Source organism: Halichoerus grypus, chromosome X, assembly GCF_964656455.1.
Source record: "Halichoerus grypus chromosome X, mHalGry1.hap1.1, whole genome shotgun sequence".
NCBI classification, from domain to species: Eukaryota; Metazoa; Chordata; class Mammalia; order Carnivora; family Phocidae; genus Halichoerus; species Halichoerus grypus.
In genome coordinates, this window is record NC_135727.1 from 106754983 (window position 1) to 106827071 (window position 72089).

Here is a 72089-nt window from a genome sequence, read left to right on the forward strand (position 1 = left end):
CCCCGCTTCATTTTTCCCTTCCTTTTCCTAATGTCCTCCATGCTATTCCTTATGTTCCAAAAATAAGTGAAACTCACTCAGCTTCTTGTTCTCTTTGTGCCTCCGCAGAAACTGGCACCAGAGTCCGCTTTTAACACCCAGCTACTAATGTGCATTCATTCATGTTCTTTTCCTCCGCAGTTGAACCTACGATTAGCATGTGAGTCCACTGAGGGTCTTTTGTTGGCATAAAGCATGATTTCAATCTTCGTCTCAATTGCATTAGATTTGATCTTTACCACCTTCTCTTTTGTTTTCCCTTTTAAAATTCTTTTTCTTATAAAATTATAAGGGCAAAGTGCAAGAATCTATTTAAATGTTTCACAAACACTGCTATGGGTACGGAGGTGGCAAAACTGGAGAAATGTGACTGTTGGCTGGCAAGCAGCACTGTCCTGAGAAAGCTCCAAACATTCTCTCATCAGGTGATGGATGAAAGTCCACATTCAGCACAAGAAAAGCAGTCTGGGGTTCCAGGGTATCCTTCACAGAGGTGCTGATATTACGTGTAAAGATTAGTTTGGTTTACAATATTCTGCTTGCAACTGCTAACACATCCGAGAGGTTCACACCTTAGACACAATTACTAAGTGACATTTCCTTCCTTTTGAATAATACTGATCGCTAAGAAGAGGTGCACTGAATAAACGGGAGTTTGTCTCTGCTGAGGAAGAAGAGAATTTTTGGATTGATCTTCTTAAGGAATTCCCATCTGAATATAAGAGGTTGGTAGAATGATGGCGGGGGGCGGGGGCACATGGGAGGGCCTGACAATAGGTAGAAGAAGGTCTTTGGATAGAAGCCATCAGCACCTAACTGCCTACTTAGAAATTCTCGTGGGTGGCTGCAGTGACCCCCCTCTTTTGCTGCCCTCTTTTCCCACCATTGGTTGGTGGTGCCCCCATTTTGACACAGTTTTGTACTGCAGTTAGGTGAAACCGGGCCACTGATGTGAGGGGGAGTGACAGACTACTCCAAAGAGAAAAAAAAATCCATATATATTTTCTACAGAAAACAGAATGTAAAAATAGGTAGAACCGAAGTAGAAAGGTAATAAATAGCAGAGGATGGGTGGCAAAATAAGCAGGAAAAAGGGAAATTTGTAATTTACAATGAATGTGAGATTTACCTAAAATAGTCTATACTGTTACATTGTTTGTTTCACTCCTACTATATGGATGCAAACAACCTCAGTATATTTCAAATAAAAAAGCTAAAATGTATTGTACCAAGCTCTGTTTTGAGTACTTTGCAGGGAGTATATGTTTCAATCCTTACAATAGCTCCAGAAGCTAACTACTATCCCAGCTAAGTAAGTCAGGGCTCAGCAACTGGGTCTCCTGCACTGGACCTCATCACTAGCAGAAGGCACGGCGGGAATAGGAAGCTGGTCCTGGAGGATGAGTGCATCTCAGGGCCCATCACTATAGCGTCTGGCCTCCAGTTTGGCTGCGGAAGTGAGATACAAGGAAGTATATCTGCCACACTTTGTGGAATCCATCCAACACAGCTCATTTTATTTTTTTTTTAAGATTTTATTTATTTATTTGAGAGAGAGAGAGCACAAGTACGCAGAGTGGCAGGCAGATGGAGAGGGAGAAGCAGGCTCTCCGCTGAGCAGGGAGCCGGATGTGGGGCTCGATCCCAGGACCCTGGGATCATGACCTGAGCCGAAGGCAGCTGCTTAACGGACTGAGCCACCCAGGCGCCCCAGAACACACCTCATTTTAAAATCCAGATAACTAAGACTACTTTCGGTTTTTGACTGTTGGCAAACCTGATGGTTCCTCTCTTGCTGTTAGAGAGTTATAATGGATAGATTTTCCAAAACAGAGATTGGGACCCAAGGTTTGACAAAGAGAGTTTCATGTTTATGTGAAAAATCTTACAAAGATATAAAATGCCCAATGCATTTAATTATATGTTTAACAAATCACCTTCATTGAAAAGAAAAATAAAGTCATATGAAATACAGTCCACGTGGAAAATACCAAACATATGGTTCTGGAAAACATACTTCTTTCCTCTACAGCCACATCTTTTTGGTGCTCTTGGGTCCAGTATTTACCCTTACTCATTTTGTCTCGATCCTTGTTTAGCTAAGGACTTTGAAGCCATTTCATGCTTCAGTGCAGAAAGGTAATTAATGTTGGGATTTTGATATTTAAAAACACACGTAGAGGATTTAATAACATTGATGTAATTACAATGCTTTAAGTGGTTATTTTTTTCTTACCTACACAAAGTAACTGTAATAGAGTCTGATGCTACTATTATCATTGCTCTTTAAATTATAAACAAGGGAATTGCCAATGTGGAAAATGTATCCTAATTCAAATTAGGCATAACATGTAGAATAGTAAAACACAGGGAACCTTGCTTCTCTCATTTCCTTTCTTTCCAATATAAAATAAAAATGATTACTTTTAATTAGCCCCAAACCCACTCATACATATATCTGGTTAAATACTGTGAATTGTTTATTTGGCGGTCTTATAGCAGACAACATTTATTTATTTATTTTAAAGATTTTATTTATTTGAGAGAGCGAGAATGAGAGAGAGAGAGAGCGTGCACATGAGAGGGGGAAGGGTCAGAGGGAGCAGCAGACTCCCTGCTGAGCAGGGAGCCTGATGTGGGACTCGATCCCGGGACTCCAGGATCATGACCTGAGCTGAAGGCAGTCGCTTAACGGACTGAGCCACCCAGGCGCCCCCAGCAGACAACATTTAAACAATGGATGAATGATAAATCCTGTCTAATCAATTGGATGACTGGTTGCACCTGCGGGTTCCATGACTAACTTGAGAATGGCATTTCTCACTCGCCATACCAAAAAAAAACCCCAAAAAACAAAAAAACCAAAAAAACCAAAAACAAAAACCCACCAAAATGAAACTAAATCCTCTGGTTTATAGACAGTTTCATTATTTAGTTTTATAATTGCTAACACAGTATTATGGGGTCTGCATGCAGACTACAGATTCTCGGGTATGAACTGGATCACTTTTAAGAGGCAAGGCACATTCACTTCATTGCAATGCACACCACTCCTCGTGGTTGTGTGTGTGTGTGTGTGTGTGTATCCTATTTTCACTCATTTGGGTTATCTGCTGGGCTTCTAGGATCATGTGAGCTTATTACTCTTGATTGAGATGATGAAAGAAACCATCTAAATGTGATATTGGCCATTATGTTAAAAAATAAAACCTTGGATACCTAAGCATATGTGTGAATGCCCCAATTATTCATTTCTTGACTCTCAGCCCCAAAGCCTCCAGTTTTGGCCTTGCTTTGTGATATGAGAGGCACACCCTGTAAACATGCGTCTTCGCCAGTGGTGCACGGTTGGGTTCAGTGATAGAGGAAGTTGAAGGGACACTGTCAGGCAGTAGCATGGAAGACACTATCCTTCCAGGTATTCCTGGTCATTCAGCACAGGAGCTTAGCAGACCTCCGGATCAGCGCCAGCCGGCCACACCCTCACTGTGGCACCAGCTGGGATCTGTGTCCTCCCGCAAGTTTCCTCCATCCTGGAGGGTGCCTGTTCTGCCCTCTTTGAAGAGGTCTGAACCTCAGTCTTGGGTAGGGGGAGCCCTCTGCTAAGTTATTGTGCTTATTTTGTCAACTCTCTTCAGCCTAGATATTGTAGGTGTGTTAGAACTGGCTATCCCGGGGCGCCTGGGTGGCTCAGTCGTTAAGCGTCTGCCTTTGGCTCGGGTCATGATCCCGGGGTCCTGGGATCGGGTCCCACATCGGGCTCCCTGCTCCGTGGGAGGCCTGCTTCTCCCTCTCCCACTCCCCCTGCTTGTGTTCCCTCTCTCGCTGTGTCTCTCTCTGTCAAATAAATAAGTAAAATCTTTTTAAAAAATGGAGGCTCTAACTGCTAGGATAAATGAGGCAGAAGAGAGAATACTGATATAGAAGACAAAATGATGGAGAAAAAAGAAGCTGAGAAAGAGAGAGATAAACAACTCCTGTCTCTCTCTCTGTCAAATAAATAAATAAAATCTTTAAAAAAAAAAAAAAGAACTGGCTATCCCTAGACCCTTTAGGGTCTTCTTTTACCCCATTTAGTGTTCAACTGCCTTTTATTCATTATTAATTCTTTATGTAAATCTTCTCTGTGCAAATTATGGTGATGCTTCTGTTTCCTCACTAGACCCCAACTGTTAGAGTGAGCAACTGAGGTCTACAGAATTTTATTCTAGATAAAATGCACCAAAAACCCTTACAGACAAGTTTAACAAAGTGTTCCAGGAAATATAATTTGAAGCATTATCTATTGTATGCCAAGTTTTAGTTCTATGTACATAAATTAAAGTCTACTTCTTTGAAGGTTATCTAATATCAGTATGCTTTAATGGATGCTAATGGCAATAGCTGTCTTATAAACAGGAAGCTGAAAATTTGAAGGGGTACATGCACCCTGATGTTTATAGCAGCATTATCAACAATAGCCAAGCTATGGGGAGAGCCAAATATCCATTGACTGATGAATGGATAAAGAAGTGGTGTATATATACAATGGAATATTACTCAGCCATCAAAAATAATGAAATCTTGCCATTTGCAATGACATGGATGGAGCTAGAGTGTATTATACTCAGCGAAACAAGTCAGTCAGAGAAAGACAAATACTCATATGTGGAATTTAAGAAAGAAAACAGATGAACATAAGGGAAGGGTGGAAAGAAAAAAAGGAGAGAGGGAAACAAGCCATCAGACTCTTCATGATAGAGAACAAACTGAGGGTTCCTGGAGGGAGGGGGTGGGGGATGGGCTAGATGGGGGATGGGTATTAAGGAGGGCACTTGTTGTGATGAGCATGCGGTGTTGTATGTAAGTGATGAATCACTGAATTCTACTCCAGAAACCAATATTGCACTGTATGTTAACTAAGTAAAAAAAAAAAAAAAAAAAAAAAGCGGAAGCTGAAAACCAGGGACATGAATTTTCAACCTAAGATATCTGAAGTTATGCTAAGTATGAATCTGAAGAAAAATCAATGTCTGGGAACACACATGTAGAGAATACCACAAAGGTGGGGCCTTGCCCTCAGTTATCATTTTATCCACATGCCAACAAAATGTCAGGAAATTACAGCTAGATGCATTGGGTGGGTGTCCTTTGTTCTCTTTGTATATAGGTGAGGATTTGCAGATCAATAATCATTTTGATTTCAGCATGCAATTACATTCTCTGCTTGAGTTCCTCTGAGTTATGCACGAGGCTTTGGGCTCTGGTGCCACGGGGTATTTGTTTTTCCACCCTGGTTTCAGTGCGTGCCGATGGCAAGTCAAATTATGAAAACCCTCAGTCTTTAATTCTGTCAAGACGTGAATGTCAAAGAAAGGTAAAGATACAAAAGAAACTTGAACGTGGCTCTACAGGAGAGTACTCCGATACTTTTCCTTCGGGGAGGGTTCTAGGCATAAGTTGAATATATGATACAAGGACGCGTGTAAGACAGCCCCGCAAGCTCATCTGCTGACAGTTCACATGAAGACTTGACTAGAACATTTCCATTAATAAGACCAAAGACATAAACACATTTTAACAACTAGTAAAACTACTTTCCATATTAAGATAGCCATGTATACCAGCTATTTCCTCCCCCAAAATGGTAGGGGTTGTGTATGTTCAGGCAAGGGTTTTCAGTCAGCAAGCAATTAAAGCAAGTAACTTCAGAGTTCAGTTCAATCCAAGTCATACATATACTACGGAATCTCTATAACATGCAACCTACCGTGCCCTGAAAAAGCTTAATATTTGATGTGTGGGCAGATAGTGGACCCTGAAGTATTCCACTATTAATGCTTCACACCTAAACACTAACCCACAGCTACTGCATTTTGACTGTGGTTGGGATAGCAATCAACCCTTTCCTTTATACTTTCACTTTTCTTCCCTCTGCGGTGCACCTCCAATTTTTATCAATGGTTTTACTCTAGCTCGAGGCAAAGTAAAGCAAGAAGTGGAATAATTCTGAAATTGTATAAATAAGAGTTTGACTCTTTGTTTGAAAATATTTAGATAATTGTCTCGCACCCATGTTTGTTGCACCAGGAGATATCCTTCATTAACAGTGAATTGCCAAATCTGTGACAAGCACACACCTTAGTGCGAGCCATTTAGACGGAATAACTTTGACCATGCTGTGTTGATTGTATTTGTATCATAATCAGCTCCTTCTTCGTAGAGGCCATTTAACACTTACTTCGCATATATGCCAGACATGTATCAGTATGCCCAAAGCTAGATTATTTGCCCACATCTGAGGAGGCAAAATCCTATGAGAGACTTTTCACTGGTTAACATCTCTCTCCCTCAAAATACAGATTTGCAAAAGGTTAAGTGAAAGCTGTCTCTCTCCTGTAAGTACCCTGTACCTCCCCCACATTATTCCAGAGGTATTCATTTCATTTAACAAATTAAAATATAAATTAGAGGGCTTTAAGTATTTTTTTAGGGACTTTAGGAATGGCAAGGCATTAAGGTCTCTTACCCTGGAAATGTACGACTCACCAGTTCAGATCAGCAGGAAAAAAGTCTGCCTTAACTTTGAGATACCTGAGCCTAATTTTTAAAAATAAGTCGAGTCTCTATCTACTGAGCTAGCCGGGCAACTGTCCATCAGGAGATGAATGGATAAAGAACATGTAGTATAGACATACAATGGAATCTTATTAGGCCTTAAAAAAGAAGGAAATCCTGCCATTTGTGACAACGTGGATAAACCTGGAGGACCTTATGCTAAGTGAAATAAGCCAGTCACAGAAGGACAAATACTGTGTGGTTCTATTTACAGGAAGTACCTAAAACATTCAAACTTATAGGAGCAGAGAGGAGAGTAGTGGCTACCAGGAACTGAAGAAGGAGTTGTTTAATTGGTATAAAGATTTGGTTATGCAAGACGAATTCGTTCTGGAAGTCTGCCGTACAGCACAGTACCTACAGCCAATAATATTGTATCGTGCACTTAAAAATGTGTCAAGAGGATAGATCTTGTGCTAACTGTTCTTACCACAAAAACAGACCTAAAAAAAACAAAAAACAAAAAACAAAAGGCCACAGGGAAACTTTTGGAGGTGATGGATTTGTCTCTTACCTTGATTTTGGTGATGATTTCACAGGTGTATGCACATGTCTGGATTCATCAAACTGTATGCGTTAGAAACGTGTGATTTTTTGTACATAAAAAAGAAACAAAAAAACAAGTCAAAACACAAGTCAACAAACATCTCCAACCATGTGCCATTTGTTGCAGTTGGGTTCATTTTAATATTTTAAAAGGTCTAACACTTTTCTAAAGAACCATCAGACTCGTTGAGTCTTTTCTCAGGTTGTCTCCGTCTTCCCCAAATTCCATCTGAGAGTTCAAATTCTGGCTACTTTTCAAGGCCATTTCAAATAACCCTTTCTCCAGGAAACTATTTTGTCTGTCAAACCAATATAATCTCTTCTTCTCCTCCACAATACTTCCTAATTACTATTTTTTTTAAGTTTTGTAACATTTTCAAAGAATACCATAAGAGTGAAAAACCACCTTCCTCTATGATGTTTTGTTTTGTTTTTATTAACGTGTCAGGAAGATATATCGCTCTGTTTTCATTAATGTAAGAGGGCAGGAAGATTACTCGAATGATACTTCCTAAAAGACAAATAGAGTTTTTCTGTTAAACTACACCAACGAAGAGGCCCAAACTCACTTCAACACTGGGAAATTATAAAAGGAAAGTGAAAACCCTCAAAGATTTACGTGCAAAATTACGCCCTGCCTCTGGCCATGCCTCAGCACCTGTGTCAGGAACCCTTCCTTCCTTAGAAAGCGGCCAGGTCCTCGTGCAACCCCCTCCCCTTTGGAACAGTGGCAGCCCCCGGGCACCTCAGTGGGAATCTCTTTGCCAAGCAGGCGGCAGCTGAAAGCGCGTGGGGCTGGGGAAGCTTTCCTTGCCTCGGAGAGACGGGGAGGGCTGCCTCACAGGCTGCCACACTACGCTGTGGCTGGCACACAGAGGTTCCCTGACGTCGTTCTTCAAGTTCAAGATGACATCTTGGCAAGGTGGGGGTGGTTTTCCTCCTCTCCAGGGGCCCCTGCAGTAACTCCTCTCAGCTTCCTGTTGAACCTCAAGTGCCTGAGGGACGTTCTCCACCTCCCAGATCTCCTTTATATCGTCTTCTTGTCTCCAAGTGTGAGGATTTATATCAGGTTAGGGTTAAACTACCTAATGGAGAACAGAAGGAAACTTGCAGCCTGTTAGGATGTTGACGCTGGGGGAGGGGAGGAGGAATTAAGTAAATGACAATTTAGTAAAATTCCTTCTGCGAAAAAAAAATTCTATAGTTGCAGCAGAAATGTGTTGTGTTTGGCAGGCCAGCATGCATTTGCTTTCCCTCAAAGCATTTGAGAATTACTTCTTCCTCACTGAATACAGTCTGATGGCCTGTGAACACGGGCTCTGTCCTACCCCAGCTAAGGGGTGGGCAAGTGACCCAATCCAAATCAATGTAAATCTTGGCCAGAGAAATAAAGATTAACAATGGCTGGAATTTCATTCCTCCCTGGGGTGGGAGATTGAGGGAGGGATGTTCTGACTGTCCCAGCTGCTGATCCCTGCTTGGCAGCTTGAAAGACAGACAGCCTTGGTTCTGGCCCATTTAAAAACCTAGCCCCTGATAGTGTTGCACATAAACTCTGCTTAACTTCAGCAAAATGAGATTATTGCTGTTGCTTAAAACCAAAGAACCTTCATTATTTAATGGTATAACTCAGAAAAATAAGCCATGGAAAGATTACTGATATCTCAAGGGTATTAGGCCCTTATTACCTGGTCCATGGTTTGCAGGACAACGTAACAAGAATAAGCACCAAGTATATCAACATTAAGTATATAAGGGGATCCGCGTGATTTGGTGCACTTCACAGAAAATTATGTGTAGCCTTTGAAAATATTTTGGACACTTCAAACAGAGCTGACAAACAGTGCTTTGGAATGGTTCTAAACCTCAGGCATCAACAAACTAAATGATGAAAACATGAATTCCTTTTCTTCTTTTTTTTACATAAGATTGCTTGCAGTAATAAACACTGGTAGAGTCGAGGATCTAGTCAACCATACACTGTCTGAAATGAAAGCCGGAACAATTTGTTCCCATATAAAATTTATACCATTAGTTGGAGAATTTGTAGTACTGTGAAAAGATAATTTCTCTTAAAACATTTATAGGCGATAAAAAATATCAGCCAACAATTTTGGACTGATTCACTTGTTAATGTACCTTGTCATGCAGAAGTTTCAATGCCATGTGCTTTTCTATAAAGGGCTCAAGTGCTTTAGGACTGAAGTTTCTTTGCTGTTTCAACAAAGGTAACAACAACAACAACACAGTAAATAAACCATGTTGAGGATATGGTGGCATCAGCATAAGCCCATACAGTGAAAATCAACTGTATTGAATGTTCCCCTTAAAGATTCCTGAGGGAAGGCAGCCCTTTGGAGATCATCATGACGTTGCCTGTGTCTACAGTAAGGGCGACCCTCGTTTGTCCTGCAGTATTAAAATAGATTGCTCTTCCGTAGGTGAGCACCAGATTCAAGTTTTCTCATGCTTCAGGCTTATGTTTGGCAAAAAAGGAAAAACAGCTTTTATAAAACAATAGAACCAGATCCACTGAGGCGAGCTGCTCCCACTGTCAGAGCTACTGGGACCCAGACTGTGAGAAAGATGCACCTGTCCCATCTCATGCTAACTCCCAGGGCTGACATAGCCAGAATTTTGTACGCATTGAAATTTTGGCAAGCAGACTTCTCAAAAGTCACATATGTGGTTGACATGACTCCACTGTAGACTAGCAACTGAGCCTTAAGGCAGATCTTAACTCAACCGAAGCTTGCTTTATTGTACTTTACTTTGGTTTATAACTCCATCTTGTGGTTTATTTTATTAGCTGGTAATCGGCTGGTAATTTGACTGCTATCCAAAGTTAGTTGATTAAACAATAATAGCTACCGTTATAGATAATGTGCAAGGGTCTTAACAAACTTTATCAAATTTAACCCTGAAAGGTGGGCATTATTATCTCTGTTGCATAGACTTTTAAAAAGAAATCTGGGGGCGCCTAGGTGGCTCAGTCGGTTAAGCGATTGCCTTCGGCTCGGGTCATGATCCCAGGGTCCTGGGATCGAGCCCCACATCGGGCTCCCTGCTCGGCGGGAGGCCTGCTTCTCCCTCTCCCACTCCCCCTGCTTGTGTTCCCTCTCTCACTGTCTCTTTCTCTCTGTCAAATAAATAAATAAAATCTTAAAAAAAAAAAAAAAGAAATCTGGGCTTTTGTTTTCCCAGACAGTACTGCATTGATGGTGCCACCATTTGCCCCCCCTTACCCAAAATTTTTGTTGCCAATCATATTTCCTCAAAATTGGACATATTTAACAACATCAATATGATACCCATTATGTTTTGCTGTTCTGGGATAAGTGTCTCTTTAACATGCCTTTCCAAATCTTTGTGGTTGGAGGACAGTCCTTCCTATGTAACAGGTATGAATCTCAACCTAAAATTTAGTTGTTGAAGAAATATCCAGTTGTTTATTTCTTTAAATCAAATCAAAACTGACCCCAAGAGTAAACCCACAGGGCCAGTGAGATATTGAACACTAATCATTCTTCAGACTTCCCCTCTCCCAGTGTTGGCCCCTAATCCTGGGTCTAATGGTGATCTCTGGGCTGCTTATAGTCCTAATGCCCCTCCCTGTTACCCCCTTGCTGAGTTTGAAACATAGGAATCTTCAGCAAGGCTGGAAAGCATGTAGTTCAAGTCTGGCATCATCTGCGATCTTGCCAAATCCCAGGAAAATTGCTGCCAAATAGTGTCCTGATCCTACATGCCAGCAAGATAACTCTGAAAGTTTTAAAAAGTCAAAAATAGAGAGATTCTGCACTCCAGCTACTCTCCAAATATCAGCAATTTCTCACTCCTTTTTATAGAGACAAGAAACGTCTTGGACCCCAGCAGGATTTGATAATTTCTATAGATGAGTGACTGCTGCGTGGTTTTCATTCTTCTCTGTTCCGAATGAAAGTTTTAATGGTATTTATCCTGTTCCTAATTTACCATTGCTTATCCAACGTTTATCTCAAACCACAAAAGGAACATCTGGATCTTGTGGAGAAGAGTGCAGATCACCCAGAGATCCTGGATATTCAGATGTATTCAGTGACTGGATTGCACTTGGGGTTATCATGCTTGAGGAGGGGGCTTCGTGTGTTCCCTATGTGGAAGAGCGAAATGCATATTTAGTGAGCAGAAGGATAAACACTGGAAGAGGCTGGCTCTCTGTTCTAAGTTGAGGTCTTTTTCTTCCTGGACACACAGCTAGAATATACCACTGAGTATAACTTCTCACTTTACCCATAGGCATATGATGGAGTTCTCGCCAACGAGATATGAGCGGAAATGGGATGTGCCACCTCCAGGCTGATGCCTCCATACCGTACCGTTGATATCCTCTATGCTGTTTCTCCTTGACGCAGATGAGCACAGTCGTCTTGGAAGCCGCTTTTGGAAGATGGACATTATGCAGATATGAGCAACATGAGGATTCCGAGCAGTTTCAGATTAATCTCCCTGTGTCGCAGGTAAGGATCTTATTCAACAAGCTTAGATGTGTAAGAAATATTCACATGTTCTCTTATTTAAATAAAATTAAACCTGAATCCAAATCTAAGCTCCATCCCACCAGGCTGCTTTTATTAAGGCTTCTTTGTAGTGTCTTCAGGTGGCAATGCTGCTGCTTCCCAGTCATGTTTGTGACTCGCCTGGTGAGTCTGAGAGCCCACGTGCAGGAGCCGCAGGCTCCTCGAGCCTGTCACAAGCCACGCCTCTAAGGCTGTCATGTGCCTGGGGGGCTGCCTCCGAATTATGTGTACGTCCTTGCTCTCCACAGGACCCTCGACTTCTGGTGTGTCCCATCTCAGCGCCGATCTCAATTTTTCTCTCTCACCTTCCCTCCCCTCTTCAAAAGCCATCTCTGTCTCTCCTCCCATGAGTTGTGGGACAGGCAGAATGTCATTTAATGGCCAGGGAGAGCCAATGACTTTAGCCATCCTATCTCTACATGTTCTGTAAAAATCCATTAGGTGAATTACAAAACCTGACCAACTATTTGAAATGAGGGAAGGGAAAAGTAGGCAGGAAACATTACTATTTCAAAAGAACCATCATGGTACATCTCTATCAAACACTCGGGATTCTTTCCTCAAGGTGTAGCTGGGGCTAGTCTTCATAGGCACACTCGAACTAATGCTCACTAAATGATCATATAAAACACTGAGCTCCAATTTATAAATGTTTCTACTAACCCAGGACTGATGGGTTCTGACTATTGACATAGATTGAGTACACTTCTGTATATTAACTTAATCAAACGATTTAAATGGGTTCTTGGATGTTTATTTGTCCAAAGGTTGACAAGTTTTAAGAAGTATTAATAGTGACTGAACTTTGTGTAAGAATTCTGTGAAGCCTAAAGAAACTGTTAAATGACATAGGAAAAGAGAAATCCAATAAACTATGAGCTCAAAATCAACTCTGAAAATAGAGATGGGCAAAGAGCGCTAAAGAAGAAAAAAGGCCACTAGGAATTAGAAAAAATAAGAGGGATGAGTCCAACAAATGCCAATAATCAATAGTCCATAATCCCTGTGGGTGAGCATACGGTGAATATGTGACAACTGCGAGCGGGGAGATCCAGAATCCTGGTGACGGAAATTACACTCAGAATCCTGTAAGGAAGGAAAAGGCTTCACTTCACTCCATCTCAGAGACACCTGCTCTGTAATGAAAGCCGCTGCCTGGGAGACATGAGAAGCGCAACTCCACAAAGAAGATACATGATCCTATGATTCAGCAATGGCACTTGTCTCAGTGGGTCCCTAGATCAAGTCTCTGCCTGGACATGGTTTCTCATTCTTTGCTCAGTCAGAGAAATAAAGTGTGTTGCTGTTTCATTATTAATTCTTAAACCATGCCAAAATGCATGTTGACACGGAACACCTAGGTTTTCTTGTAAGTTCTCAGCAGATAAGTTAGTCTTCTCTACCCCATCCCACCCTCATGCACTGATGAGATAGAGGAAACACTTAGGGAATAACACAGTACACTGTGTAGTTTGGCTAGAGTACAAGGTGTTATTTATTAATATTTTTTATTTAATTTTGATTAAATAATTTAGTAATTGCTCATTATGCAAAAACTATTAAAACAGTAGATATGGGAGTGGGATCTTCATATATGAGAAGTGGGCCCACCAGGGATGGCTTTACAGGAAAAGGAGACCTTGGTGGGGGTCTGGAGGATTCTGAAGAATATAGCTATGGGAAGGAAAGGAGGACATACTAGAACCCCAGTGAGCACTCTGAGTGTGATTTGGATTTGGCACTCTACACACACCATTCATAAACTTGTAAATTGTTATTACTATGGGAAAGGAGGAGAGTTTTCTGGAGCATGCTGAGGGCCTCTTTTAATCCTCATGAATTTAATAATGTATCTGAGATACTACAACCAATTATTAAGTTTCCCTGGAACTCCTTATTTGGTGCATCTGCTTTTGGACAAAAACAAATATTAGCCAAGGTTTGATATTAAATTTATGTAGATTTTGATGCAATACTTGCTAAGTATAAATAATACAATGTACTGTATCTCTTCATCTTTGAAGTAATGCATCAAGTGTGTGAGTCCTCAAGAGTGAAAAGTGGCGGCAAAAAAAAAAAAAGTAATCAGTACAAGAGGAAATGAAATGGCTATACTAATTTGGTAGAACCTTACAAAATGCAATAACCCATAGAGACCATGTTTACCATTTTGATGCACTGGTAGAAACTAAGTGTGAGGCAAATATTCAGGAAGCAGACTTAGTTCAAAGTATTTCTTTTTTTCATATCCTAAATATTTTTCTCCAAGTTCTTATTTAAATTCATTAGTTAACATATAGTGTAATATTGGTTTCAGGAGTAGAATTCAGTGATTCATCAGTTGCATACAACACCCGGTGCTCCCCCCAATGTTTATAGCAACAATGTCCACGATAGTCAAACTATGGAAAGAGCCTAGATGTCCATCAACAGATGAATGGATAAAAAAGATGTGGTATATATATACAATGGAATATTATGCAGCCATCAAAAAATGAAATTTTGCCATTTGTAGTGACGTGGATGGAACAAGAGGGTATTATGCTAAGCGAAGTAAGTCAATCAGAGAAAGACAAGGATCATATGATCTCACTGATATGAGGAATTTGAGAAACAAGACAGAGGCTCATAGGGGAAGGGAGGGAAAAATGAAACAAGATGAAACCAGAGAGGGAGACAAACCATAGGAGACTCTTAATCTCAGGAAACAAGCTGAGGGTTGCTGGAGTGGTGGGGGGGTGGGAGGGATGGGGTGGTTGGGTGATGGACACTGGGGAGGGTATGTGCTATGGTGAGTGCTATGAATTGTGTAAGACTGATGAATCACAGACATGTACCCCTGAAACAAATAATACAGTATATGTTAATTAAAAAAAAAAGAACACCCCGTGCTCATCACAACAAGTATCCTCCTTAACGCCCATCACCCATTTAACCCATCCCCCCCCCCACTTCCCCTCCAGCAACCCTCAGTTTGTTCCCTAGAGTCAAGAGTCTCTTAGGTTTGCCTCTCTTAAGACACATATACTACCACTGTTTTGGAGACCTACTTACCTAATAATTATAAGAGATGAGGAAAATGAGTAGGTTTCCATGACTAAGTGTATATGATCAAAATTGTAGCATTGTACTTGGAAAATTACAAATACAATCTTAACTTTGAATAATATATATGACCTACAATGATGACAGCCAACCAAACTTATTTATACTTAAAAATATAACCAGAGTACCATAAAATAACTAGAGCATCTTAGAACTAGCAGAGAGGAAATGTTTATGGCTTACTCCCTCTCCCCATCCACTGTAGGAAATGTTTTTGCTGTATCTCTCACAGATGGCCAGACACCTGCTGCTTGAACAGGTGTAGTATCTCACTGTTTCTCTAAGAAGTCTATTTTGTACAGCTGTAATTCATGAGAAGCTTTGCCTTCTGCTTAGCTAGAGTTTACCTCCCTGTGACTTATGTTTTGATCTAAGTTTTGCTCTCTGAAGCTTCAAAGGAATAGTTTAATTCAAATCAGTTCAATTAGTAAGTATCATAGAATAGCTCTGTCGGGCACTGAGCTAGATGCTGGCGTACAAAGATGAATAAGCCACATTTCTTTACCTCTCTCTTCTCACTTGACAGCTATTCAAATTTCAGAAGACAAATTTTACATCCTCCTTGATTCTTCCCTCTAAATCAAAGATCTCCAGGTCTCTGAACCACATTAAGGTCCTTTACACTCCCAATCACTCAATTTCTACATTTGCATGATTAAATTACTAATCTAATTAAAACTGTAATATACCACTATTAGATGAGGCTTTTCCTGCTCTCATATTTTGCTTCTGAGAACAGACCCTCTATATAGGATTTGCTGGGGAAGTGGGTACAAAAAAAGGGTCTAACGCTCCCTTAGCTGATCTCTCCCTACCCCCAGGATAGAGAAGAAGTGAGAGAAGACAGTCAATGGGGCTCAGGCACCATAAATCTCAAATTGCAAAGAATATACACCCTGAAGTTCAGGGATGAGACACTTGGCTTTAGTAGTTTTACCTGACATATTTTGGAGATAGAAGCTAGCTTTTTCAAGTTAATACTTTTTTTTTTTTTTAAGATTTTATTTATTTATTTGAGAGAGAGAGAATGAGAGAGAGCGAGTACATGAGAGGGGGGAGGGTCAGAGGGAGAAGCAGACTCCCTGCCGAGCAGGGAGCCCGATGCGGGACTCGATCCAGGGACTCCAGGATCATGACCTGAGCCGAAGGCAGTCGCTTAACCAACTGAGCCACCCAGGCGCCCCTCAAGTTAATACTTTTAAGAGACATTGAAACTTCTAAATAAGATAAAAAGCCAGGGCTTAACTCCAAAGATAAAGTATACTTTTAATTATAACTATCTTCAGAGTAAGTGGGTAAAATTAATTTCATCACTTCAAGATTTCTATGTGAACTTAATGCAACTGGTAGAACGGTATTCGTTATTGAAGCACATTATTTCATTTCCGGGGTGGTTTGTATAATACTGCTTGTCATAAGGGCATAGAGTTTTTACAAATTGCTCCAGTGTGTAGTTATTTTTCCCTTCTTTAGTATCAGATATACTTAAATGTAGAATAGAATGACTTCCAACCATCAATTACTTTACACTATCATCTCTCTGCAATTGAGTGCTTAATAGAGAGAAAAATCAAGAATAAATATATGTTAACTTTCTAAAAGGGTTATCAAATGTAAAGTATAGCCTACATTTATTTATTTTTTTTTTTTTAACATTAATTTTTTTTTTTTTTTTAAAGATTTTTATTTATTTATTTGAGAGAGAGAGAATGAGAGAGAGCACATGCGAGGGGGGAGGGTCAGAGGGAGAAGCAGACTCCCTGCCGAGCAGGGAGCCCGATGCGGGACTCGATCCAGGGACTCCAGGATCATGACCTGAGCTGAAGGCAGTGGCTTAACCAACTGAGCCACCCAGGCGCCCCAGTATAGCCTACATTTAAATATCTAACTTCACTAAGCTAATGTTGTAGGAAAAATATCAATCTGTTCATTGTAGAAATGATCATTTCTTAAGCCTCATTATGGTTATTACATTTATTTGTAATTTTTCTCCCTTCATACATTTACCCTACCATTGTGAAAGTAAATGTATTCTCCTAGAGGCCTCCTTCTTTTCTACATTCTTTTTCTTCTTTGAAATGGATGAAATAGAAGTATCTGTAATGGAATACATAGTTCCTTTCCCAGGAAGACGAAGGTTTAAATTAATATTTAAATTAAATTACATTCAATTTGACTCCATCTCATTTCTAACTTTATTACATTCCCTAAACCTGGCTATCTTCCCAATTCTGTGGGTTATCATCAACAGCCAGAAGGTGATACAATGGTTTCATGATCCTTTATTTCTTGGACCAGTGATAGAGAAACATAAAATTATATCCTAAATGTTTATACAGTGTTTAAACCAAATGAATCTTCTTTTTTTTTAAAAATTTTTTATTGTTATGTTAATCCCCATACATTACATCATTAGTTTTAGATATAGTGTTCCATGATTCATTGTTTGTGCATAACACCCAGTGCTCCATGCAGAACGTGCCCTCCTCAATACCCATCACCAGGCTAACCCATCCTCCCACCCCCCTCCCCTCTAGAACCCTCAGTTTGTTTTTCAGAGTCCATCGTCTCTCATGGTTCTTCTCCCCCTCCGATTTCCCCCCCTTCATTCTTCCCCTCCTGCTACATTCTTCTTCTTCTTTTTTTCTTTCTTAACATATATTGCATTATTTGTTTCAGAGGTACAGATCTGAGATTCAACAGTCTTGCACAATTCACAGCGCTTACCAGAGCACATACCCTCCCCAGTGTCCATCACCCAGTCACCCCATCCCTCCCACCCCACCCCCCACTCCAGCAACCCTCAGTTTGTTTCCTGAGATTAAGAATTCCTCATATCAGTGAGGTCATATGATACATGTCTTTCTCTGTTTGACTTATTTCGCTCAGCATAATACCCTCCAGTTCCATCCACGTCGTTGCAAATGGCAAGATCTCATTCCTTTTGATGGCTGCATAATATTCCATTGTATATATATACCACATCTTCTTTATCCATTCATCTGTTGATGGACATCTTGGCTCTTTCCACAGTTTGGCTATTGTGGACATTGCTGCTATAAACATCGGGGTGCACGTACCCTTTCGGGTCCCTACTTTTGTATCTTTGGGGTAAATACCCAGGAGTGCAATTGCTGGATCATATGGTAGCTCTATTTTCAACTTTTTGAGGAACCTCCATACTGTTTTCCAGAGTGGCTGCACCAGCTTGCATTCCCACCAACAGTGTAGGAGGGTTCCCCTTTCTCTGCATCCCCGCCAACATCTGTCATTTCCTGACTTGTTAATTTTAGCCATTCTGACTGGTGTGAGGTGGTATCTCATTGAGGTTTTGATTTGGATTTCCCTGATGCCGAGCGATATTGAACACTTTTTCATGTGTCTGTTGGTCGTTTGGATGTCTTCTTTGGAAAAATGTCTGTTCATGTCTTCTGCCCATTTCTTGATTGGATTCTTTGTTCTTTTGGTGTTGAGTTTGATGAGTTCTTTATAGATTTTGGATACTAGCCCTTTATCTGATACGTCATTTGCAAATATCTTCTCCCATTCTGTCAGTTGTCTTTTGGTTTTGTTGACTGTTTCCTTTGCTTTGCAAAAGCTTTTTATCTTGATGAAGTCCCAATAGTTCATTTTTGCCCTTGCTTCCCTTGCCTTTGGCGATGTTTCTAGGAAGAAGTTGCTGCGGCTGAGGTCGAAGAGGTTGCTGCCTGTGTTCTCCTTTAGGATTTTGATGGACTCCTGTCTCACATTGAGGTCTTTCAACCACCAAATGAATCTTCTCTTATTTGGTTTTATATAGAGAAGCTGGGAGAATTGGAGAGAGCTTAACTGGGCTTTATTATTTGCAAATGGTAGGAAGTGGCTGGTGGTGACCCTTCCAGAGGGGCAGATCCACCTGCATGAGATTGCCAATTCAGATATCGACTCAAAACTTTAATTCATGTTGCCATCAATAGCCATAGCATTGTGGTTGGCTCAAAGAATAATAAGAGTTGCTAAAAATTAAGTCCCCCTTTTAAAATTAAATATGGTCAAGAGTGAGGTATTATTTGAGCACACATAATAAGAAAGTACAGGTATTAAATGAGGGTACAGTGTCAGTGTTAAGGGCTTGGCCTGAAATAGACAGGGTTCAAATCCTAGCCCTGCTATATGTTAGCTATGTCACCTTCAGCAGTTCCTTGAAACTCTATATACCTTACTTTTCTTCAATCATTAAAATGGAGTTACTAATTGTACTGCTAGTTAAGCCTATTGGGAGAATTAGAAGTGATAATACATGTTAGGGCTTAGCATAGGGCCTGGTGTACAGTAAGCACTTAGCAAATATTTGCTATTATCATCGTTTTTACAAAGAATCCATAGATCTATAAAGACTCTGCATTGAGGTTCACGTGGAATCTAAATTCTGATGTTAAATTTCCTCTATGCTGTCTTTGTTTCCCATGTCATCTCTTACATCCTTTTGTCCATGTGGCTTGCTAATCATTATCTCTTCATGTTGCTGGTCCTCCATCTATTTTGATGAGAATTCTTTATTTTCTGCCTATTTATTTATTTTTTAAAAGATTTATCCATCTATTTTAGACAGAGTAAGTGGAGGGAGGGAAGGAGAGACAGAGAGAGAGAGAATCCTCAAGCAGATCCCCCTTCAAGCATGGATTCCTAACACGGAATCTGATCCCATGATGCACAGGATCATGACCTGAGCTGAAAGCAAGAGTTGGACGTTCAACCGACTGAGCCACCCAGGTGCCCCTCTGCCTATTTAAACACTGCAGGGTTCAGCTCAACCTTCACCTCTTCCACAGAGCTTTCCCCTAACATGGAATCATAGAATGTTAACAGAAACCCCAGGAGTGAGAGATTTCCTGGGACATGGGGCTTTCAGTGCTGAAACTGGGACAATCCCAGGCAAAATGAGACAAGTCAGTCACTCAAGAGCTAGAAGAGACCCTAGAAATTATCTAGATCAACCTTCTCAATTTACTGACCTGGAAAGAGAGCATCTAAGTGACTAAACGAAGTAAGTGAAATAGATAAGTGGTTTCCTGATAGAACTGGGATTGGAATGTAGGCTTTCTGATTGCCTATGACTTTTAGTTTCCCCCCAAACTGCTATGATAATTATATATATATATATATATATATATATATATATATATATATATATATATAGTATTGTATTAGTTTTAGGTATACTGAACAGCCAAAGTAATCGTGAGAAAGACAAATAAAATGAAGCTGGAGGTATCACAATTGCAGATTTCAAGATAAATAACAAAGCTATAGTAATCAAAACAATATGGTAATGGCACAAAAACAGATGCATAGATCAATAGAGGAGAATACAGAGCCCAGAAATAAACCGATACTAATATTGTTAGTTCATCTATGACAGATGAGACAAGAATATACAATGGGGAAAAGGCAATCTCTTCAATAAATGGTGTTGGGAAAACGAGAGCTACATGCAAAAGAATGGAACTGGTCCACTCTCTCACAGCATACACAAAAATAAACTCAAAATGGATTATAGACCCAAATATGAGACCTGAAACCATAAAAGTCCTAGAAGAAAAAATAGGTGGTAATTTCTTTGACATTAGCTGTAGAAACATTTTTCTAGATATGTCTTCTTAGACAAGGGGAACAAAAGCAAAATTAAACTACTGAGACTACACCAAATTAAAAAGCTTTTCCACAGTGAAGGAAACCATCAACAGAATAAAAAGACAACCTACTGAATGGGAGAAGATCTCTGCAAATGATACATCAGATAAGGGGTTAATATCCAAAATATACAAATAACTTATAGAGGCCAACATCAAAGGAAACAAATAATCCAATTAAAAATGGGCACAGGACCAGAAGAGACATTTTTCCAAGGAAGACATCCAGATGGCCAACAGACACATGAAAAGATGCTCAACATCACTCACTATCAGGGAAATGCAAATCAAAACCACAATGAGTTATCACCTCACACCTGTCAGAATGGCTAAAACCAAAGACAAGAAACAAGTACTGATGAGGATGTGGCGAGAAAGGAAGACTGGTGCACTGTTGATGGGAATGCAAACTGGTGTGGCTACTGCGGGAAACAGTACAGGGGTTCCTCAGAAAATTAAAAATAGAATTAAATAGGATCTAATAATTATAGTATGTTTTAAAGGGAAGCATGAGAAAGCATAGAGACTTGCAAGTAAAAAATGTCTTAGTTTGAATACAGGCCCTGCTATTTACAAGTATGTAAACTTGGACAACTGATTAAACCTCTTTATTTTTATTTATTTTTTTTAGAGAGGAAGTGGGGAGGGGCAGAGGGAGAGAGAGCATCTTAAGTAGGCTTCACACCCAGCATGGAGCCCAACATGGGGCTTGATCTCATGACCCTGAGATCATGACCGGAGCTGAAATCAAGAGTTGGATGCCTAACTGACGAAGCCACCCAGGCGCCCCTGATTAAACCTCTTTAAACCGCAGTTTTCTCCATCTGTAAAATGGAATACTACTACTACTTGAAAAGTTCTTGTGGATATTAACTAAAATTGTATATAATTCTATACTATATGTCATAAATATAGTTTATATATAAAATATATGCATTTATATATTTACTTAGAAAAGTGTAAAATATAGAAAGTGATATATACATATTACTAATCACAGCTCTTGGAAAAAGTAAGCAATTAATGCATGTTTATTGTTGCTATTGTTACCATTTCATCTAACATTTCTCTTCATACTTTTTCATTCTTTCTTCCCTTTTAATGCCACATATCTTTATAGAACTTTATTCTTTCTAAAGCCTGTCTGCATACATTTGATGTGAACTTCTGAGCAACACTTTGAAGCAAGCTATTGCCTAGTTTTATGGATGAAAAACATAGGGTCCCAAGAAGTCAAGTAACTTCTCTAGATTCACTTGTAATCAGCATCAGGACACAAATTAGAATCTTCTGATTCATAGCTAAGTGACTTTTAATTTTACTCTCTCCCTATAGCTTACCTTTTTGCCATGTCTATGACTTATGTTTCCACCCCTACTGGGGCAAGAGCCTTTGATGGCAGAACCATCCACTGAACATCATCGTGGTTGAGGGGGTCTTTGACTTTGACAGTGTGTTCAGGGCTCTCAACCATAAAGTGCCAGAGTGATCTCTGCCCCACTTATCTGTGCAGAGAAATTATGAGGATGCATGGAAAATATAAACATGCATGTGTTTTTTATCATTTCTTTTTTAAAAGATTTAAAAAGTTTATTTATTTTTAGAGGGGGGAGGGGCAGAGAAGGAGGAAAGAAGAGGGATAAGTAGACTCCCTGCTGAGTGCGGAGCCTAATGTGGAGCTCCATCTCAGGACCCTGAGATCATGACCTGAGGCAAAACCAAGAGTCAGACACCCCACCAACCGAGCCACCCAAGCACCCCTGTTTTGGCCATTTCTTAAATGCTACACAAATATAGGGCATCTCACCCATGACTGGCATTCAATTAATTCTTGCTGATTGAATGATGTGGTTTATAGCTAGGAATGGAGAAAAGAGAGGGGAGTCAGATTATCTTTTTCTCTTTGTTTTGAAGAAATAAATAACACCTGTCACCTTTCATCTATCCCCTTCTGAAATATTAAATTCTAACCACAGAAAAATCCCCCCCCCCATGCTCCTAAATCTTACAAGATAAACATAAAGGAAACAAAGGAAGAAAGCCTTCTCTTTTATCACCGGGCTCAAGCCCTTCACTCTGAGATCAGTCTTTTCACAAGTGTGGTATACTGCCTTAGACAGTTAGGTGTGGTTTTTTTTTTTTTTTTTTTTAAAGATTTTATTTATTTATTTGAGAGAGAGAGAATGAGAGACAGAGCGTGAGAGGGAGGAGGGTCAGAGGGAGAAGCAGACTCCCCGCTGAGCAGGGAGCCCGATGCGGGACTCGATCCCGGGACTCCAGGATCATGACCTGAGCCGAAGGCAGTCGCTTAACCAACTGAGCCACCCAGGCGCCCAGTTAGGTGTGGTTTTATATGCACACGTGTTATCTCTCAAGGTAAACTAGAAACTCCCTGAGGTTAGGACAATGTTTTCTTTATTTCTCTCCTTCCTATTACCCACCATAGAGCCTTGCAATTCCTAAGGAACTAAATTTATTATTGTTGTCCTTGTTGTTTTCTACTTGCTAATTCCTCACAGGGAAGTTGAACTAGACTCTGCTTATGTTTCGAGTCTCAAACCCTGGAAATTTGATTTCTGTCTCTTTGCCTCTCCTTTTGCCAAATGTCCCACACGTTGATTTGGTCTAGCATACCCACACTGTGCTCTAAGGGCAGTACCATCTCCCTCTGGCCCTGTATCTGCTGTCCCACCTGGGAGAATGGCAAGAATGGGGATAGAGATCTATTTGAATTGTATCAGGGTAGGGCAAGAAGCCATTGAGATGCTTCCTGAATCTTACCACATAGGCAGACACATATTTTCCTCATGCCTAAGGCTAATTTTTCTTGTTAGAGTGAAGCTTCTCATTCTTAATAAGTAATGGATGCTGTTTGCACTTTTTATCTCTGAGAACTTCACCTGGACAGAAATGTGCTCTTGTCACCTGTGAAGCTGATGATTTGTCCAATAATGTGTGCATGTAGTTTTCCACTCTGTCTGAGAAAACTCACAGAGGATTTTTCAGCTGCAACCTGGCTATGGGTACCTGGCAACTCCCAGAGGCATCACTAATGAAAGAAAACTTGTCTTTATGTGCTTTTGGTAGCCACATTCAAATCTAGCATTTCACATCTTAGAACTTCAAGTTAATTGCCGATGAAAAAATGAGAGTGGTAACTATTATTCCTCCTTGAGACAGGGTTTCTTTTTTATGAGAGTCAGATCCAATGATGTGTGACAAAGCCCTAGAGTAGCACAGAACACATCCTCCACCTTGGATGACATATCAGATTAGACCTGGAAAGAATTTACTAAAATATTTCCCTCTCTCAATTTGCCCTTCAATCCTTGGTCCATGGGGGCATGAAGCAGAGTCAGATGGGAAAGATACAGTATTTCCAGTTTTGAAGATCTCTTGTCCACAAGATACAGCATCTGTCTGAATAATGGATTTCTGTACAATCCCAGGAGCAATCTTGCACATTATAGTCAGATCCACTTCATTACCCAGTTATTTTGTACCTTTCCAGGCTGTTAGTCAAATCACCCTGCTGCCTAGCAAGTTTCTTATTAATCTGGATTTCACTAATTACCCTGCAGCCACATGGATTGGACTGAAGGGCTTTACATGGTTTTTTGCTGTAAGTTTCAAATCAGTTTTCACAAGTCTGTTGCAATGGTACTACAATTGCTTCCCTGATAATGAGTCTTTCTGTAGGAAGGACAACCGGGAACTGGATTTTAATTCTTCCTCATCTCGTCTTTCTTTCAGGCAAATCTCTTTCATCCAGGGAATCAGGTGTGTTTTAAAAAAAAAAAAAAAAGGTAATTGAAAAAAGTAAGGAATCAAGCTTGTGTTGCTGCTCCAGTGACATGACTGGGGAGAAATAGGTTGCAGGTAGATTGGATTCACCAGAATAAAATAAATGCCCAGGGTCAAGCCCCAAACCCACTTCCAAAGCTACAAACCTCCAGTGACTATCTTCCAAGAAGCAACACTGCCACCTGGCTGTGTAAGATCAAGAAACAACGCTGATGCTTTCTTTCCTTTTCTAACCAAATCCTTCAGACCTTCCATCTACTCCCGGATTTCAGGATTCTCTAAGTAGATTTCTGGAATTCTGAAGATTCCTATAGTATCCTCAACAGCACGGAGCGCTAGGACACAAAATAAGAATGGGGTAATTGGAAAATATCTCAAGGACCATCCAAACCACCATTGAAAATTCATGCAAATGAAGCTCAAAATTGCATCATAAAAGTGGTGCTGTAATGCAGGTCGTAAAGCTTGAGGAAGAAAGAACTGGAAAGGATGCATAAAAGCAGATGCAGGGAGATCAGTAGTTAGAAGACAAATGAAGAAATCGAAGATGGATGAGGGTGAGGAAGTTTAGTGACACTGAAGAGAATTTGGAAGGTTGTAACTAATATCTAATAGTAGAATCAACAGGGCTTGATTCTTGGTTATAGTTTGGGAGGGTGATGAGGAAAAGGAACGATGCCTAGGTGTTCTAGTTTCAATGCTGAATTCATTTGGGAAACCACAGTCTTTGTCCTTGGGGCCCTCAACTGATTGGATGAGGCCCACCCACACTACAGATGGTAATCTGCTTCACTCAAAGCCTGTGGATTTAAATATTAGTCATATCTATCTAAAAAGTATCTTCACAGTGACATCCAGATTGATGTTTGACCAAACAACTGGACACGACAGTCTAGCCAAGTTGGCATATAAAATTAAGGGATAGGAATGATAGGGAGGAATCTAGGCTTGGAAATCTGGTGCTGCCACTGCCTAGGATAAAGAATACAGGAGGAGGAGGAAGGAGTTTTGGGAGAAAATAATGAGTTTATATTTTGCCACACTGAATTCGAGATATCTATGAACTAATCATAGTTAGATCTGTGTTTAAGGCTTTGTGGGTAGGTCAGAGCTTGGGATAATAGATATGGAAGTTAGCATCATATAGCTGGTAGTTATAATTGCCAGAGTAAATGAAATTACCTGGGGATAGTTGTGGAGAGAAAAAATAGTGGACTGGAAATGGTAACTTGAGGAACACCAATGTGTAAGTGATGTGGAGAAGTCCATTGAGGAGATGGAAGAAAAAAAGTCTGAGAGGTAGAAGAAGAACCAGGACAGGGTAGTGTCTTGAAAGCTCTAGTGGAGATCATGCTATGCTCACCAAATCCAGTTCCTTATTTCTCCTTAGGCACATGGAAACCTCCAGTTTTCAGACACCCCTGAGGCTAATCAAGGACATATGACTAGTTTTAGCCAATGGAATAGGAAAGGAAGTAATAGGTTTGCCTGAATCAGAGAAAAGCCCCTTAGAGACTTTCTGGCCACTCTCCCCTGCCTCAGTGAGTAGGCAAGCCCCAGAACAACCCCTAATATGCTTCCCTCCCCCATACCCACTGAACATGTAGCGTCCTCGAGAAATACACCTCTGTTGTACCCCACTGAGATTTCAGGATTAATTAGACCCTCTAACATAGCCTAGCCTATCATGACTAATACAAAAGCCAAGGCAGTAGCACACGTGGCAGAGGAGAGAACAATCACAACAGTGTCATCCACACTGTTCCAGAGTCCCAGAAAAGAGAACTTTCCACAGATTTCCAGATGCGGAATTATTTAGAGCCAGTAAGTCCAAACACTTTAGGGGGTTTCAGTTATAACAGTCTGACAGAGATTCTGCAGTGTCTTTGGGGTTTAGCTAACAAATGTGTTTGTCAGATTAATAAAGCCAGTAGAGTTAACTTGAACTGGAAACTGACATCACAACACATATACACATTACAATATATTATACTCGTAGTTTGACTCGAAATCTTGAGATGATGATACAAATGCTGATTGAGTTGTCTTTGCCTGAGTTTGCCATTTGTTTTGCAAGAAGGGCAGTATTAATATTTTCCCCTTAGTGCAAGACATCTCAATTTCTAAACAACTTTTATCCTATATATTTAGTTCTAAAGTTGATTGTTTAGAATTCTGGCTGCCCTTTCCTGACTGCAAAGAAATAACAAAGGGTGATTAGTTTCCCAGGCCAGATCCTACAGCCTATTTAACCTACAATGTGGCTAGACAAGAAATACATATTATTTCAGGATATAAATACGACTTACATTATTGATTCTAACCAAGGAGAAGCAAACCAAATGTCATTTTACGTAAGGCACAATAGTAGTCAAGCAGGAAGCTGTGCCAGGTATATATGCATTTTATTGGAAAAAGGAGAATGTCAAATTCCAAAAGTGCATTGATGCATAATAATGGAAGTCCAACTGACCCAAATGCACACATCTAATCAAAGATTCCAAATATTTGTATAAATAAAAATGAAACATCTTATGAGGCTAATAATTATAAAATGTTTCAGCTTGGAAAAATTAAGTTTAAAAATCACTTAAAATATAAAATATGCATGAAAACGAGGCTCTGAGTATGTAGCATTTCCAATGTGCTCCAGTCCTTCTTCCATATTTTTCCCATTTTAAAGGTTTCCCTAACATCTACAATTGGAATTTCTCGTGCCTTTTGAAGTTTTTCTTAACCTTTTAAAATATTTTTAAGAATAATACATGCTACCTGTAGAAAACAAAGAAGATAAAAAATTCAAATATAAATGGCTTGTAACCACTAACCGTTCAGGTACCTATTGGTAAACTTCTTGTGCCTGTCGGACAGCCACAAAACTCAGCATCTTAACCCAACAGCCATTCATTCCCATGGATCTACAGGCTGGCTAAGGTAACTCTGCTTCTCGCTGTCGCTTGCCAGGACCAGAGACAGGGATGGCCAGAACTTTTTCTAATGGTGATGTAGCACTTTTAGAAAGTGAGGCAGGTCTTATATGAGCTGTCATGGAAAGATCCTGTATTTACGTCATTGAGTTATAAGAGCAAGTTACAGAACAATATGCACATTGTTGGCTATGTATGCCTAAAAACTATATTTTTACAGTACATCTATGTATGAAAAAGCCTCAAATCACCTTTAAAATGACACACACCAGACTGTTCATTGTGGTTACTTTTGAAAATGGGGTTGAAATTTGGAGGAAAGTTCTAAGGGCGGGAGGGGAGACTGTGATTGACCTGTGTTCGAACTTTGTGTAACAAGAATTACACTACTATTAGCTTTGTCTAATGCAAAGCTTTGTCTAATGACATGTTTAAATGAGCCCAGCGACAGAATAAGCAGGTGTGTATTCCTCAGATAAAGTTACTGATGCAACAGAGAAAACCTGAAATTTGAGTGGCTTAACACAACAAGAACTTTCTTATGTACATAAAACCTGATGGGGTTTGGCAGAGACTCACTGCTGTCAGGTGACCCAGAGATCCAGGCTGTCTCCATCATCTCACATGGGCTCCCCATGTTTGCTGCTGAATGGAAAAGAGAGCACGGAAGTAGCACACTCACTGTCATGTGCCTTGGCCTGGAGGTGACAAACATGCCTCTACTCATGTATCAGTGGTAGGGGTTAGTCATATGACCCTTCCCAACTATAAGTGGACTGGGGATGGAATCGCTCCCACATTGTAGGTGCTCCATCAAGAGCAACTCCCGCAATTGGTGGTTAACAACGACCTGTTCCTTCTTGGAGGAGTTTCTGAGAAGGCCAAATTTACCCTGAAATTCATCAATTATTTTTCCACTGCATACAATGTTAAGAGTTTTCAAATAAAGGATTATATCTAATTTTCAAAAGGACCCTGTAATTCTTAGCAGGGAGAGCTCACCCCTTGTCAATAGCACCTTTCTGCATGGCCATTTGCAATAACCTGTAGAATCTCAGTAGGCTGAGGATTTTCTCCTACCTTTTGGCGCGTGGTCAAAATCATAGCTACCCATCACGTGACTGAGCTTGCCTGAATACCTGAAGAGGTACCATTAAACACACTCTGTAAAAACAGCATTTCCCTGGGACAGATACAGACAAGATTCACTGGAAGAATGGTGAATACTTTTTCCTTTTTATTGAAAGTCAGCATGTCTGTTAAGGACTCCAAGATGGGTTTTTAGAAATTCAGCCTCAGTAGACATTTGCTTATGCAGTGATTTCCTCAGTCCTTCCTCATCTATCACTTAGGAGGGAGGCTTTGGTTCTTGACCACTTAGTTAAGCTCACTCATCAGTGTGTAGATTCAGTGGCCACTTTCAAGTAAGATACTCCATTAAAATCCTACTGCAAATATCAGGTTGTTTCCCAAAAAAGGCCTCTCCAGCCTCAGAGTTATAAACAAAGGCCTTATAGATTCCATGCCAAATCAGAGTTTACATAATAGCTGATTTGGCAAAACACACACACACACACACACACACACACACACACACACACACTTTGAGAATGTGATGGAGGCACCTAGGGGAGGTGAGGAGGTGTATAAACCTCACTGTCAGAATTACACAGAAGGGCAATTGCTGTCAGAGGGGGGCTAAGGGGAGGGATGGGGGCTGCAGGGAGTTGCAATGCTCTAAGTCAGGGGAGGGCGGGGGATAGTGGCTCTCTGTGCCACCAGGAGCAGGGGCAGCCTCCAGAGGAGGACACACAAGAGAGCTGGCCAATGGGCCAGGTCCCAGTTTGGTCATGAGGGCCGCTGGGGAAGTCCCAGGGGAGGGAGCTGTCATGCAGGAAAGTGCCAGGACTGCGCACAAGTGCTGGGACCAGGGCAGCGCCAGCTCTCAAGGGACCCTGGGGCGAGGGGCAGGAGGATCCTAGGAAAATGAACCCAAGGACAATCCCCAACTTGTCCTTGATTTTCATTTACACCTTCCTTCTTTAGGCCTGCATTTAGTACTTCAGCCACAGGGTCCTTCTTTCATTGCTTGAGAGCCATCATGGAATAGTGAGAAGAGAAAGTAATTAAGAGACACGAGGTTGGCCTCAGGCTGCGAGGAGTGCAACAGCATGGGTTCCAGAGGAACCAGACCAGACTCTACCCCTGGTTCTGTCACTTCACCAGCTATGTCAACTTGAGCATATTTCAAGTTCTTCATTTGCCAAGTGGGTTGGAGAAGCCCTGTCCTGTAGGACTGCTGGAACATATGTAATGTATGTGAAGCACCTGGCACAGTGACTGACAAATATTGGGTCTTTAATAAATGGTAGTTATTATTATGCTTTTTTTTCACACCAGAAGGAACTACCCTCATCTCTGAGAATTTTTTTTTTTGTCCAGGAGATGTCAGAGACTGCAGTGCTGTCTTCCTGAATGGCAGCTATGCCACTGAGGAGAACCCCAAGGGTCCTGCTTCAGAGAATTTATACATCACTGCTCTCACTTGCCCCCCTTCCTCATTGCTTTTTTTCAAACTTGTCTTACATGTTGGAGTTCATCACACCATCGTCCTTATATAACTGCTCTTACACTCTAAAAATCTACGTGCAGGGTCTTATCCTTAGCATCATCACTACTAACATACAACCTTCCAAAGACCAGATGCTCAATTAATGATAAGAATAAACGGGGCACAGAGCAAGGAATGTAACTTATTACTATTTAATTTTATCTGCATTCTTGAATAAGTTAAGGACATTCAGGTATATATCCTTGAATTTTAGAGAGAGAAAGACAAAAATGAATAGAATAAACCAATATTTAACTACATTTTACTTCGTTTCCATTTTAAAACCACAGCTATACTTTTGCTAGTTCTTTCATATTTCCAAGAAAAATCCCTATTCCAAAGCCATATTATGTTGTTCTGGAACCCAAAGAAGATGCAAGGATTTTCAGGCTTTATTACACAACACCAAAACTCTTACTCTTAAGAAAATCCCCATTCCAAAGCCATATTATGTTGTTCTGGAACCCAAAGAAGATGCAAGGATTTTCAGGCTTTATTACACAACACCAAAACTACTCTTACTCTTAAATCTGACAGCAATGTGTGATCCATGTCATTTATAAACTTGGATTCTGAATCTAAATAAACATTCTATTGAAAGGAACTATATTTGTAAGCTACCAATGTATAACAGGAAAACAAAGAAGATAAATATTATGGCCTCGCCAACCCCACCTTAGCCTCTCACTACTTCAAAGCTGGCAGCCCTCCTCAACAACAAAGCAAAGACTCTGCCTCAGCCCTGTCTAGGGACGAGAGGAGCGGCTGGACTTGGCCCGGGAACGTGCACCGGCCTTGGTAATAGAGGCAGCCTGGGCTGTGGCTTGGGCTCGGGCTCGGGCTCGCTCTTCCTCATCTCGCAGAGCCTCTTCATAATGGAATGGGAAGGCACTGGGGACGGTATTATGAACCTTGGCCAAAAACTCTAGGACTCTCATCTTGCTGGTCTCAGCATGGGCCCTCGGGCCCCACAGGAACTCGTAGCGTGGAGGATCACTGTTGGCCACCTGGCGGTACTCCAGGTACTTTTCCTGCACCAAATCTTGGGTGATGAGCTTCCTGGGCTCCCCAAAGGCTAAATGCCTCCTTCCATCATAGACGCCCAAAATATTCAGGAATCCCCAGATATCTTCCTCAGAGGCGCGGTTGCCACTCAAGAAGATCACACTCAGAAGAGGCATGAGAAGCTCATTCTTAGAAAAGCCCGAGATGCTGCTCACACTGCCGTCACTGGTGAGGTCTAGGCTGCTGACGAGGGTATAGGAGTGACCGCCTGGCTTGACTTCCTTTAATTCTAGGCCAAAGACCAGCTCCATGTGCTCGGAGGCTCTCCTGAGGATCTCGGGGAAGTGCTCCCTGTGCCTTTTGTTGACCATCTTCAACATGTCTGCCTTTTTAATGGGTGCCCTCATTGTATGCTTTTCTAGCAGGAACTGCATCAGCATCCCCACCTTCCTGGTTAGAAGATCTTCGCGAGCACTCTCACGGGAAGTTGAGGCCTGAGAGGAATTTTTATTTTTCTCAACTTGGCTCTTGGCACCTACATTAGATCTCGGGCGTGAAACACCTGCAGCAGGAGAGCTAGTGGCTGGGGATCCCTGAGGCTCCTGGGAAGTGCCAGCAACAGGGGAACTTGGGGGAGTATCCCCAGAAACAGGAGAGTTGGGGGATTCTTCAACCTTTGCTGCAGTGGCCTGAGTACCTCCAAGGCCCTGGGGCTCACCTCGGGCCTGGCGGCGTTTCTCACGGGCACGGAGCTTACTCTTCTGGCCCCGAGGCATGACTCGGTCAGGGCAACGGGCCCAAGAGTGGACAGGAGGGTGGAAGATGCTGGTACCTAGAGCGGAGAAGATGAGAGTGGGAGCACCTCAGCAGGGAGAGACCACCCTGGCTTTTAAGAAGCCACCTTTGTAGATATCTGTGAGGGCACAGTGCTAAGCCCCAACAGGGCTCTTGCTCTTGGTCTGCCCGTCTCCTGAGAACCCAATGGAGGAAGTGAGAGTACTCCTAGGACTCCCAGGACTAACAGCAGGGGTGGCATCATGGGCTACTCTTTTTTTAAAGATTATTTATTGATTGATTTGAGAGAGAGAGAGGAGAGTGAGTGAGAATGCGAGTTGTGGGGAGAGGCAGAGAGAGAGGGAGAAGCAGACTCCCCGCTGAGTAGGGAGCCCGATTCAGGACTCGATCTCAGGACCCCGGGATCACAACCTGAGCACAAGGCAGACGCTTCACCAACTGAGCCACCCAGGCATCCCTAGGCTACTCTTTCAATTGGGTATTGAGTGGTCTCCATTTCCTTACTCAGGATCTTCCCTTTGACTCCAAACCCTTCCTGGGGCTCTGTCCTCTGCTGATTTGAGGCCATGAGCCTTAGACAAAGGTCCTCGCATTTCTGGGACCTAAGCTGACAGCCAGAGTGGGCCGACTGGGGCCTATGCGTGCTAACAGCAGGGGCGAGACCCTCCAACCCCACTGTTCTGGAGGCAGTGGCTCCCTCAGACCTCATTCAGGACTTTGACCTCGACTCCAGGTAGGATTTGGGATTTCTCCATCTACCTGAGTCTACAAGCCTTAAAGCAAAGGCCCCAGAGTAGCTAGAAAAGAAGTCACTGTGCTGCACATTTGGGTACCTCCCCTGGGGACTCCCAGATATGAGAGCCGGGTGCTGTTCTGTGCAGCTCCCTATTCTGAGGAGAGGGGCCCTTATTAGCACTGACGGTCCTACCTTTACTCCTTTAGGGCCAAAACTCCTCCCTCTGCTCATGGGGCTGCCTCCTTTAGATAAAGGCCTTCCTCTACCTGAATCACCCCCTAGGCAGAAATGAGGGGTTATCTCAGCCCAAATTACTCCTGAATTTCAGAACTGCCAGCAGGAGTGGCGCCGCCCCCTTTAGACAAAGGCCCTGCCTCCCTGAGGCCACCCTGAGGACGATGGGATTGCTCGGCCAGCCAGTCCGCTGGGACCCCCCCAGAGCCCGACCGAAGGGGCAGGTTCAGGGGCGCCAACTTCGTTATGGGGTGGAGTAGTCTCTTCAGTCCCCCCCAGGGTCCTCACCTTGACTTTAGACTGGTCCTGCGAAACCGTCCGCCGCCCAAGGAATCGCCGTGCCCAGTGGTCGAGGTCCCGCCCAGAACGGAAGTCGGGGAATCCGCATCCGGGGGCGGCGGCACCGGGGTCTCCGGGGGCGGAACGCAGGGGTGGGCGGAACGCAGGGGTGGGCGGGGCTCTGTGGGACCCCGGCGCTTGCGGCTCCTCCCCCTGCCAGCCCAGGCCTGCCAGCCCCCAGGGCCCCCACCCTCCTGAGTCCCTAGAGGGAAACTCTGGTCCTGTTGCTCGGGGGTACTCCTTCCTGAGCCGCACAAGCCTCATAAGGGGGGGCGGGCTCTGTGAACCTCTCCCTTTCAGGAGAGATTCACTTGCATTGAGGGTCCACACCTTGACTCTAGCTATGGTCAAGACTTCTCCCTCTGCAGAGCTGGGACCATCCTGCTAGATAAGGCCATTCCTTCCCTGAGACTCACCGGGCAGAATGAGGGGACTCCTCAGAGCTCTTCTGGGTCCCCCAAGGCTAAGAATGGTACAGGATTCTATTTAGCCCCCTCTGCTTTGGGGGTCCCCTGATAACACTCATGGTCTTCACATGAATTCTTGTTAGGGCCCAGGTCCCTCCCTCTGCAAAACTGAGGCAGCTTCCATTAAACGGTGGCCCTCACCTTCCTGAGACTTTCCAGGCTGAAATCAGCTCTGCCCAGGGCTTCCCAGGGATGACAGCAGAGGAGATGTTGTGGGACCTCCTTTTATGCTGTGGGTGCTACTCTTGGGTCTTCACCTTGACAGATGACCGATCATGTAACTTCATTCTGTGCTTTCCTATAGCTGCTCATCTTACCTGTAGGTCCTCCTTTCCTGAGAATTCCAAGTTGGAAGTGAGGGTGATCCTCATCTGATCATGGTCCTTGGGTGTCTCCCAAAAGACAGCAGGGATGAGATACTATAGGACCTTGCTGTTCTGGCTGGGTCCTTCCATCATTTCTCATTCATGGTCCTCGTCATATCTTTCAGAGCCTGGGACTCCTTCTACTGAGCTAAGGTCACCATCCTTAGGTCTTTGGATGACCCCAGTATGTTGGGGTAGTTGTCTTCTCAGTACTCATTCATGGGGGTTCTCATCTTGGCCTGTCTCTTGATTAAAGGCTTCCTGGGAAACAACGTGTACGTGCAAACACTCGACCAGTTTCTCTACTGCAAATATTGCAGAAAATGAGTCCATGTGCCGAGACTGATGTAAGATTAGGGAAGAGCAGCATACATCAGGGAGCCCAGGACAGGTGTTGTGGAGTCTGAGGAAAAAAAAAAAAAAAGCTGATATATTCCTTCTCTTCACCAGCCACACTTAGGATAGCTCTAAAAGATTTACTTTTTTTATTATTATGTTATGTTAGTCACCACACAGTACATCATTAGTTTTTGATGTAGTGTTCCATGATTCATTGTTTGCATATAACACCCAGTGCTCCATGCAATATGTGCCCTCTTTAATACCCATCACTGGGCTAACCCATCCCCCCACCCCCCTCCCCTCCGAAACCCTTAGTTTGTTTCCTGGAGTCCATAGTCTCTCATGGTTCATCTCCCCCTCTGATTTCTCCCCCTTCATTTTTCCCTTCCTTCTCCTAATGTCCTCCATGCTATTCCTCATGTTCCACATATAAGTGAAACCATATGATAATTGTCTTTCTCTGCTTGACTTATTTCACCTATGACCCAGCAATTGCACTACTGGGTATTTACCCCAAAGATACAGATATAGTAAAAAGAAGAGGCACATGCACCCCAATGCTCATAGCAGCAGTGTTCACAATAGCCAAACTGTGGAAGGAGCTGAGATGCCCTTCATCAGATGAATGGATAAAGAAGATGTGGTCCATATATACAATGGAATATTACTCAGCCATGAGAAAGGATGAATACCCACCATTAACATCAACATAAAAGATTTACTTTTTACAGAGAAGGATGGAGCCAGATGATTTTGTGAACCCCTGATCTTTGGAAGATATCTGATTTTACCCATGTAGATGATCATATTGTCACTGTCTCATTCTCTCCTTTATTCATATCTCTGATTTATTTTGGTATTCTTATCACACTGGTTATGTATTCCAATCCAATGTTTTGGTCACAGAGTCCTTTTTAGTGGCTTGAGATACATTTTGGAGTGGTAGAAGAAAGTGAATTAAGTGATCGATGGTCAGCATCAGGCTGGGAGGAGTGGAAAAGTGTGAGCTCTGGACAGATTCAGACTAAGGGTCTAGGCCTAGCCCTATCACTTATTAGCTCTTTGAACTGGGTGCATTAGCAAGTTCTGTGGGCCTCAGGCTCTGCATCTGTGAAGAAGGTTTGTTAAATCCTCTCTCGCAGGGCCTGGTGGACCATGGTTAATGTACATAAAGCACCTGGAAAGATGCCTGGAATGCACTGAGACTTTACACAATGCCTGTTATTACTATGGCTATGATTATTTTGACCTCAGAGGATACCACCCACCCTGATGGAATATTTGTTTTAATTTAGTAGATATCAGAGAATATATGCCACTCTAGGACATGGAATACCAAATCAGTCCAAAGTGCTGCTTACAGAGACACTAAAGTAAATTCCCCCCCCCCCAATAAATCATATTTCGAGCATGGGGGAGTTTTTTCCAGCGGAATGCAACTCAAATCCTCTAGAATTGGATTCAAAGACTAATTCTTTCCTCTCCTCTGCCCTTTTACTGAAAGCACCCCTATATTCATTAATTTCACCATCACCTAAAATCTATACCTCCCTTAGAGTTTGCAGAATTAGAAGCCAAGTAAAAAAACAAAACAAAAACAGTAACACTGAATTTGAATGCTCTTTTGATAAAATGGGTTCTGACTCCCCAACTTACAGGAAAGAGTACCTGCACAGTGGCTTCTGAGTTTCCAACCTCAAAAGAGTACCGCCCTTATGTCTCAGAAACTCCCTGGAGATGGTTTGTGTAAAACACCTAGTTTGTGGTCTGTGTTCACCTGCATTGGGGACAGAAGCATGGGACATGTTCCATCCGTGCCCTGGGTGAAGATCCTCTCTGATTTATTCACAATCCCAAAGTAACTGTTAAAGGTAGTTTTCCATTCCAGACTTAAATCTCTCAACTCAGAGACCCACCACTTGGCTCACCAGTTCCACAGCCACATTTAGCCCACCATACAGCTAACTTAAAATTACTTCCCATCATGGGCGCCTGCGTGGCTCAGTCGTTAAGCGTCTGCCTTTGGCTCAGGTCATGATCCCAGGGTCCTGGGATCCAGCCCCGCATCGGGCTCCCTGCTCAGCGGGGAATCTGCTTCTCCCTCTGCCTCTGCCTGCCACTCCCCCTGCTTGTGCTCTCTCTCTCTATGACAAATAAGTTTTTTTAAAAATTACTTCCCATCACAGGGCTTTCAGCTGCCCAAAGGCTCAATCTGCCTTGCCTTGGGGCATTTTACACTAGAACTCCTCATCTGGAGGCCCCCTCCCTCCTTTTTACTCCTTATTTTTACTAGTCCTTTCCATCTTAGGGAGTATCTCACCACCTATTTTTTATATGAGAGCTGCTCTTAGACTCCACAGTTTTGTAGGCAGGGGTTGGGCCTATTTTTCTTATCATCCCCAGTACTAGCCAGGAGCCTTCCAAAAAGCAAGGGCTAAATTAATATTTGGGCAATTAAAGAATATTAAATTAAATGTTACCTAGTTCTGAATGACAAGAAACGATTCAAGGGTTTCAATTTGTTTTACAAAATACTAAAATTCTTATTTTTCAACTGATAAACTCCAAGAAATGTATAACCCATGTCATTCATCAACTTGGATTCTGAAGCTAAATAAACCTTTAATTGAAAGGAAAGCCATTTAAAATAGGAAGATAAAGATACATCTCCAATTTATGCACTGTACAGGAACACAAGTATGTTACACTTTGTGTTCCCATGCACCCCACCTGGGCCCTCCACTAGTTAGCCAACTGCCTTTGTTAACCACAAAGCGAAGAATCTGCCTTAGCCCGGCCTAGGGACGAGAGGAGCGTCTGGGCGGGGTGGGCGGCCTGGGTATGTGCACGGGCCTTGGTAGTAGAGGCAGCCCCGGCTGCGGCTCAGGCTCGGGCTCGCTCTTCCTCATCTCGCAGAGCCTCTTCATAATGGAATGGAAGGCCATGACCTTAGCAAAAACTCTAGGACTCTCATCTTGCTGGTCTCAGCATGGGCCCTCGGGCCCCACAGGAACTCGTAGCGTGGAGGATCACTGTTGGCCACCTGGCGGTACTCCAGGTACTTTTCCTGCACCAAATCTTGGGTGATGAGCTTCCTGGGCTCCCCAAAGATGAAGTGCCTCCTTCCATCATAGACGCCCAAAATATTCAGGAATCCCCAGATATCTTCCTCAGAGGCGCGGTTGCCACTCAAGAAGATCACACTCAGAAGAGGCATGAGAAGCCCATTCTTAGGAAAGCCCCAGGCGCTGCTCACACTGCCGTCACTGGTGAGGTCTGGGCTGCTGACGAGGGTATAGGAGTGACCGCCTGGCTTGACTTCCTTTAATGCTAGGCCAAAGACCAGCTCCATGCGCTCGGAGGCTCTCCTGAGGATCTCGGGGAAGTGCTCCCTGTGCCTTTTGTTGACGACTGTCAGCAGTGCAGCCTGCATAATGGGCGCCCTCACTGCATGCTTCTCCAGCAGGAAGTGTGCCCACATGCTCACGTCCTGGTTAGGGAATGTTCCAGTGAGCTCTCAGCAGAGGCTGGGGCTTCAGAGCAACTTGCACTTTCTCATCGTGGCTCTTGACACCTCATTCAGACCTCACGCATGAAATAGCTGCAGAAGTAATAATGGTGAGTAGGGCTCTGAGGCTCCCAGCAATGCCAGCAATACAGTAATCTGAGGGAGCATCTCCAAAACAGAGGAGGAGAGGGGGACTCTTTGCTGCAATGGCCTAAGCCCCCTCGAGATCCCGGGTCTTACCTCAGGCCTAGTGGCATTTCTCGTGTTGTTGAACTTACTCTTCTGATACTGAGGAATGATGACTCTGTGCTCACGAACAGCAGGCTGGACAGTGGGCAATGAGGGCACCTGGAGGAGGGACAATGGGATGGTGTGTGAACCTACAGCAGGGACATTCCACCTTGGCTTTAACCTCAGCAGGTTTTCTTGAGGACACTCTCTAGGAACCTACAAGGCTCCTGTTCTCCTTCAGCCTGCTCTGAGAAGCTACTGGAGACAAAGTGAGCCTTAGGCTATAGCCTGCTAGCCCTGTCCTTTACTGACTAGTGTGACAGCATGGCTGGTAGTGGGGCCACATGTGTTCTAACGTGGCAAGGGGTCCTCTATGTTTACCTTCCAAATTATTATAATAACTTTTGTCAAGACTTCGAACCCTTTCTCTCTGCTACACTGAGATTGATTCCTTAAAGCTCCCTGGGACCCATGAGAAAGAAGTGAGTAATGTACCTTAGGCCACCACCCTTACCAGGAGGCACTCAGTGCTTATAGCTCTGTGGGGACCTCTCTGTATTGGGGTTGCTAGGTCCTAAGTATCCATTCAGGGTCCTCATTCAGGGTCCTCATTTGGACACCACACAGGGTTGTGGACTGCCCCACCCCCCCCACACACCTTCGGCTGACTGGTGACTGGACCCTCAGACCAAGGATCTCACCTCCTCTAGACATGATATAAAAAGTGATGGGGATCCATGAAAGAAATACTTGATAAACTAGACTTCATTAAAACTAAAGCTTCTGCCCTACAAAAAAGTCATCAAGAGAATAAGAAGATGAGCCACAGACTGGGAGAAAATGTTCACAAAGGACATATCTGATGAAGGCTGTTAGCCAAAATAAACAAAGAACACTTAAAAGTCAACAAGAAGAAAACAAACAACCCAACCAAAAAATGAGCAAAATACATCAGAAAGGATGAATACCCACCATTTGCATCGACATGGATGGAACTGGAGGGGATTATGCTAAGTGAAATAAGTCAAGCAGAGAAAGACAATTATCATATGGTTTCATTCATATATGGAACATAAGGAATAGTGCGGAGGACCACAGTGGAAGGGAGGGAAAACTGAAATCAGAGAGGGAGCCAAACCATGAGAGACCCTGGACTCCAGGAACCAAACTGAGGGTTACAGAAGGGAGGGGGTGGGGGGACGGGGTAACCAGGTGATGGGTATTAAGAAGGGCATGTGTTGTGATGAACACTGGGTGTTATATGCAACTAATGAATCGTTGAACACTACATCGAAAACTAATGATGTACTATATGTTGGCTAAGTGAACATAATAATAAAAAAATAAAAACAGGTCATGAATAAATGTTAAAAAATGGGCAAAATATATGAACAGATACCTCATCAAGGAGGATATATAAAATGGCAAATTAGCATATGAAAAGATACTAAGCATAATACACCACTAGAAAGTTGCAAATTAAAATAAAAATGAAATGCCACTGCATGCTTTTTAGAATGACCAAAATTCAAAGTACTGACAACAGCAAATGCTGGTGAGGATACGGAGCAATAGGAACTCTCATTCATTGCTGGTGGGGATGCAAAATGGTACAGTCACTTTGCAAAAACAGTTTGGAAATTTCTTATTACACTAAACATATTCTACATGGTTGGCGGGAATGTAAATTGGTACAGCCACTCGGAAAACAGTATGGAGGTTCCTCAAAAAATTAAAAATAGAACTACCATATGACTCAGCAATCCTACTTCTGGGTATATATCCAAAGGAATTGAAATCAGGATTTTGAAGATATATCTGCACTCCCGTGTTCATTGCAGTGTTATTCACAATAGCTAAGACATATAGCTAAGCAGCCTAAATGTCTATTGATGGACAGATGGATAAAGAAAGGGTGAAACATACATACAATGGAATATCATTCACCCTTAAAAAGGAGGAAACCTTGCCATTTGCAACAGTATAGAGGACATTATGCTAAGTGAAATAAAGCTGACAGAGACGGACAAATACTACATGATACCACTTATATGAGGAATCAAAAATAGATTCACAGCATCAGAGAGTGAATGGTGGTTGCCAGGGGCTAGGAGGAGGGGGAAATGGAGGGGTATTAATTAAAGCTTACAAAATTTCAGTTATACAAGGTAAATAAATCCTAGAGGTCTACCGGACAGCATAGAGCCTATAGTTAACAATACTGTATTGTATACTCAAAATTTTGTTAAGAGGATAGATCTTATAGGGAGTGTTCTTATAACACATAAATAAATAAGGCAGGAGGAAACTTTTGGAGGTGATGGACGTTTTCATAATATAAATTGTGGTGACAATTTCATGGGTGCATACTTATCTACAAACTCATCAATTTGTACACATCAACTATGTACAGCTTTTTTGTCTGTCAATCGTACCTCAATAAAGCGTTTAAAAAAAAACCCGACTAAACATACTATACTATCTAGCAGTCATGCTCCTTGGTATTTACCCAAATGAGTTGAAAACTTATGTCCTCAAAAAAACCTTCACACGGATGTTTACAGCAGCTTTATTCATAGTTCCCAAAACTTGAAAGCAACCAAGATGTCCTTCGGCAGGTACATGGATAAATAAATCATGACACCCCAACAATGGAATACAGGCTTACCTTGTTTTATTGTGATTCACTTTACTGCATTTCCCACATATTGCATTTATTACAAATTGAAGTTTTGTGGCAGCCCTGCCCCAAGAAAGTCTCTTGGTGCCATTTTTCCAAAAGCATGTGCCCACTTTGTGTCTCTGTGTCCTATTTTGGTAATTCTTGCAATATTTCAAACTTTGTCATTATTATTATATTTGTTATGGTCATCTGTGACCAGTGATCTGTGATGTCACTGTTGTAATTGTTTCTGGGGCACCACAAATTGCACCCATATAAGATGGTGAACTTAGTTGACAAATTCTGTGTGCGTCTGACTGCTCCACTGACCGGCTGTTCCCCATATCTTTCCCTCTCCTTAGGCCTCCCTATTCCCTGAGGCACAAAAATGTTGAGATGAGGCCAATTAATAACCCTGCAGTGGCCTCTAAATGTTCAAGCGATAGGAAGAGTCCTACATCTCTCACTTTAAATCAAAAGCTCAATATCACTAGCCATCAGGGAAATACAAATCAAAACCACAATGAGATACCACTTTACACCAGTTAGAATGGCAAAAATTAACAAAACAGGAAACAACAAATGTTGGCGAGGATGTGGAGAAAGGGGAACCCTCTTACACTGTTGGTGGGAATGCAAGCTGGTGCAGCCACTCTGGAAAACAGTGTGGAGTTTCCTCAAGGTGTTAAAAATAGAGCTACCCTATGACCCAGCAAATGCACTATTAGGTATTTACCCCAAAGATACAGATGTAGTGAAAAGAAGGGGCACCTGCACCCCAATATTCATAGCAGCAATGTCCACAATAGCCAAACTGTGGAAAGAGCCAAGATGTCCTTCAAAAGATGAATGTATAAGGAAGATGTGGTTCATATATACAATGGAATATTATTCAGCCATCAGAAAGGATGAATACCCACCATTTGCAACGACATGGATGGAACTGGAGGGGATTATGCTAAGTGAAGTAAGTCAAGCAAAGAAAGACAATTATCATATGGTTTCACTCATACGTGGAACATAAGCAATAGCACAGAGGACCACAAGGGAAGGGAGGGAAATCTGAAGGGGGAGAAATCAGAGAGGAAGATGAACCATGAGAGACTATGGACCCTGGGAAACAAACTGAGGGTTTCAGAAGGGAAAGGGGGTAGGGGGAGGGAGTAACAGGGTGATGGGTATTGAGGAGGGCACGTATTGTGATGAGCACTGGGTGTTATATGCAACTAATGAATCACTGAACATTATATCAAAAACTAATGATGTACTATATCCTGGCTAACTGAACATAATAAAAAACAAGACAAAACAAAAACAAAAACAAAAGCTAGAAATGATTAAGCTTAGTGAGAAAGGCATGTCCAAAGCCGAGAAGGACAAAAGCTCAGCCTCTTGCACCAAACAGTTATCCAGGCTGTGAACGCAAAGGAAGAGTTCTTGAAGGAAATTGAAAGTGCTCCCCCAGTGAACATACTAACGATAAGAAAGCGAAACAGGCTTCTTGCTGATAGGGAGAAAGCATGAGTGGTCTGGACTCTCTGGAAGAGGAAACCAGCTACAACATTCCCTTAAGCCAAAGCCTAATCCAGAGCAAGGCCCTGACTCTCAATTCTATGAAGGCTGAGAGAGGCGAGGAAGCCGCCTAAGAAAAGCTTGAAGCCAGCAGAGGTTGGTTCACGAGTTTAAGGAAAAAGTTGTTTCCATAACATCATCGTGCACAGTGAGGCAGCAAGTGCTGAGGGAGAAGCTGCAGCAAGGTATCTGGAAGATCCAGCCAGGGTCACTGAGGAAGGGGGCTGCACTAAACAGCACATTTTCAGTGTACACAAAACAGCTTTATACTGGAAGAAGACACTATCTAGGGCTTTCATAGCTAGATAAGAGAAGTCAATGCCTGGCTTCAAACTTCAAAGGACAGGCCGACTCTTGTGAGGGGCTAATGCAGCTGGTGGCTGGAAGTTGAAGCCAGTGCTCGTTTCCCATCCCCCAAATCCTAGGGCCCTTAAGAATGATGCTAAATCTAGGGGCGCCTGGGTGGCTCAGTTGGTTGGGCTGCTGCCTTCGGCTCGGGTCATGATCCTGGAGTCTCGGGATCGAGTCCCGCGTCGGGCTCCCTGCTCAGCGGGGAGTCTGCTTCTCCCTCTGATCCTCCCCCCTCTCATGTTCTCTCTCTCTGCCTCATTCTCTCTCTCAAATAAATAAATAAAATCTTAAAAAAAAAAAAAAGAATGATGCTAAATCTACTCTGCTTGTGCTCTATAGAAGGAACAACGAAGCTTGTATGACAGGACATTTGTTTACAACATGGTTTTCTGAATATTTTAAGACCACTCTTGGGACCTGCTCAGAAGAAAAGATTCCTCTCAAAATATGACTGCTCATTGACAATGTGCCTGGTCGCCCAAGAGCTCTGATGGAGATGGACAATGAGTGCTCTTTTCATGCCTGCTGACACAACATCCACTAGGCAGCCCATAAATCAAGGAGTTATTTCACCTTTCAATTCTTATTGCTTAAGGAATATATTTTGTAAGGCTATAGCTGCTACAGATAGTGATTTCTTGGATGGATCTGGGCAAAGTTGATTGAAAACTTTCTCAAAAGGATTCACCATTCTACATGCCATGAAGAACATTCATGATTCATGGGAAGAGATCAAAATAGCAGTATGAATATGAGCTTGAAAAAAGTTGATGCCAAGCCTCCTTGGTGACTTTGAAGGATTCAAGCCTTCAGTGGAGGAAGTAACGGCAGATGTGGTGGAGAGAGCAAGAGAACTAGAATTATGTGGAGCCTGAAGATGGGACTGCATCGTTGCAATCTCTTGATCACACTTTAATGGATCAGGAGTTGCTTTGAATTCTTCTGACTCACTTTATTGTGATACTCACTTTATTGCCGTGGTCTGGAACCAAACCCACAGTATGTCTGAGGTATGCCTGTATTGGTCAGTGCTAAAAAGAAATGAGCTAATCAAGCCATGGAAAGGCATGGAGGAACCTTAGATGTGTATTACTAAGTGAAATAAGCCAATCTGAAAAGGCTACATACTGCATGATCCCAACTCTCTGACATTCTGGAAAAGGCAGAACTACAGAAAAAGTAAAAAGATCAGTGGTTTCTGCGGGGTGGGGGGGCGGAGGGAGGGATGAACAGACAGAACATAGAGGATTCTAGGGCAGTGAAATTACTACGTATACTGTATACTATGTATACTGTAACAGTGACTACAAGTCATCAAAGATTTGTCAAACCGGACAGAATGTAACAACACCAAGAATCAACCTAATGTAACTATGAGCTTTCTGACATGTGGTTGTAAGTTGAGAGACTGTAGCACATGGACCACTCTCTGCAGGATGCTGAAAGCAGGGGAGGCTGTGTGTGTGTCAGGGAAGAGGGTAGATGGAAACTCTGTACTTTTTGCTCAGTTTTGCTGTGAACCTAAAATTGCTCTAAAGAATGAAGTCCGTTTTTTCAAACAAGTGATGCTGGGGGCACTCAGCCTCCTACCCTGGCCCTGGGGCTTTCAGTCTTGAGTGCAAGGGCAGGGCCAGACTGTTTGTTTTCCCATCTATTCAGGGACAGGTTGTCCCCTTGGTCCTCACTCAGTTTACTTGGTTTGACTCCTGGCAGGGCCCGAGGTTCCTCTCTTTCTTGGTCTGAGGACATTTCCCCAAAGAAAGGCTTATAGCTCCCCGAGATCTAATAGGAAGAGGCAAGGATGGCCTTATTTGGCCACACCTGCCAAGGTCTTCCACAAGTGACAGCTGTGGCAGGCAGCATGAGGCCCTATGATGGTGATCCCACTCAGGGTTCTAACTCAGTACCCTAAATCTGACTTATGTGAAGGCCCAAGACTCCTCTCCCTGCTGACCTGGGACCTCCCCCACTTTTCTGTTACCCCTGAGGAGGATATGAGGCCAGCTCTGCCTGCCATTTATGCCTGGAGCTCTGATGACAGTTTGAAGGATTCTGTGAGTCTCCACTGATGTGGGTTTGGTGGCCCCTGAATGCTTCAGAGTACTCACCTTCCTCCCGGCACCCCTTGGAAATCCTACCTCTACTGACCTGAGTTAATCAACCTCAGACCAAGATCTTCACATTTTTGACCTGTTAAGTGGGAGTCAGTTTCAGCCACGTCATTCCAAGGCTGTTTGGGGACTCTGAGGGCTGACAGCAGGGTCAGGAGTCTATGGGCCACACTGCTCTGGGTGGCTGCTCTCTTCACACCTCATTCAGAGTCCTCACCTTCATATGTGTCAGAGACTTCGAGTCCTCCCCCTAGTGACCTGAGGCTGCCTCTTAAGGCAGGACTCACCTGTCCCTGAGAACCCTGCGGAATAAGTGAGGGGATGCTCAGACTGACAACTTTGCCTGGCATGTTGCTCTCCCCTGTCCTACTATAAAGGGATCTTCATTATGGTTCCTGTTTCTTGACTGAAGGCTTCCTGGGAAAGGCCATGTCCCTGCAAACTCTTGACCATTTTCCCTACTGCAAACCCTTCAGAGACTGGGTCCCTGTCCCAGGAGTGATGTGAGACAGGGGAGCTGTAACACAAGGCAGAGACCCCCGAACACATGTGCTGTCAAAGGAAAAAAAAATACTTCATTTCTTCTCTTTAGCAACCAGACTTAGCTTTTTATGTAAGTTCTGTTTGAATAGATGTAACTTTCTTTATGGAAGGGAATATCCGAAATGATTTTGTGAGCCCCTGACTTTGGATATATAGATGATCCTATTGTCACTGAATATTATCTCTTTCTCTCCTTTATTCACACTTCTCAATTATTTTGATATGGTAATTGCTCTGGTTACGTATTCTAATCCAGTATCTTGGGCACAGAGTCCTTTTTAGTACCTGAGACACTTTTTGTAGCAGTGAGAAGAAAGGGGGAAATAAGGAATATGAAGTTAGCCTAAGGCTGGGAGGAGTAGAAAAGTATGGGCTTCAGACTAATTCAGGCCAGGGGTCTGGTTCCAAACCTGTCACTTAGCAGCCATGTGAAATTGGGCACAACACTGAACTCTGTGAGGCTGTCTTTTCATCTGTGAAATGGGTTTGATGGCTCTGTCTTGGGGACTGGTAGCATGTCCATAATGCACGTAGATGTGCGTGGCACATTGCCTGGCCTGTACTGAGCTTTAAGGGTGCCAGTTCTTACGATTAATTTGTCCCCTGGAGTTTCAACTCACTGCAATGAGATTTAATTTTTAATCCAGGGGATGTCAGGAACTATGCAGTGCTCTAGAACAAAGAAAACTCTATCAGACAAAATGGTGCTTAGCAAGGAACACTAAGTAATTATTTCCCCATTCAAGTATGTCATCCAATGTCGGCGTAAGGTGGACTTCCTTAGTGGATGCAACACAAAACTCCTAAAACATATTTTAAGGCCCCCAAACGTACCTTTCTCTCAGCTGCCCTTCTTTCTAAACCACTCTGACTCTCATTCGTTCAACCACCAACAAAAATCTAGACCTTGCCTGGAGTTTGCCAAATGACAATCAAGATAACCTAATTTGAATGATGCTTTAGTGGAGTGGGCTCTGGCTCCCCCACCCCAGGGCCAAGGGTGCCAGTCCAGTGGATTCTGGGCATCCACTCCAAAGGAGTATACCCTTATTTCTCAGAAACTGTCTGGAGATGATGTAAATAAAACCTTGAATTTGCACACTGCATTCACCTGCCCCGGGACAAGAGCACAGGACACGTTCCATCCCCGCCTCGGGTGATTTCTCTCTGGCTTTCCCACCATCCCAAAGTAATTGGTCAGGGCAGTTTGCCATTCTGGGCTTAGTCTTTCAACTCTGAATCCCACCATGTGAGGGCCTGGCCCCTGCTCCCTATGATAACAGCCTCATGGACCCCCCCCCCCCCATGCAGCCAACTTAGAATTACCTCCCAATGAGGGACCTGCAGTCTCCGAAGGCCCGACGCTGCCTTTCTGCAGGGTACTGACACTTAACTGCTCTCATCTGGAACCACCTCTCTCCTGTTTTATCCCATCCTTCCATGTGTCCTTTCGGTCTTAGAGTGAATATCACCATTCTTCCTTATATGATAGACGCTTCTCGACTCTATAATTTTATGGTCAATGTCTCGGTCTTTTTCTCAGCTCTCCCAGTGCTAGCATGAAACCTTCTAAGAGCAGATGCTCAGGCGATGTTTGGGGAATAAATGAGCCCGTAAGCATGGTGTCTAATTTATTAAGGTTTAATTCTACATTCTTCAATTACTCAAGCACGTACTGTTATTTGGAATTTTTTAAAACACAGAGTAAAAGGGATTAGGAAGCCAAATACCAACCATCTTGTTCTTTTCCTCTGTATCTATTCCATATATTTTAGTGCTTATTTTTTTCATGTTTTCAAGGAAATGCATACACCAATGCCATGTTACGTTGTACCAGATTACTAAATAAGATGGAAATTTTCCTAATTTGTTTTATAAAACAGCAAAACTCTTAACTCTTAAACCTGATAAACAACAATAAGCAAGACCAATGTAACTCACAAATTTAGACTATAATGCTAGATAAGCCTTCACTTCAAAGTAACAACATTTGAAAAAGAACAAAAAATAAAAATGCTGATAAATCTCCAAATTACCCATACAGAACAGGAGTGCAGAGGTATTATACACTGTGTTCCCTCAGTCACACCCTGCCCTCCGCTCCTTAGAACACTGACTGCTCTCTTCAGCCACAACGTGAAGAATCCCCCTCAACTTCACTAGGTGTGGGAGGCACTGCTGGACATTCCCTGGGATATTCACTGGCCGTGGCATGCACCTCAGCCTGCAGCGTAACCGTGGCTTTGACTCGCTCTTCCTCATCTCGCAAAGCCTCTTCATACCAAGAGTGGAAAGCACTGGGGACGGTATGATTAATCTTAGCCCAAAACTCTAGCACTTTCATCTTGCTGGTCTCAGCATGGGCTCGCGGGCCCCACAGGAACTCATAGCGTGGGGGATCACTGTTGGCCACCTGGCGGTACTCCAGGTACTTAAGCTTCACCAAATCTTGGGTGATGAGCTTCTTGGGCTCCCCAAATATGAAGTGCCTCTTCCCCGCATAGACTCTCATCTTATTCAGGAACTCCCAGATGTTCTCTTCAGTGGCACAGTTGCCCTTCATGAAGATCACACCCAGGAGATTCATCAGGAGACCGGTCTTGGGAAATCCTCTGCCACGGCTTATGGTCCCATTGTTGGGGAGGTCCATCTTGCTGACCAGGATATAGGAATGCTTGGTAGAATCGACTTCCTTTAAGTCAACACCAAAAACCACTTCCAAGCTGAAAGAGGCTCTTTTGAGGATCTCAAAGAAGCGATTTTTGTACTTTTTACTGACAATCTTCAGCATATCGGCTTTTGTGATGGGCTTTTTCCTTTTGTACATGTGCATCAGGAACTGCACCAAAATACCCGTTGTGTTGGTTAGAGGGTCTCCTTGAGACCGCACAGTGGTGAGTGGGGCCTGGGAGGAACTTCGCTTTTTCTCAATTTTGCGGTTGGCTCCTTTGTATGATCTTGTGCGAGAAACACCTGCAGACTTGGTGGATTGGGCTCTCTGAGACCTCTTGAGAGTGCTACGTGACCTAGCTGCAGGCTTTCTGTGAGGAAGAACACTAAGGGGAGGAGGGGCCGAGGAGGGGAATGCTTTCTCCTTGGCTGCAGTGGCCTGAGCACTCCCCCGACGCTGGATCCCACCTTGGGCTTGGTGGTGTTTCTCATGCGTGTGGAGCTTACTCTTCGGTCCCCGAGGCATGATGAGTGTGGCCAGGGACAGCAAGTAGGAGTGTGGGTAGGACAGCAGGTGATCTGGGCATGAGAGAAGAGAGGATGAAAGGGAGCACCTTCCACAGGGAGAGACCACCTTGGCTTTAACCAAGGCCGCCCCTGCAGGTTTCCGTGAGGACACAGCTCTAGGAAACCACAGGGCTCCTGTTACGATCAACCTGTACTCTGAGAATCCTGTGGAAATAATTAAAGGGAGCCTCAGGCTGCAGCCTGCCAGCCCTGCTTGGTGCTTACTGGGGTTGAGAGCAGTGGTGGCAGGTCTAGTCCTTGTGGGATCCTCTCTACTCTGGAGTATGAGGATCCTTTCAGTTCACATTCAGGACCATCATATCAACTTTTGGCAGGGCCTGGGCCCCCTCCTCTGTGCTGCTCTAAATTTACATCTCAAACCCAGGTCCTCAACTTCTTGGGACCCCTCAAGAGGAACTAAAGGGGCACCTCGGCCCATTACTGCTGGCTCAGCCCACTACTGCCACCAACTGCTGACAGTTCTGTGGGACTCTCTGTTCTAGAGTCATTGGGGTTCTCAGTCCTCATTCAGTGTCCTCACCTTGGCTCCAGGTAGGGCCTGGGACACCTTCCTCTGTTGATCTGATGTCTTTCCCCTCAAACAAAGGTTCTCACCAACCTGATGCCATCAAAAATAAAGTAGGGTTCACACACCCCTGACTTCCATGCCTGGGCTCCTTAGTGCTGCAGACAAGGGGGGGGGCTTTCTGGGGGGTGAGTACCATCACTCTTTATTCACGGTCCTCACTCTGACTTCTGTGAAGCCCTGGGTCTCCTCCCTCTGCAAAATTGAGGCCACTCAATTAGTCCAATAGCCTCACCTCTGGGACTCTCCAGACAGAAATGAGGCGGGTGCCTCAGCCTAAGAAATATTCGGCGTTTTCCCAGGGCTGAGAGAAGGGTCAGAATTTATGAGACACACTTTTTAGAGTTGATGCTCCCCTTAGTCCTCCCTCAGGTCTCTGACCTTAACTACAGGCAGGACTTAGGACTCCTGCCTCCAATACACTGGTAGGACTTAGGCCCCCTGGCTCAGAGCAAATCCTTAAATTCCGAGTCCCTAGAGGGGAAAGACAGGGTCCTCCATATAGGACTACTCCCACCTAGAGCCTCCAGAAATAAGTTCAGGGATGCTGCTTTCCCTAACTGGGAAGAGACCCCTCATTAGCACTCAGGGACCTCATTTTCACTGCAGACAGGACCCAGGCTACTCCCTTAGACCAAGGCCTTCCCTACCTGAGACTTTCCAGGCATAAAGTCTGATAGCTCTGCCAACAGCAGTAGTGAGACTTAGTGGGGCCTCATGTGTTATGGATCTGGATGGTCCCCTCAGTCCCCACGCAAGGTCCTTAACTTGACTCCAGAATAGTCCTGAGAATTCACTCTCAGGGGGCCAGAGTCCTCACCCACAGACAAATGTCTTTACTTCCTGGAAGCTGAATCGGAAGTAAGGATGAGTCATATCCGGCCACAACTGCCCAGGGTCTCTAAGGGCTGAAAGCAGGGGCAGGGCTCTGAGAGACCCCACTGTTCTGGAGTCGGTGGTCCCTAGGTCCTCACTTAGGGTATTCCTTTTGGTATCTATCAGAGCCTGAGACTCCTCCCTCCACTAAATTTGAGTTCACCAAGCTCCAAACAAAGCCTTCACTTCCAGAAGCTCTCGGGGAGTGGAAGGTGGTGATTGTCAGGGCCTGTCAAATAAAACTGTCCCTGCCTGGAGCCTCCCGGAACCAAATGTAGGGGTACTGTTTTCTGTCGCCATCTTTACTGGGAAGAGATCCCCTCATTAGCATTCAGGACCCTCCCCTCGGCTCCAGTTAGGGCCTACGTTTCCTTCATCTGCAGAATCAGGGCTACTCTCTTAGACCAAGGCCTTCCTCCCTAAGACTTTCTAGGCAGAACTCAGCCTAACAGCCGTGCCAGGACCTTCCATTGCCGACCCCAGGGGCAGGACTTTGTGGGGCCACTTTTGTTATAGGAGGGGGAATGGTCCCTTCACTTCACATGCAGGTCCTCACCTTGACTTCAGAGAAGACCTGGGAACTCACCCTCGGCGGAACAAATGCTACGCCCACTGGTCGATGTGTCTCTCCCACCCCCGTCTCCCAAGCGGAAGTTCAGGTGAATCATATCCGGTTATGGCTGCCGGGGGTTCTGAGGGCTGACCGCAAGGACTAGGCTCTGTGGGATTGCAGTGTTCTGAAGCTGGTGGTCCCTAGGTCCTCATTCAGGGTCCTCACCTATCAGGCTCTGATAGATACCAAGGTGAGGACCCTGACTGAGTGAGGACCCTGACTGAGGACCTGGGGACCACCAACTTCAGAACACTGCGATCCCACGAACTTGGGACTCCTCCCCCTACTGACCCAAGTCAGCCAGCCCCCAAGGCAAGCCCTCACCTTCCCGAGTCCCTAGTGAGGAGTCAGGGTGCACTGCTTCTGACTTAACTGCCTGGGGCCCCAGAGGCTTGAAAAGAGGGACAGGACTCTGTGAGCCTCTGTCTTTTGGGAAGAGATTCTCTCATTAGCACTGAGGGTCCTCACCTCGACTCCGAACCCTCTGCAGAAATGGGGCCCATCCTGTTAGACAAGGCCCTTCCCTCCCTGAGACTCACCAGGCAGAAATAAAAAGGCTTCTTGCCCTTATAGCTCTGCCTGAAGCCTCTCACAATTAAGAATGGGGGCGAGGGTTTGTAAAGCCCCCTCATTTGTGGGTCTAGCAATGTCCTCTTTACTCACTCAGGGACCTGACCTTGCTCCTGGCCAGTTGTGTGACTCCATCCTGTCTGACATGAGGTTACTCTGCTGGGATCAAGGGTTGCTCCTTCCTGAGACCTCCCAGGTGGAAGAGGGAGCCACATTACGCTAGGGATGTTTGGGTCCTGAGAGGCGGACAGCAGAGTCAAGTCTCTTTGGAACACCACTGTTCTGGAGTCGGTGGTCCCCACATTCATCACCCAGGGACCTCAACTTGATACCTATCCAACCCAGGATCCTCCCTCTACTGAAGTGTGACCATTCTCCTTAGGCTAAGAGTTTGACCTTGCTGAGAACTCTGAGGAGTAGAAGAGGGGATACCCACCCTGATTGCCTTGCCTGGGCATTCTAGGCTTGAGAGCAGGTTTGGCAGGTCTCTGAATGACCCCCTATAATGTGGGGTGGTTGTCTCCCCAGTCTTCATTCGTGGGGGTCCTGTCTCTCAAATCAAAGAACTGGGAAACTCCACATCCACGAAAACTGGAGCAGTGTCCCTAATGCAAACCTTGCAGGTTCTTGGCCCTGATTTGATTTGACATAGGAAAACCACAACATAAGACAGGGGACCCAAGAAAGAGGCGGACTGTCAAAGAAAAATGATGCTGATCTAGCCTTTTTTTCAGTAGTCAGAGCCTCTTGGGTGACTTCTGTTTTAGTTGATTTACTTCCCAACAGGAAGGAGTTTTCCAGGTTGGTTTCGTGATTCCCCAATCTTGAGGGTATCTGACACTGCATATGTAGATCGTCATATTGTCAATGAATATTATCTGTTTCTCCTCTTTGTTCATGCCTTTGATTTACTGTGGTATTTCTAACTACTTTAGCTATGTATTTCAATCCAGTTCTCTGCACACAGAATCCTTATTTCACCCCCTGAGGTAGTTTGGAGTATTAAGGAACACAAAGTTTGCTTTAGGCAGAGAAGAGTGGAATGATGGTGTGTTCGAGAGGAATTCAGACTAGGGGTCTAGTCCCAGCCCTGTCACTTACTAGCCCGGTAAACTTGAGCATATTACCAAACTCCAAGACAAAGAAATCACAATCAACCATAGTGCTGTTTAGTGATGTCAATTATGTAATATATCCTCATTAGAGGATATAATATACAGTGTGTTTGTGGGAGAGATTTTCTCAGTTTGATACAACTTAAAGTTCTCAGAATTTTTGTCAATGACCAATATTTTCCCTAACTTCCAGCTGCCCTTCCATCTGAATCACCATTATTTTCACTCATTTAACCATCAGCAAAAACCTAGACTTTGCCAAATTACACGCAAGATAAAGTAACTGAGTGCTCTTTCGATAGAGTGGTCTGTGACTCCCCCAATCCAGGGTAAAGAGTGCCAGTCAAGTGGGTTCTGGACACCCACCTCAAAGAAGCAGAACCCCTATTGCTCAGAAACTCCCTGGTGATGATGTACATAGAACATCTAGTCTGTACACTGTGTTCAGATGCACTGGGCAAGAGCACAGACACCTACCACTTCTCCACTATGTGGAGATCTTCTCTGGTTTAGCCACAATCCCAAAGAATATGTTAAGGACAAACTTCCATTGCAGGCTTAGTTTTTCATCTCTGAGGCCCTCCATCTGAGGGCCTGGCCCCTGCTCACTGCTCCCATAAACCTCATCTAGCCCACCATGCAATCTCACTTGAAATTGCCCCTCGCTGAAGGGCATGCAGTTTCCTAAAGCTCCACACGGCCTTGTCCCAGGACTTTGGTACTTGACTGCTTTCAACTCAAGCCTCCTCCCCTCTTCAAACCCCTCCCCCCCTTTTTACTTGTTCTTCAGATCACAGAGAATATATCACCATCTCTTTTTATATGATAGCAGCATCCAGACTCTAAAATTCAATGGGCAGGGGCTAGAACTTGTTGTTGCTGTTTTGAGTGTTTTTTTTTTTTTTTTTTTTAAGCATCCCCAGTACTAGCCCGAAGCCTTCCAAAGAGCTCATTCCCACTTAAGGATTGGAAATAAGTGAGAGTGAGCATGAGGTCTAACGCACCAACATTTCATTTCTCTTACACACCTGAATAATCTAAGCAAGTCTAGGTATATAACTTCTACTTTTATGAGAAGAAACACTAGAAGGAATTAGGCAAACCAAGAATTGACAATCTTTTCCTTATTTACACTTTCTTTTTTTTCCCTTAATGATTAAATATTTATAAAGTGCCTACTGTATACTAGGCACTGTGCTGAGGCTACAACCCCAAATAAGACAGAATGTCTGCTTCTTTACAAACAACTTTATTGAGGTATGATTGACATACCAAAAGCTGTACACATTTAATGTATACAACTTGATGAGCTGGAAGATAAGTATGCACCTGTGGGGGCGCCTGGGTGGCTCAGATGGTTAAGCGTCTGCCTTCGGCTCAGGTCATGATCCCAGGGTCCTGGGATCGAGTCCCACATCGGGCTCTCTGCTCCTTGGGAGCCTGCTTCTCCCTCTGCCTCTCTCTCTCTCTCTCTCTCTGTCTCTCATGAATAAATAAATAAAAATCTTAAAAAAAAAAAAAAAGTATGCACCTGTGAACCACCACCACGAATCAATGCCATAAACATACCCATTCCCTCCAAAAGTTTTCTCCTGCCCTTTTTATTATTTTTCAGGAGTACAATAACAATTAACATAATATCTACCCTCTCAGCAAACTTTTAAATATCCAGTATGACATTGTTATCTATAGATGCTATACAGTATATTTCTAGGACTTACTCACCTTCTAGAACTGAAACTCTGTATCCCTTGCCCAATGCCTCTCCAATACCCCTCCTCTCAGCACCTGGCAGCCACCATACTATTCTGCTTGTATCAGTTTGACTATTTTAGATTCCTTATATAACATGTATTTGTCCTTTTGTGTCTGGCTTATTTCACTTAGCATAATGTTTTCCAGGTTCATTTCTGTTGTTGCAAATGGCAAGGTTTCCTTCTTTTTAAGGTTGAATAATAGATGTATATGCCATATTTTCTTTATACATTCATCCAACAATGAACATTTAGGTTGCATCCATGTCTTGGCTATTGTGAACAGTGCTGCAATGAACATGGGGTGCAGATATTTCTTCAAGATCCTAATTTCAATTCCTTTCGATACAGACCCAGAAACAGAATTGCTGGATCATATGACAGCTCCATTTTTAATTTTTTGAGGAACCCCCATACTGCTCCATAGTGGGTATGCCAATTTACATTCCCATCAACAGTGTAAAAGAGTTGTCTTGCCCAAATACTTGCATTTAATCAGCTTACTCTCTACTTGGGGAGAGAGCAAGACAATAAACTTTGTAATTGTTGTGCTAAGAACACTTAATGTGAGAACTACATTCTCAACAAATTTTTAAGAGCACAATAAAATATTGTTAAATATATGCACAATGCTTTTTTCCTAAGCACACCGATTTTTCTTTCTTTTTAATTTTATTTTAAATCTATTAATTAACATATAGTGTATTATTAGTTTCAGAGGTAGAGTTTAGTGGTTCATCAGTTAGGCACAAGGTGTTACAGCAGATCTCTAGAATCTATTCATCTTGCATAACTGAAACTATACCAGTTCAACAACTTCTCATTTCTCCCTGACCCCCAAGCCCTGGCCACCACCATTCTACTCTGTGTTTCTATTTGTTTGACTATTTTGGATACTATATAAATGGAATCATGCAGTATTTATCCTTATGTGACTGGCTTATTTCATTTAGAATAATGTCACCCAGATTCATCCACGTTGTCCTATGTAAGAGGATTTCCTTTATTTTTAAGGCCAAATAATATTCCACTGTATGTATATATTACATTTTCTTTATCCATTTATCTGCTGATGGAGATTTGGGTTGTTTCCACATCTTGGCTATTTTAAGTAATGGTGTAATGAACATAGGAATGCAGATAACTCTTTAAGATACTGATTTCATTTCCTTTGGGTATATACTCAGAAGTGGGATTGCTGAATCATGTGGTAGCTCTAATTTTAATTTTCTAAGGAATCTCCAAACAGTTTCTCCATAATGGCTGTACCAATTTACATTCCCACCAACAGTGCACAAGATTCCCTTTTCTCCACACTCCCACCTTGTTATTTCTTGTCTTTTTGATAATAGCCATCCTACTAACAAGTTTGAGGTGATATCATTTGAGGTGGTATCTTTACTTGTTTGTTTGCTATTGAGTTGTACGAGTTCCTTGTATAATTTCGATATCAGTCCCTTAGATATATGGTTTGCTAATATTTCCTCCCACTCCACAGATTGCCTTTTTGTTGATTGTTTCCATTGCTGTACAGATGACTTTTGGTTTGATGTAGTCCCACTTGTTTCTGCTTTTCTTGCCTGTGTGTCTGTTGTCATATTCAAAAAAATCTCTGCTAAGACCACTGTCAAAGAGATTTTTCCCTGTTTTTTCCTTAGGAATTTTATGGTTTTGAGTCTCATTTTTAAGTCTTTAATTCATTTTTCATTAATCTTTGAGCATGACATAAATAGCTTCCAATTCAATTCTTTTGCATGTGGATATTCAGTTTCCCAATAGCATTTAATTGAAGAGACTATCCTTTCAACCATTGTGTATTCTTGGTGGCCTTGTTACCAATTACTTGACCATTTATGCATGGGTTTATTTCTGGGCTTTATTCTGTTCCATTGGTCTATGTGTCTGATTTTATACTAGTATAACACTGTTTTGTTTTTGTTTTGTTTTGTTTTGTTTTGTTTTGTTTTGTGAGAGAGAGAGAGAGAGAGAGAGAGAGTGTGTGTGTGTGTGTGTGTGTGTGAGCAGGGGGTGGGGTAGGGACAGAGGAAGAGGTGGAGAGAGCATCTTAAGCAGTCTCCACACCCAGGGCAGAGCCCGATGCGGAGCTTGATCGCACGATCCTGAGATCATGACCTGAGCCAAAAATCAAGAGTTGGACGCTTAACTGAGCCACCCAGGCACCCCAACACTGTTTTCATTAATATGGTTTTGTAATATAGTTCAAACTCAAGAAGTATGATGCCTCCATCTTTGTTCCTTTTTCTCAACATTACTTTGGTATTCAGGGCCTCTTGCGATTTCATATGAAATTCAGGGTTTTTTTTTTTTTCTATTTCTATGAAAAATTCATTGGAATTATGATAGTTACTGCACTTAATCTGTAGATCACTTTGAGTAGTATGAATTTTTTAAAAAACGTTAATTCTTTCCATCAGTGAACATGGGATATCCTTCCTTTTATTTGTGTATTCTTCAATTTCTTCCATCAATGTCTTATTGTTTTCAGTGTATAGATCTTTTTCCTCCTTGGTTAAATTTATTCCTATTTTATTTTTTGACACTTTTAAATAGAATTATTTTCTTAATTTCTTTTTCAAATAGTTTGTTGTTAGTATATAGAAACACAATTGATTTTTGTGTTTTGATTTTGTATCCTGCAACTGAATACATTTATTAGTTCTAAAAGTATTTTGGGTACATGGCATCACCTCAATCTCTTCCCCCACATAGAGAGGAGTCACAGTCTCTCTCGGGGCTCAGCTGTGCTAACTTGAGGGAGGGGCTGATGCCAGTGAAGTCTAATTACTGTTCCTACCCATTTCAAGTGTAGTTGATTTCAGTTTTATGCTCACATGTAGTATCACACTTTCTTGAATAGATTCTGGACCTTTCATAAAGATATTTGTTACTTATATCATAGTTAACTCTGTGCTTCTGTGGGTAAATAAGGGCTGGAAATTCTTATTCCACCACCTTGTTGGTACCAAAAGTTTTTCTTTATTTCTTGATACCAACAATTCTACCACAGGGCTCATTCACATTTGCAAGAAAATCCCCATTCATATGACATGTTATTTTGCTCTAGACCACAAAAAGAGATGCAAGGTGGGGCACCTGGTTGGCTCAGTCAGTTAAGCATCCAACTTTTGATTTCAGCTCAGGTCCAGATCTCAGAGTCCTGAGATCAAGCCCTGCCTTGGGCCCTGTGCTGGAAGTGGAGCCTGCTTAAAGATTCTCTCTCCCTCTTCCCGTACCCCTCAACCCCGGTCATGTGCACTCTCACTCTCTCTCTAAAAATCAAGAGAGAGAGAGAGAGATGTAAGGATTTTTAATTTGTTGCACAAAATACCAGAACATTTATACTTACACTGATCAATAGCAATACATGTGTGATACATATTATTCATAAACACAGATACTGAAGTCAAATAAACCTTCTATTTCAAGAAACAGTATTTTAAGAGTACCAAAAAGAAACTCCAAAATAAAAACAGATAAATCTCCTACTTACTCAAGTAAAGCAAGAACAAAAAGAAGACATATACAATGCGTTCCTTTGAGCTCCACCTAGGTGCTTCACTACTTAGAATGCTGACCTCTCTTTTTACCACAAGATGAAAAATTCCCCCACCCTACCCCGACTTCACTAGATGTGGGAGTTGTTACTGGTCTTGGCCCTGGCACACTCCCTGGTCCTGGCAGCAGTGCCAGACCTGACAGCCACTCTGGCTCATGTTCTCGCTCACGTCTCAAAGCCTCTTTACGCTTCATCATGTGATGAATTCAGGACCTCCAAGGGCTGACAGCAGGACCTGGACTCTATGGGCCACCAGGGTTCTGGGTGGGTGCTTCCTTTGTTCTTTTAAAGGGAACTCACATTTATATCTGATAACTCCCTCTTCTGACCTGAGATTGCCTTCCTCAGACCAAAGCTCTCAAGACCCTGACAACTGTGTTGAAACAGTGAGGAGATTCCCAGGCTGACAGCTCTGCCTGGAGCCTTCTAGCTTTGAGAGAAGGCAGGGGCTGCTGTCTCTGTAACACCCAATATTCTGGGATGTTGCTTCCTCCTTTCCCCAGTTCTGGTTCATGGGTATCCTCCTAAAGGCTCTTGACACTTCCATTAAGGGCTTCTTGGGCAATGCCACATCCCTGAAAATTCTTGAGCCGTTTCCCTACTCTGAACCTTGAAGAGAATGGGTCCTTGTCCTAGGAGTGATAGGAGATGGGAAATCCACAACTGCACATATCAGGGGGCCCAGGTAAGTGGACTGTAAGAGAAATAAACTATGTTGGTCTATCCTTCTTTTTCCTGGCCAGGCTTAAGTTCTCATGTAACCTCTGTTCTAATACATTTACTTTTTATAAGGAAGTGGCTGAGTCAGAAAATTTTTTTGAGTCCCTGATCTTTTAAGGTTATCTGAAATCACATATGCAGATGATCCTATAGCCTGCAAATATTATCTCTTTTTTCCCCTTTATTCACACCTCACATTTATTTTAGTACTATTATTGCTCTGGCATATCATAATATACCTGGTATGGAGTAGTTGGTTGCCTCATTCCTCATGCAGGATTCTTTTTTTTAAAAGATTTATTTACTTTAGAGAGAGAGAGAGAGGGAGCTTGCGTATGAGTGGCGGGAGGGGCAGAGGGAGAGACTCTTCAAGCCGACTGCCTGCTGAGCGTTGGAGCTCAACATGGGGCTCAATCCCACCACCCAGGAGCTCAGGACCTGAGCCAAAACCGAGAGTCGGATGCTTAACCGACTGAGCCCCCCAGGCGCCCCCTCATACAGGACTCTTACGTTGATATTGTCATGGCTGGGATTCCACTTCCGAACGGCCAGCAGGTAAACCAAGGCCTTCATTCCCATGCGACCCTCCAGGCAGAAGTCGGGGGGCACTTGAGCCTGCCAGGTCTTGCCTGTGCCTCCCAGGCGAACAGTAGAGAAGGTGCTCGGTGTAGTCCTGTCAGTTGTGCGTTGGGTGATCCCCATGTCCACACACAGTGTCTTCACCCTTCCCAGGACTCCACCCTCTCTGCTGATCTGAAGATACAGCCTTCGGACAAAGGCCACACCTTCCCAGGGCAACACTTCGGAACTCACCGAGCTGACAACTGGGACAGGGTTTTTATGGGATCCTACTGTTCTGGCTGGGTCCTTTCATTGTCCTCCTTCAGGTCCATCTCCATGATTTCTGAGAGACTGAACCTCCTTTCTCTAATGACCGGAGGCCTCTGCCCTTAGCTGAAGGCTGTTGTGTCAGTGAGAAGCCCTAACTCTAAGTGAGGGTATGCTCAGCCTCACAACTGTGTCTGAGACCGTCTGTGCTTAAGAACAGAGGGGACTCAAGTCCCTGGCATCCCCTATATTCTGCAGTGTGGGTCTCCCCAATCCTTCTACAAGGGTCCTCACCTTGGTTTCTGTCTCTAGGACTTAAGGCTTCCCGGGAAATTCCACAGCTCTGCACCTCTGGAGCAGTTTCTGCTTTGCAAACCTTGCAGAGAATGCGCCTCTATCCTGGGAGTGATGTGAAATCGGGAAGCTGTAGCACAAGGCAGGAATCCCAGGCCAGGTGGTGGGCCATCATGGGAAAAAAATACACTTGAGCTATTCCTTCCGTTCATCAGCCAGGTGAAGATTCTCATGTAGCTTCTGTTCTGTGAGATCTACTTTCTACAGGTAACAGATTGTCCAGGCTGATTCTGAGAGCCCCTGATATTCTGAGGTGTTTTAACATTGCAAATGCAGATGGTCATACTGTCGCCTAATCCTGTCATTTATTTAATTACACCTCTTAATTATTTTGGTATTCTTTTTGCTCTGACTATATATTCCAATCCAGCAGTTTGGACACAAAGCCATTCTTTTTATCACCTAAGACAAATCTTGAAGTACTGAGAAGAAAACTGAAATAAGAAACACAGGGTGTGGCTCAGGGTGGGAGGAGTAAAACAGTGTGGGTTCTATAATAATTGAGACCAGGAGTCGAGTCCCAGCCTTGTCATTTGCTAGCCCTATGAATTTTGGCACACTGCTGAACTCTATGAGCCTCAAGCTCTTCTCTATGAAGTAAGTTTGATGAGCCCTATCTTGTAGGACTGGTGGAGTATGTGTAATGTACAGAAAGCATCTGTTGCTGGGCCTGTCTTGTACTAAGACATTAGGGAATGGCAGTTATTACTATGATTATCTTGACCTCAGACATTACCATCTATGCAGCTGAGTTTTGTTTTTTACAACTAAGACATGTCAGAGAATATGCAGTGCCCTGGCCAAGAAAAACCTCCCAATCAGCCAAAATTCTGCTTAGGAATGAAAACATAAGTAATATATTCTCTCAGCCCCCTCTTTACCATGTTTTTCACTTGTTCTTTATGAAGTACTATCTCACCCTCTTCCATAAGGACAGCTGCTCCTAGAATCTATAATTGTATGGGCAGTGGCTGGGTCTTCTTTGACTAAACATCCCCAGTACAAGCATGAAGACTTCCCAAGAACAGATGTTCAACGTCTGTGTAAAATAAGAGACACGAATAAAGAGGTCTGATTCACTATGATTTATATTCTCAAACATTCTTGACGAACATAAACAAATTGAGGTATACGTCTTTTAAATTTACAAAAAGTAAGACAAACCAAGAATTAACCAATTTTTACTCGATCTCTCTGTCCATCCATCCATCCATCCATCCATCTATCTACCTTCTGATCCCAACTATTTTAGTATGGAACTCTCACTTTTCCAAGGATATTCCTATCCTAAAGCCATGTTAGCTTGCTCTGGATCACAAAAGTGCTTTAAGGATGTCTAATTTTTATTTCAAAAAAACAAAAACAAAAACAAACTCTTACTCCTAAACCTGATAAACAGCAATAAATGTGTGATCCATGTCATTCATAAACTTATATTCTGAATCTAAATAAACTTTCTGTTGAAAGGAACACTGCTTGAAACATGTAAACAAACAAACAAAAAGATAGCAAGTTATTTGTGCGTATCAGGAACACTAATTAATAGGCCTTTCCAACAACAAAGCGAAGACTCTGCCTCAGCCCTGTCTAGGGATGAGAGGAGCGGCTGGACTTGGCCCGGGAACGTGCACCGGCCTTGGTAATGGAGGCAGCCTGGGCTGCGGCTTGGGCTCAGGCTCGCTCTTCCTCATCTCGCAGAGCCTCTTCATAATGCGGCGGGAAGGCACTGGGGACGGTATTATGGATCTTGGCCAGAAACTCTAGGACTTTCATCTTGCTGGTCTCAGCATGGGCCCTCGGGCCCCACAGGAACTCGTAGCGTGGAGGATCACTGTTGGCCACCTGGCGGTACTCCAGGTACTTTTCCTGCACCAAATCTTGGGTGATGAGCTTCCTGGGCTCCCCAAAGATGAAGTGCCTCCTTCCATCATAGACGCCCAAAATATTCAGGAATCCCCAGATATCTTCCTCAGAGGCGCGGTTCCCACTCAAGAAGATCACACCGAGGAGAGGCATGAGAAGCCCATTCTTAGGAAAGCCCCAGGCGCTGCTCACACTGCCGTCACTGGTGAGGTCTGGGCTGCTGACGAGGGTATAGGAGTGACCGCCTGGCTTGACTTCCTTTAATTCCAGGCCAAAGACCAGCTCCATGCGCTCGGAGGCTCTCCTGAGGATCTCGGGGAAGTGCTCCCTGTACCTTTTGTTGACGATCTTCAGCATGTCTGCCTTTTTAATGGGCTCCTTCAATTTATACTTAAACAGCACGAACTGCACCAACATCCCCACCTTCCTGGTTAGAGGATCTCTGCGAGCACTCTCACGGGAAGTTGAGGCCTGAGAGGAATTTTTATTTTCCTCAACCTGGCTCTTGGCACCTACATTAGATCTCGGGCGTGAAACACCTGCAGCAGCACTGGTGGTGGCCACACCTTCCTGGGGCTCCTGGGAAGTGCCAGGAACAGGGGAGCCTGAGGGAGCATCCCCAAAAACAGGAGAGGAGGAAGGAGTGGTCTCTTCCCCCTCTGCTGTGGTGGCCTGAGCACTCGTAAGACCTTGGGTCTCACCTCTGTTACGGCGGCGTTTCTCACGAGCACGGAGCTTACTCTTCTGACCACGAGGCATAATGGCTGTGATCAGGGATGGCAGGTAAGGGTGTGAGCCAGTGGACAGGTGATTTGGGCCCCTGCAGGAGGGAGAGTAAGATGGTTTTATCACCTTCAAGAGGTAGATTCCACTTTGGTTTTATCAAAGGCCACCTCTGCAGGGTCCTTGAGGGTACTGTTCTAGGACCCCACAAAGGATCCTGTTCTCTTGGTCAGCCTATCCCCCAAGAATCCCAGAGAGGAACCACGGAACCCTTAAAGTGTGTCGTATTTGCATCCCGCTAGCCCTGCCTTGGGTTTACTCAGGTGAGAGCAGGTGTCTGCAGTGAGGCCCCCTGTGTTCTGGCATGTTGGGTCCTCTCAGTTTATCTTTAGTATAATCATGTCGACTCTTGGCAAAGCTGGGGCACCCTCCCCTCTGCTGCTTTGAAGGTGACACCTCAAAGCTCCCTGGGACCCAGGAGAAGGAACTGAAGGGATGCCTCAACCTACCTCCCTGCTAGGGAATACCCAGTGCTGAGAGCTCAGTAAGGTCCTGTATGTCCTGAATTCACTGGGATCCTCAGCCTTCCTTTAAGGTCCTCATCTTGGCTCCTTGAAAGGCTTGGCACCAGTCCCCTTTGTTGACTGGTGGCTGTACCTTCAGACTAAGAATATCACTGCCTTTAGACCTAATATAAAGAAGTGAGGGGGATGCTCAACCTGACAGCCCTTCCCTGTGATTTCAAGGGCTGAAATCAAAGGGTTAAGATGGATGTTTTGATGTCCCCTCTATTCAGGATTGGATGACCCCTTGATTCCTTACTCAGCTTCCTCAAATTTGCTCCTGGTAGAGAAGCTCCACTTTTTCTTGAACTGATGCCTATGTCCTCATAGTAAGAGCGAACCTCCCTGAGTCCCAAGAGGAAGAAGTGAAGACAACCTTATCTGACCAAACATGGTAAAAGCTATTGCAGGCAGGTTGATGTCCTATGGTAGGTGGTCCCCCACAGGATCCCAACTCAAGGTCTAAATCTGACTCACGACAGGGTCTAAGATTTCTTCCTCTGCTGACCTAGAACCGCTCCCCTCAGACCAAGACCCTCACTGGCCTGCTACCGTGGGGTGGCGACTGATGAACACTTCCGCCTGACACCTATCCTTGAGATCTCCCAGAGCTGATAATAGGCAGGATTCTTTGGGGCCCCACTGATGTGGCATGGGACATGTGAACAATTCTCAAGGTTTTCACTCTGACACCTGGCATAATCTCAAATCCTCCCTCTGCTGGCTGGAGGCTGCCCACTTTGACCTGGTGCCTCACCTCCCTGAGATGCCCTAGGAAGAAGTGAGTATAAGGCATCATGTCACCATGCCCAAGTTTCCCAGGCGTGAAAACAGGGTAGGGCTTTATGTGGCCCCCTTCTTTCTGGGAGGTGTCCTCCATTCTCACTGGGTATCACAGCCTCAACTCCTGTTAGGAACTGGGTCCATTTTGCTGAAAGGAGCTTGCTCCATTAGACCAAGGCCCTCTCCTTCCTGAGATCACCTCCAGAGAAAATGAGGGGGCACCTCAGCCTGCCAGCTCTGCCCGGGGCCTCCCTTGCTGAGCTTGGGAGTTGAGAGGTAGAGCCCTCAATTCCCTTAGTTGCTAGAGGGAAAAGCAGCTCTCTCAACGTGTGTCTACCCTTCCTGGAGCCTCCAAGAGCAGAGTACAGAGGGGCTTGCCAGTGTGGCCCCCTCTGTTGGGTAAAGGTCTGCTCATAGCCCTCGGGGCCCTCACTGTGAATCCAGTTAGGACCTAGCTCTCCTCCACGTGTACAACTGGGACTACTCCCATAGACCAAGGCCTTCTCTGTGAGACTTTCTAGGCCAAATTTGGCCAGCCAGTCCGCTGGGACCTTCCAGAGCCCGACCGAAAGGGCAGGTTCGGGAGGCCAACTTTGTTATGGGGGGGGGGAATAATCTCTTCAGTCCCCCCCAGGGTCCTCACCTTGACTTTAGACCGGTCTTGGGACACCGCCCGCCGCCCAAAGCACCCCCACGCCCAGTGGTCGAGGTCCTGCCCAGAACGGAAGTCGGGGAATCCGCATCCGGGGGTGGCGGCACCGGGGTCTCTGGGGGCTGAACGCAGGGGTGGGCGGGGCTCTGTGGGACCCCGGCGCTTGCGGCTCCTCCCCCTGCCGGCCCAGGCCTGCCAGCCCCCAGGGCCCCCACCCTCCTGAGTCCCTAGAGGGGAATCTCTGGTCCTGTCGCTCGGGGGTACTCCTTCCTGAGCCGCACGAGCCTGAAAGCAGGAACAGGGCTCTGGGAGGCGTTTTGTTTTGTTTTTTCTTTTAAGAGAGAGAGGTGGGTACGACGGGGGGGAGAGGGAGAGGGAGCATCTTAAGCAGGCTCCGTTCCCAGGGCACAGCCCCATGCAGGCCTGGATTTCATTATCCTGAGATCATGACCTGAGCTGAAATCAAGAGTCCTAGGCTTAACAGACTGAGCCACTCAGGTGCCCCCTGGAAGGCATTTTTTTTTTTTTTTTTAAAGATTTTATTTATTTATTTAAGACAGAGAGAATGAGAGAGAGAGAGCACATGAGAGGGGGGAGGGTCAGAGGGTGAAGCAGGCTCCCTGCCGAGCAGGGAGCCCGATGCGGGACTCGATCCCGGGACTCCAGGATCATGACCTGAGCCGAAGGCAGTCGCTTAACCAACTGAGCCACCCAGGCGCCCTTTTTTTTTTTTTTTTTTTAAAGGAGTTGTACCCTCGGGCGCCTGGGTGGCTCAGTTGGTTAAGCGACTGCCTTCGGCTCAGGTCATGATCCTGGAGTCCCTGGATCGAGTCCCGCATCAGGCTCCCTGCTCGGCAGGGAGTCTGCTTCTCCCTCTGACCCTCCCCCCTCTCATGTGTTTGCTCTCTCATTCTCTCTCTCTCAAATAAATAAAAAAAATCTTTAAAAAAAAAAAAAAGGAGTTGTACCCTCATCAGCACTCAGAGTCCTCATCTTCAATTAAGGCCGAGCCTCCACCCTTGGCAGAACTGGGGCTGCCCCCTTCGGACCAAGGGCTTTTCCTCCCTGAGATTGCACAGGTGGAATCAGTTACAGCTCTTCTGGGGCCTCCAGGGCTCAGCATAGGATGGGGCTCTGTTTGACTCCCTGTGCTGGTAGGATGATCCCTACTGAATTGTCAGGGTTCTTATTATGACTCTTGCTAAGGCCTGGGTTTTCTCTCTTTGCATATCTAGGGCTGACCCCACCTATGTGAGACACTACTGGGAGACTGAGGGGGTTCTTCCACCTCACAACTCTGTCCTGGGCATCCCAGGGCCAAAAGCATGGGGGGGGGTGTTGTGTGGATCCTCTGTTCTGGGGTGAGTGATTCCCTCATTCTTTTTTTTTTTTTTAAAGATTTTTATTTATTTATTTGAGAGAGAGAAAGAGAGAGAGAACACATGAGAGGGGGGAGGGTCAGAGGGAGAAGCAGACTCCCTGCTGAGCAGGGAGCCCAATGCGGGACTCGATCCAGGGACTCCAGGATCACGACCTGAGCCGAAGGCAGTCGCTTAACCAGCTGAGCCACCCAGGCGCCCTGATTCCCTCATTCTTATTCAGAGTTCTCACCCTGACATCTGACCAGTCTTGGGACTCCAGTGTCTGCTGACCTGAGGCTGCCCCCATCAAATCAAAGTACACACCTTCTGGGGACTGAATTGGAACTCAGAATGAGCCACATCCAGGATAGTATGTCTGTTCTCCTACAGTAGAGGACCCAAACCGGACTCTGTGGAACCCCACTGTTCTGGCAGGGTCCTTCCATCATTCCTCATTTGGGGTCCTTCATATCTATCAGAGGCTGGGACTCCTTCTTCTACTGACCTAGGATTGTCCTTGTTTGGCCAAAGCTCTTAAGTCCTCGAGAGGCCTGAAGAATAAGTGAGGGCATGCTCAGCCTGAGAGCTCTGCCTGAGGTCAGTCTGAGCTCTGTCTGTCTCTAAGTATGAAAGCACGTAGAAGCCTATGTGTGATCCCCTATATTCTGGGATATTGGTCACCCAAGGCCTCTAATATTGGGCTTTTCATCTTGGCTCCTGTCTCTTGGATTAAAGGCTTTCTGGGAAACGCCACATCCTTGCCAAAACCTGAGCAGTTTCCCCTCTGCAAACCTCAGTCCCTGTCCTTGGAGTGATGTGAGATGGGGAAGCTAAAGTACAAGGCAGGAATCCCAGGAAGGTGAGGGGCTGTTAGGGGGGAAATGTGCTGCTATTTTCCTTCTCTTCATCAGCCAGACTTAGTCTCATGTAAATTCTCTTCTGGTAGATTTATACTGTATGGGGAAGGGCTGTCCAGGAGGACTTTGTGAGCTCCTCATCTTTCAAGGTTATCTGATATTTCATGTGTAGATGATCATATTATCACCTTGTATTCTTTTTTCATGCCTCTCATTTATTTTGGTATTCATACTGCTCTAGGAATGTATTCCAACCCAGTAGTATGAGCATAGAGTCCTTATTTTGATTGCCTGAGATACATTTTTAAGAAGAAAGGGGGAAATTGAATAAGAGACATAAGGTGGGCCTCAGGCTAGAACTGTGACAGTTGTGGGCTCTAGACTAGTCCAGACTAGGGGTCTAGTTTCAACCCTGTCCCTTAACAGCTGTGCGAATTCAGACACATTACTAAACTTTGTGAGCATCAGGCTCTGCGTCTGTGAAGTGGGTTTGATGAGCTCTGTCTTATAGGATGGTGGACTGTAGTTAATATGTGTTAAGTGCCTGGCACAATACCTGGCCCATTGACAATTCAACATGGCATTTATTGGTATGATTAATTTGAACCACGATTATATCACCCACCCTGCCAGGATTTTTTTTTTTTTTTTTAATCCAGCAGCTGTCAGCAAATATGTAGCATTCTAGAACAAAGAAAATCCAATCAGCCGAAATGCTGATTAGCAAGGAAAACTAAGTAATATTTCCCTATTACATGATAAATCGTTCAATAGGGTATAAGGTACAGTTCCCCAGTTAGATGTAACACAAAGCTCCTAAAATTTCTGTCAAGGATCAATAACTTCCTGCCCTCCTAGGGGTCTTTCCATCCAAACCACCCTTGTTTTCATTAATTTAACCTGCACTAAAAAACCTAGAATTTGCCAAAATACACATGGTAACTTAACCTGAATGCCCTTTCGATGGAGTGGGCTCTGATCACCCCAGCCAGGTACAGAGTGCCTAGTGTCTTCTTAACATCTCACCTCAAGGGAGAATCACCTTTATTTCTCGGAAACTCCCTGGAGACAATTCGATTAAAACATCTAATTTGTACATTGCGTTCACCTGCACGGGGACAAGAGCACAGGACATGTTCCATCTCTGCCCTGGGTGATTTCTCTCTGGTTTCCCCACCATCTCAAAGTAACTTTAAGGGCAGTCTGCCATTCCAGGCCTCACTCAGGGCCCTCACCATGACTCTTGGTAGCTCCTTGCACACTCACTCTGCTTGCCTGAGGCCATCTCCCTTCACATCAAGGCCTTCACCTCTTTGAGACCCTTATGAGCAACTCAGGGGACATCTCATATGACCATCCTTGTGTGGGTCCTCCTAGAGTTGACAGCAAGACCCCTCTCCTGGGCTGGTTTCCTCACCCGTCATTCTGATTCCTTACCTTGACTCCTAGCAGAGTATGGAATTCCTCCCTCTGCCAAAGTGGGATCACCTCCTTCAGACCAAGGACCTCACCTCCTTGAGTCTCCTGAGGAGAAAATAACACAAGACAAAGAAATACAGGACCTGTTTTGTTTGTTTGCTTTTATATACAGGATGCTTGGCAAACCTACTTGAGGGGGAAGTAGAGGGCCTCCGTTTGAAATTCTGCCTGAACCCCCCCCCAATCTCACAGCAGGGGTGGGGTGGGATTCTGAGGTCCCTCTCTTCTGGAGTTATATTATTCTCAGTTCATATGGGAGGTACTCTGCAAAATCACTGCAGTCAGAGAAAAGCAAATGTGAGGGCCTGCAAGGGCCCTCCTGGGGAGGGAGTGACAGCAATGAAGGGTGGAACAGCACTTTGCACCTGCAGGTCTTACAAAGACTTTCGTACAGGGAATCAAATATACCTCCCCAGTCAATCAGTGCTGCAATGGCGTTTACAACAGCATTTCCAAAAACAGGGCCTGTGAGGTAATATTAGGTGTTATTTAAAAAAAAGTCAAATCATTTTAGAGTAAGCTGGCTTAAACAAAGTTGAATAGGTTTTAGTTTCTGGTTTTGTTTTCACCGCTAGACTTCGCAGAACCCTCAATATACCAGTATGTACTGAGAGACTCCAAGGGGGATAATAGAACATAATGAGTTTTCTTAACATATTTGACTATAGAAAGATGTCCTCCTGCCATTTTTTTTCACACTGAACCTCCAGATTTCAACACAGAATATTTTAGAGATGCTGTCTATGATGTTCCTGGCAGACCCTCGGCTTATTTTCCTGAATGTTTTTGGTGAAAGTATAGTGGTCCTTGGATGGGGCAAGAACACAGGCCGGTGACATTTTCAAAACAAAGTATCTGCTTTAGTGCCTATAAAGATGATATCTAAAGTGCAAGGACATCTCTTTTAGGAAGTGACACAAAATATGAGCTCTTCAGGTATTTTTCCAAAATTTCAACTCCAAGTTAACAGGACTCAACCACATTCACAACTTGCTTGAGATGCCTGATCATTGAGAGACAGTCTAAGGGTTGTGTTAAATATGGGTCACCCCTGAATTTCCCAGGGAATGATACTGTATTAGGGCTACTAAAAGGAGAGTGGATGCACATTTTCTCAGCCCCCAAGCCTCCAAGGAGGGAAACAGGCTAGAGCCAGACAACTGTAAAGAACCTAATCAAAAAAGGTCTACATACAGGGCAGCTTCAGCGGTGAGTAGGAATGTCTGGAAAGCAGAGGCGAAAATCCCATCTTATGAAATGGCTTTACACAGTGTGAGTGGAATAGCAATGTGGTAATGCGGAAGCTAAAAATTCAGCCAACTGGTACAGGATCCTGCATCTTTCAAAAGACCTAATTCTGGGCCCCTCTGGATATTGGGACTGAGGTTATTGATATTCTTTCTGCCACTCTGATAATGATTCATTCAGAAACCGGAGCAAGCCGTGTTCTTGTACAGTACATACACAGATGTATCTGGGAAAAAACCAAGGCAGGGAATGGAGATGGGGGCTCAGAGCAATGACCCAGAGATGCCTGCAGAAGTCTAGATGGCTACTGCTGAAAACACACATCCACTTTCCTCTTCACAGTTCAAATAAATTTTACAACTAAAGCAATTTCCTGGGCAAAACTGGAACACAAACCCAGCCTTTATCTTCTGATTTGGACTTAATATACACAGGTAATCTAAAGGTGTGTTGATTTGATTAAGTTACTTTCTGAAATGCTGTATTTCAAAGCATTTTCAAGTAAAACAGACATGAGGCAGTGCCTCAAGATAACTGGCATTTAGAAAACAGCATATGAGTAACATATTTAGAGCTGTTTTTATGGCTTCTCCTGGGTAATTTTAGTATTCATTAGCACCTTCATCTCCCAGTGGAACAAAACTCATGAATGTCATTAATATATTGTTTTAGTCATGTACAAGCCAATTAATAAAGTTATGAAATATAACCATTTCTGAAACTTGTGCCTCCAGCATATATTTTAGCAATGCCTCTTCAATGGGATTTTAGGATTTTATTATTTCCCTCTATGATATTTGGGTAGGTATATGATTTTAAAATATAAAATTCTTCATCAGGGAATTGGAGCAGGGCTTTGTGACTTTACAAAAAATCTTTTCAGTTGAAAACATATCCTTCGAGTAGCCATTGATATTGAAAGACAGCTTCAAGTTTTATAATTATGTGCTACCACATACCATTCTTTCATTGTAGAGCAAGAAACCCAGGACAAAATAAAAACATCTTAATATTTAAGCGGTTTATGAGATTTTCAAAGTGCCAGTCTTGTTTTAGAGAATCATTCTATGTTTCTTCTAACTGGTTTGTACATTTTATTATAAAAGCCTATTCAAAAATATTAATGTTTAATCTTTAAAATGATCATTGTAGAGAGGGAGGAAAATAGGAAAAGCACAGGGAAAACAACAACAACAATAATATGGTCTCCACTACTCAGGGACATCTGCTGTTGTCAAACTATTTTTTTTTTATTTGTTATTAGGCAATTTTGGAGGACTCTGAAAAAAAAAAAACAACTCAGCTTGGCATGCACAAACCACCCAGTGAACAATGGCAGAATCCTACCACCTAGCTAGTTCTTTTCAGTTTGCAGATGGGTAAAGAAACTCAGCCCCAAGAAAAGAATACTGCTCTTTAAATTATTCCTCCCTACTTTTCTTCATCCAGTGACTATATACTGCTTTGATTACTGCAGGGCTTTGCTTAAGCTGTTGACAATGACTTTTCTTTTAAAAAAGAACCCCATGGAGAAAACAGCTTAAAAATTGCATAGGATATTCAGAGAGCAAGAATAAGGGAAACAAAGATCCACCATTAGGATTTGAACTTTAGGCTTTGTCAGTGATTGATGGAGAACACCTAATATAGAATGTCATGTTTCTCCCAACTTTAGTCCACTAAACATTCAATGACCAAGTGGCCTACATACCTTATATACTTATTTAATGAGCTGGATTTGATGGGATATTTGGGACTGAAAGCTAGAGGTCTAGATCAAGTGTCTGTGATCTAGAGAGATGGGGCCTTAGGTTCTGAATTGTATCAACTGTGTTTCCAAGTCCAAATTGGTAGACCTAAGACTTCCCTGGCTTTCAGTTCCTGACTGCAGATGACTTAGCTATGCTATCCGGAGAACAAAATGGACTCCCCACTAAGAGTAATCAAGACCATCCTTCTTTAATGACAAAAACCACTCAGTATGCAAAATCCAAAACAATATCAGACAATCAACAAAAGGTACAAAAGATATTACAATGTAAATTAAGAACTAAATGTGGCTGAGCTTAAAAGGGCTCTGTTTAAATCAGAGGAGATCCGTGTGAAATTCCAAGTCCATTCACGTGTTGGGAGAACACAATCATGCTGCAGAGAGTCATACAAATGATGCAGAGGAAAAGCGGATTTGTGTACGATGGGAGGGAATGAGATGGGAAATGAAAACCCTGGAAATGGGAAAACAAGACTCAGCACTGGGGAAGTGGTGGGTTCGTTCCAGTCCCTCATTACTAGCTGAGGGAAAGCAATGGACAAAAGAACTTGTGAACTCTTAAAAAACAGTGGGTTCCATTCCCCCTGGTAATAAAAATCGCTTGGGGACTTTATGAAGAATACAGATGTCCAGGCCCACCGTAACCCCTGAATCAAGAGGAGCCTTGTAATCTAGATTTTAAAACAAGAAGCCTCAAGTGATTCTGATGAGGAGCCGGATTCGGAACCACACTGTTCCCCGCACTGATGTCTTGTTAGCACTTCATTAACAAGTGTTAAACTCTTGGAAAATAAGGCTTTCTCAGAAGATTTAAAAAAAAAAAAAAAGTGTTTTCCATTTAAATTCAAACATACCAATCGGAAGTCCATCGATACCCTAGAACTTCTATGAAAAGGTTTGGTGATTGTTTTTTTCAACTGCTGAGTTTTCCTTCAGTAATGAACATTTTTAGCTGGCCATGGACATTTATTCAAATACAGGCCTCAAACTGTCCAGATTGTGTCAGGATGGATAAAGTCAGAACAGCTCAAGATGTTACTTGAAACCTTGCTAAGGCACTATTAATATTTCGATTTTTTTTGGTAGGTGGAATAAAAACAGAGTTTAGGTCACATATAATTTTCTTTTCCCATGCCTTTTAAAGACTTCTCCACATATTTGTTAACTCCTTTTCATTTCTATACGTACAATTTTCTTTATTGCCTTACACTTGCAGTTGCAAGTAGCCTTACTTGCAGTTGCAAGTCGTGTCCACGGGTTACATGTAGAGGTTACATTTCAGTTGTTAATTAACTGTTCAATAGGCATTGTTCTTCTCTGTCAAACGAATTCCAAGAGGAGGGGCACAGATTCTACTTCTTTAATATCTGGAATATTCAAAGTTATTTCTTAAATGTAGTGGACTCTCAATAATGACTTACTCAACAGATTTTTTAAA

At 43.6% G+C, this 72089-nt stretch overlaps 4 protein-coding genes across 4 annotated transcripts; all 4 read right to left on the reverse strand.

Annotated features, from left to right (window-relative positions):
- Positions 1-30606: 30606 nt before the first annotated feature.
- LOC118537863 (melanoma-associated antigen B1-like) lies at positions 30607-31641 on the reverse strand. The gene has a single exon (XM_078064045.1). The coding sequence runs from the start codon at positions 31639-31641 to the stop codon at positions 30607-30609; it is 1035 nt and encodes a 344-aa protein (XP_077920171.1).
- A 5385-nt stretch (positions 31642-37026) lies between these two features.
- LOC118537864 (melanoma-associated antigen B1-like) lies at positions 37027-37624 on the reverse strand. Its single transcript, XM_036095617.2, is given in 2 exon segments — positions 37027-37075; positions 37077-37624. Coding segments are annotated over 2 exon segments (597 nt in total).
- A 9622-nt stretch (positions 37625-47246) lies between these two features.
- LOC118537865 (melanoma-associated antigen B3-like) lies at positions 47247-48317 on the reverse strand. The gene has a single exon (XM_036095618.2). It carries the CDS (start codon positions 48315-48317, stop codon positions 47247-47249), a length of 1071 nt encoding a protein of 356 aa, XP_035951511.2.
- A 12705-nt stretch (positions 48318-61022) lies between these two features.
- Positions 61023-61973, reverse strand: LOC144380492 (melanoma-associated antigen B1-like). The gene has a single exon (XM_078064523.1). The coding sequence runs from the start codon at positions 61971-61973 to the stop codon at positions 61023-61025; it is 951 nt and encodes a 316-aa protein (XP_077920649.1).
- Between the last annotated feature and the right edge of the window lie 10116 nt (positions 61974-72089).

What these genes read in the sequence shown, in the direction of transcription:
- LOC118537863 (XM_078064045.1), bottom strand. Translation starts at nt 31,641, where the DNA reads ATGCCTCGGGGCCAGAAGAGTAAGCTCCGTGCCCGTGAGAAACGCCGC.
- LOC118537865 (XM_036095618.2), bottom strand. Translation starts at nt 48,317, where the DNA reads ATGCCTCGGGGACCGAAGAGTAAGCTCCACACGCATGAGAAACACCAC.
- LOC144380492 (XM_078064523.1), bottom strand. Translation starts at nt 61,973, where the DNA reads ATGCCTCGTGGTCAGAAGAGTAAGCTCCGTGCTCGTGAGAAACGCCGC.